Source organism: Macrobrachium nipponense, chromosome 25, assembly GCF_015104395.2.
Source record: "Macrobrachium nipponense isolate FS-2020 chromosome 25, ASM1510439v2, whole genome shotgun sequence".
Classification (NCBI taxonomy): Eukaryota; Metazoa; Arthropoda; class Malacostraca; order Decapoda; family Palaemonidae; genus Macrobrachium; species Macrobrachium nipponense.
In genome coordinates this window covers 13,631,816-13,694,876 of record NC_087214.1, presented here as the reverse complement: position 1 = coordinate 13,694,876, position 63,061 = coordinate 13,631,816, and the positions used below count along the sequence as shown (strand labels likewise).

General features: G+C 36.4%; 1 long non-coding RNA gene across 1 annotated transcript; it reads left to right on the top strand.

Annotated features, from left to right (window-relative positions):
• The first annotated feature begins 21,576 nt into the window (after positions 1-21,576).
• On the top strand, positions 21,577-22,792 carry LOC135199168 (uncharacterized). The gene is made up of 3 exons (XR_010310945.1): positions 21,577-21,625; positions 21,898-22,004; positions 22,448-22,792. It is a non-coding gene; the product is annotated as an uncharacterized LOC135199168 (long non-coding RNA).
• The last annotated feature ends 40,269 nt before the right edge of the window (positions 22,793-63,061 follow it).

The following is a 63,061-nucleotide window of genomic DNA, read 5'->3' as shown; positions in this document are numbered from 1 at the left end:
TTCTTTAGCTGTGGACTGACTATGCGACTAAAGTAGTTACCACGTGTTCTATTGGCCTCACCCAGTAATTCAGCGATGCACTCTTGTTCAAGTTCGATTTTGCGTTCTTCTTTCAGTCGCAGTAGTTTATCGATTAATACTTCTGTATTAATCCTCTTGGATATTTGCATCATACGGGCTGCTCTGTGAGAAAGAGCCCATGCTGGCACAAGGCCAGCTTAATCTTAAACAACAACAACATTTGTATCAGTACGCTTCATAACGTCAATAAGTATAGGTTGACGGAACAGCTGTCGCGTTTTTGTAAAAATAACTGAGTAAATGGAAGAACCCCATTATGTGTCCATTAGTAACCTGAACAATGAAGTGAAGAAAATAATTAGAAAATATGAATCAATGTCAAAAAAGCTGGTAAACAGTGAAAAAGCCATTCTATTCAATGAATATATATTATATATATATATATATATATATATATATATATATATATATATATATATATATAATATATAAGGCGTTGGAACCTTAGCACTTCCCGACATATATATATATATATAGTACCCCCATATATATATATATATATATATATTACTATATATATATATATATATATATATATATGTATGTATATATATATATATATATATATATATATATAGATATATAATATATATAAGTGTGTATGTATGTATGTATGTATGTATGTTAAGAATACCTTAGGAATATTAAGGACATAAGAACTAGGAAATGTTTCCTTTACCGGTTTCTTCTGATAAGATGTTCTAAAATGGACTGGAACATATATAGATATAATTTTTTATATAAGGTGAAAGCGAAGTGCATGCAAACGCACACACACACATTCCCTTGGATACTTTGTGATTTATTGATGACTGTAGATATTCTTACGTATTTGATTGTTTATAGTTGCGCTGAATATAGCTTAAACTTCAGTGAATTTAAGTCTTATTTTGTGAATTCTTTGATTGTATTATATACATATTTTTTCTCCAGTGATATTGCTTCAATAGCCTCCTTGCTGTACGAAATCTAAAAGAATTTTAAAAGAATTAAACGTTTGTACTATCATGAGAGAATCTCTCTCTCTCTCTCTCTCTCTCTCTCTCTCTCTCTCTCTCTCTCTCTCTCTCCACTTGAGGATGAGGTGATGACATCAGTAGGTCAGTTTCAAAGACCGTGCAGGTTCTTTCCGTGCAGTTATTTTTAAAGACATTCAATGCTTTTTTTCTGATCATGGTGTTCATTTTAGAAAGCGTTCTTATCTGCCTTTTTTTGTAGTTACTGTCTTCCTTTCAATTTCTATATATTCTTCTATTTCTCAGTTGTGTATTGGGTTTTGAAATTCGGAAATTTTGCAAAATGGGAAGAAAGGCAAATACGTCGTTTGGAAAGAAAAAAAATTTCCCCCTTGGATACATTTATTTTGCTTTTACCTGTTGAATGTTGGGGATTCGCATTTATGTGGATGGCAGAGTTGGGCCTTTTCTTTCGTGAATGACTGAATGATTTGGATTCCGCTTGATTAATGCTATGGAGCATATTAGTAACTGACATTGAGAGAGAGAGAGAGAGAGAGAGAGAGAGAGAGAGAGAGAGAGAGAACTTAGTTTAAAGGGCCAACATGTTGGGTGGGAGGGGGGGGGGAATTTAATTTTTCCGAATTCAACATCAGACCTATTTCAGAGACATAATTATCTTTCTTTATTAATTTTTGTGCTTTTTTTTATTTTTTTTTTATACTTTCGTATTTTTTTCTCTTTGTGTATTTTTCAAATTGCATGTAGTTATATACTTTTTCCCTTAAAACTTTGCATCGAAGTTTCGGAGCTGCGCGTAAACGGAATTGAGTTCGGCTTCTCACCGAATGCTTTCGTTATCAACCTCGCCGGGTTAAGGGTAAGTGATATACAGTGTCCATAAAGTCCCAGTACCATTCCAAGTATGTATTCCTCAGAATGGCACTGGGTCTTTATGGACACCCTGTAGGTTTCTTGTTTCCTCATAGTTTAGGTATTTCGTCTCGTATTTTTTCATAATAATTTTTTTTTTTGTATTTCATTATCCTTATCGGGTATGGCTTCGTCCCACTAAAATCAGAATGTATATCATATTTTGACTCGGTTTTTGTGTTGTATTGGTCGTCTGGGGGTTAGTATGGATACGCAAAAGGCTTTGACTTAATTTTGACAAAAGTTCTACATTACATAAACCTCCTGAATGGTGGGAAGTAATCTGGTTTTGGAAAAGGGTCTGAGCGGATATGGTACTTTTTTCAAGGGTGGAGGGGGGGGCGGGGGGGGGGGGGGTCAGTTGTATGGGTTCTGGTTGATGGATGGCATAGCATGACGCAGGTCTATGGTCTCACAAAGCTTTTGGCGCCTCTGAAGTAGAGAGTCTTATACAGGCTAATAGTTAAAAGTTTATTTTGCTTTTGATTTTGTTTATCATTAGGAGTCTATACAGACTATTAAATAGTTAGGTTTCTTTTGCCTTCATCTGCTTTTAATTTTGCTTATCATTAGGGGTCTACACAAGATATTAAATAGTTAAAAATTTATTTTGCCTTTATCTGCTATTAATTTTGTTTACCATTAGGGATCTATACAGACTATTAAATAGTTAGGTTCCTTTTGCCTTCACCTACTTTTAAATTTGTTTATTATCATTAGGGGTCTGCTAGACTTTTCTCGTACTAAAATGTTTCGCCTCTTTCCCTCATTGCTTTTTAAAACACCAGAATTGCACTGTGGAAATAGCTGCATTCAACCCTGTACAGGTCTTGAGTCTTCTTCCTCTATTTTTCTGTCTTCTTATCTCCCTTAACAAAGCTTTAGGGAGATTTTCCACGCTTCTTCCGACGGGGCCCACAAGAAGCTGACATCTTCACAAATGGAGACTTTACGCCTTTTCAGGTTTTTTTTTTCTTTTTTTCTTTTTTTACGAGAATCTTCCCCATTTCCAGACTCTTCCTCCCCTGCTTCTTTTGATTATTCCTTTTATTTATCCTGATGATTCCCTTCAGAGCCATTCCCCGTGTTTGGATCCTCATTCTTCTGTTAACATCAAAACAATTCCAATTAACTAACACAGTAACACCTTCCTTACACATGTGAGGCATCAAGTGATTAGTGTTTTTTCGTGGCCAAAACATGATAGATCTGAGGTTGAAGCCATTGTCCAAATCACACTTGAGATTTGCAGGCTTAGTGTCTAAGAGATTCAACCCTCAATCAGTTATCTTGACAAACAGTGAAATTTCTATATCACTTTTACTGACTAATTTATAGAAGACTTCGATGTCGGTTCATGCAACGCATCTGGAAGAAAATAAAAAAAAGTGAAGAAGCAAAGTTATTTGAAGTAGCTGTTGAACCGTATATGATGTTATTATCTATGTTCGATAGTTCTAAAGCTCTTTGACATTTTTTTATTATAGCGAATTATATGTTAGTACAAGATGAAGATGATTTGTGTTTAGTCGTTGATTTTAATGGAATCTTTCATAAGTGTCAAATAATTTTTATAAATACTGAATAAGCCTCTCTCTCTCTCTCTCTCTCTCTCTCCATGAAGGCTTACTGGCAGAGCAACCAAGTTTTATAGTCTGTGCCACTAAGATGATACTTTAATCCAGTCCATGCAGAGACTATAATATCATGGCAAACTGAAACAGAGTTGTTTACATGATATTTGAAATCACATTCGAAAGCTGTTTTCCATTTGGAGTGGAATTTAATTTTATTTAAGCATCTACCTTCCTTATTTTGTCTTCAAACTTGACGTCAGCCAAGACTTCTCAATTTTGGTTCCGCGTCTTACTACTGAAATACAGGAGACCGTTTTGATAGCGATATTTGTTTAATATACTCTTGCCTTTTCTCCTATTCGCTAATTGCAGAATAAGAAAGAAAAACTGAATAATCGTAATAAAAGGAAGTCAGAAGCAGAGAAGCCTTAACTGGTTCATTCAATTAAAGCAACGCTTTTCCTTTCATGACTGTCCAAAATTTTCTGATGTGCATTCCTCCAGGTACAATTATCTTTCACAATGTACGGCATTTATCCCTCGCTGAAGTTAAATTCGTGAATTATGTAACCTCTTTGGGTCCTGTGATAAGGCTGCAAGATTTACAGTTGAAGCTTTATATTTTGGCAGTAAAGGAAGATGATAAAGGCACATAGGATCAGCACCAGTGTTCTGTAGCAGCGGGTATGAATGACAAACTGCTTAGTTTACTGTTCATTTCTGGACTTGTGGTTATATTTTATGTTTCTGCAAATTTTAATCTACTTATCTATCAGTATTTGTGCTTTGGAGATCGTACCAGCAGGTTTTTCCTTAGGGTTTGATTTAAGTTAATATAAATATTCCTTTTGAGATTAACAAAGCTGACTTTCTAACACGTCTGGGAGAAATTATATTCTTCAAACAACAAAATAATTATTTTAAAAACAATCATTTGTTGTAAAAATTCTTGTCTTCTGTTGTCGGTCTCGTTTTCAGAATTAACTCAGACATAACCGAGTCATCATTGTAACTAATAATCCATTCATTCATTATACCAAAAAAACCACCATTACAACACCTAATCATTATTCTCATTGTCGTGAATTCCTGGTAATTTGGATTCCAATAGGCCTCCATTGTCCCAGATGAGATCAAATCATCGAAATGACCACAGGGAAGTTAAAGCAATTTCAAAAATGAGACCAGATGATCATTTGCATCATCAGGAGGGAAAGATTCGCTCTAATGATCGGCGTATGATCTGTTCTTTACTATTGCTCTCATTTCTTGTTTAATTCTCTATTATTGTTGCTGTTTTTTTTTCTTATTTTTGCTTTAAGTTTCGGATGAAGTCGTGATTATAAAACTTTTTTTTATTACGATACACATCAATTTGTTTACTATCTAAAAAAGTGTCTTACTTGCATTATCTTTTTTATTTCCTTACCTTGTGCAATTGTTTTCAGTAATTTGGACGTTCTCCATATATATATATATATATATATATATATATATATATATATATATATTTGATATGATTTTTTTGGTGTGTGTGTGTGTGTGTGTGTGTGTGTGTGTACGAGAGAGCGCGCGCGACAGTTAATTTAAAGAATTTTATTCATTATTTTTTGCCACTGGTGAGGTAACTAGAGATCTAATGGAAATTAATTTTTTGAAACCACAGACTGGGTCATCTTATGTATTCGAGAGATATAAAATTAAACACATAGTTATCATGAATGTTTTAGAAATCTATATTAAGAATGCTTTAAATACAATTACCCATTTTTTAAATTCTGCAGTTAGGCGATTTTCAGTTTATTTTTTAATTTGAGTGACAGACTCTTAGAGCGAGGAACCTCCTTCACCAACAAAGGTCAAAGATTGAAGGAAAATTCCTTCCATTTGGTAACTAATATGAATCACCTTTCATCAGAAAAATGGTTCAGTTTTTATAAGAGTCAAGATTCATGTAGGAATCGTAAACTATTAACTATATAAAACGTAATTATGGTGATTTAATAAGCAAGGGCACAGAGGATGTAAAGATCTGTGACGTCATCAAGCCCTGTCGGTGGAGACTCCGACGATCCTTCTCAGGATTCAGAGGCCCCAGGAAGGACTCCAGCCTTCCAGGCTCCGAACTCGCTAAGGTGACTCGTTATCCAGTATTTGTTTTCATTTTACAACTCTATTCACTTATATGTATACTATACACATACATGCACACACCAAAAGAGGTGTAAAACGAAGAAAAAAATGTAGGTAAGCGAAGTCACCTTAGCGAGTTCGGAGACTCAAAGGCTGGAATGCTTCCTGGAGACTCTGAATCCAGCGAAGGATCCTCGGAGTCTCCACCGACAGGACTTCATGATGTCAAAGGTCTTCACATCATCTCTGATTTTGCTTATGAAGTCACCATAAATTATGTTTTATATAGTTAATAGTTTATGATTCCTCTGTAAATCTTGACCCTTAAAAACTCTGAACCATTTTTCTGTTGAAAGGTGATTCATTTTATTTACCAAATGGAGGAATTTTCCTTCAATTTTTTACCTTTGATGGCGAAGGAGATTTTCTCTCTCAGAGTCTGTCTCTTAACTTTAAAATTCACTAAAGATAAGATATTGGCAAGAATTTACAAAATTAGTAATTGTATTTAAAGCATTCTAAATACATATTTCTAAAACATTCTTGATAAGAATGTCTTTAAATCTATATCTCTCGAATTTACATAAGATGACCCAGTCTGTGGTGTCAAAATATTATTTTGGTCTGAAATGATAGTTTCCTCACTGGATATATAAAACAATGAATAAAATTCTTTAAATTAACTGTGTTTTTATTACACCTACAGGGGCGTCAGTCGGTCTCTCTCTCTCTCGTACACACACACACAAACGCCCGCACAAACAGACTCACACACACAACACACACACACACCCAAAAAATCATATCAATAATATATATATATATATATATATATATATATATATATATATATATACACTATATATATATATACGTGTGTTTGTCTCTGTCTTTCTGTGTTTAAGAAAACACGCCAAATTATGTCTATTATGTAATATATACAAATGCAGTTATATGGTTGTGTATCACTAAGTTTAATCCTGTCGTTACGTTTGGTGAGTTCGAGAAGGTCTAAGTATAAATCATTTTAGGTCTAGAAGTGAAATAAAGAAAATCAACTGATGCTTTACCTGCCATCTGCTACGGAAGCAGAGAAAGGAAATCCCCGAAAACTGACTAATTTTTAATGCAAAAACAAATATATTTTCTTTTCACACATCTGTGAAGGCCCATTGTTCTAAAATCTTTCTTTTTAACTGACTGGGTCACTCCATAACAGAACCAGTTAGGTTACTGTGTTGTTTATTTTTTGCGGAAAATGAAGTTCACTGAATGACATTCTCTGAGTTGAATTTTGTTCAAATCAAGTACGTTCATATTCTCGCATTTATTATTCGTTCTTCCTAAAACCATTTCGCAAGTTCTGTAGCAGCAGGTTTGAATGACGAACTGCTTACAGTTACTGCTCATTTCTGGACTTGGTGGTTAATATTATATGTTTCTGTCTATCTATTTATCCTACCTATCTATCAGTATTTGTGTTTTGGAGATCGTACCAGCAGTTTTTCCTTAATCTTTAGTTAATATAAACATTTCCTTTTGAGACTGACTAAAGTTTGCTTTTAACGGGTCTGGGAGAAATTATATTCTTCAAACAAAAAAATATTCATTTAAAAAAAATCAGTTTGTGTAAAAATTCTTGTCTTCTGAAGTCGGTCTCGTTTTCAGAATTAACTCAGACATAACCAAGTCGTCATTGTAATTAATAATCCATTCATTCATTATACCAAAAAAACTCAGCATTACAAACTGAATTGTTATTCCCATTGTCGTGAATTCCTGTAATTTGGATTCCAGTAGGTCCGATGTCTGGACCATTCCAGTTTGATTAATCCGTGCAGGAGGAGGGCGGCTTTGCTTTGCAATAAATAAGTTTTGTAATGGTGAGTTTTTGGTATAATGAATGAATGGATTATTAATTACAATGATGACTTGGTTATGTTTGAGTTAATTTTGAAAACGAGACCGACTTCAGAAACAACAAATGATTTTTTAAAATAAATATTTTGTTGTTTGAAGAGTATAATTTCTCCCAGACGTGTTAAAAGCAAACTTTTTTTCCCTGCCTGCGTTTGTATGTAATGTCTCAATGTTTACATGAAATAGTTTTAATGTTCAGGGTAAATTTAATTTCACTATATATCTCATATTTCTCAGTTCTTCATTTGTATTCATCTTTATGAAGCACTCTTGAGGAATTTCATTATAAGCAAACGATACCTTCACCATCTTCTGTTCCACATTTTTCTTCATCCATCAGTCAGTGGGATATGCGTGGTATTTTCCCAGTCAAAATGAAACCGTACACCTTTTTTCTCTCAAGTTGTTCTTAAAGTAATCAGAGATGTTTTTATTTTGTCTCAACAGCAAGTGCTATTGTTTTTTTATTTGTGTCATAAGAAAATGCTTCGCTTTTATAATTCCGTCTTCAAGGTATGCATCTCATTTACCTGTTGAATTAGAAATTCTCTATTTTATTCTCTTGGTTGTTATATCTTGCTGTAAATTTCTCTTTTTTTTATTTCTCTATTTTTTTTTTTTTTTTTTTTTTGAGAGAGAGAGAGAGAGAAAAACCCTTCATACATAATTTCTGATGACAGATATTGCTCCTCTTTTAATTATTTCCCTGAGTAAAGGGTCTCCTTGATTCATTGTTTAAGTGACAATGATCTTTAGGTATATTTACGTTTTGTCTTCTTAGAAAACTTATCTTTTTAAATTCCTGTTTGCGGGAAATATCCCTTTTCTGTTTTATGGTTACTCCTTCCTTTTTTTTTTATTTTATTTTTTTTTATTTTATTTTTTTACTATGAAGAAATATTTCATGTATCTTTTCTGCTCAAACGAGGTCACGAAAGAAGGACCCCCCCCCCCCCCCCCCCGGCTTAGGTAGTTAGTGGAAGGAGAAGCAGACTCAGTCATGTAGGGAGGAGAGATTGTCATTCATATTTCCTGAATCGAAGAGAATTACATTTTTGGAACAGCCTGAATTACCTTCCCTGTTCACATCGTACAGGGAAGATTAAAATATTGATAGGAAAGCTATTGAACTGTGACTTCCAGAATCAATTTCTCTTTATTGTTCATAAAAATAAGTGTGTTGTGAACACTAAATGTACACATTTTTTCTTCGTTTGCTGCTGACCTTTCTGTAGAGAAATTAAATTATTTATGTATGATTTAGTTAACATATTCAGAGACAAGCAATACTGTATTACCTTCTCAACCTTATGTAGCTATAGGCGACTGTTGCATGAATAAGCCTTTCATTTATGAAAGTCTTATAAGGCCTGGTCCATCCCTTGTATCTATTTGTATAGCATTTTCCATGCAATTAAAATAATTTTATTTTTAATTATTGGAAAATATTGAAAGGTTTTAGATACTGACACACCTGATCTAAGAAACTTACCCCACGACTTGCTGACAGTTTTTCCTTGAAATAGTAAAGTATAGAGCAACATTTCCTTACTGTTGAAACGGTATAATTTGTCCTTAAAAACTGTTTTTTTTTTTCTTTGTTTTTTTTTTTTTTTTGGGGGGGGGGGGCCCAACAGCGATGACCTAAAATAAAAATATTAGTGAAAGAAAGTAGTTAGAAACGGCCCCAAATTCAGGTATCAGACGAAAAATGTGTCGCACGACACTTTATGACACTAAAAGGTTAAATAAGAACACTAACACCAACTTGTAAAGGAATGAGATATCCTACGAGTCCTTTTGTCCTTTTTTATATTTTTTATTCAGCTGTATACGATTAAAATGTAATTATTATCAATTAATGTAAATCTATTAATCTCGGTAAACTAGGGAGACATTAATAGTCCTGAAAAAAAAACCTGAAATAAACTAGCTCACAGCACACACATTTAATTCCCATCGACCCAGTTTTAATTGGGTCATTCAGAGCCTTGATTTGGATGTTATAATTACCCACTGATACAGAAATGTTGTGATACACCATACCGAAAAAAGTTCGTTTTGTCGCAATTGATGACTTATTAAACAGACACGAGGGCCAATCACTGCAGCAAATGCGATTAGTAATGACAAACTCACTAAAGTTCCAATCTGTGTGTATAGCCTCCCTCATATATGTCGAAATGATTAAAAAACAAAAAGGAAATATTTCCTCATTATTGAGGCAACTTCCCTTTTTTCTAAAAATGAAATAGAAAGTTGAGTCGGAGTTTTCAGTTTGTGAGCGATGATAGAGCATTACAGAAGGATGTCACGAATAGAACAAGTCTCGGAAAATTCAAAGAAAAGGCGTAGAAGTTGCGTGTGGTTTCCATTATGCTTAAAAATCACAGTAGATGCACGTGACTTCATAAATAAGCGAATACCACTGGGAAAATGATAGTCAGAAATCCAAGCGCTTTCGTCTTTATTCAGACATCGTCAAGGAGCCTTTTCTTTGAATTTTCCGAGCCTTGTTCTATTCGTGACATCCTTCTGTAATGCTCTTATCATCGCTCACAAACTGAAACTCCGACTCAACTTTCTACGGAAGTGCATGAACGAGCAAGTGATGCCCAAGTCGATTTTACCAGTGAGAATTCTTCGCCTAGCAGAGCGACCTTTCGACGAGTTTCAAACGCATCATACTTCAGAAACACATCGACATCACAAAAGTGGAAGTAGATGATGCGTTCCGACTACTTAGAAGCAGACTGTATAGCTTTAATCAGACGGTTCCTGTCGATTGGAAGAATCGATGCTGGATTATTGCTACGGAAAATTGAGAAAGTGCTGCAACCGTCTTGAAAGGAAGCTCCAAGTCAAGCTGAAAAATCTTATTGCTGAAAGCGACTGGACTAAGCATGCCAACGTGGACTTCATGATTAATTTATCTGACCAAACCAGTGGATAGTGCTACGACAGCGGCTTTGGGATATGGGTTAAGCTTTGGTGTATATAATGGTAACCTGGACTGTGTCGACATCTCAAAATCCTTTTGTTATTTAGAAAAATTGAATCAAAACCTATGCCCTGATGATATCAATATTTGTAAAGGTATTGTGTATGGTGCTATGAGTAAACCTTCTCCCCCTAATGTACCCGTGAGATTTCTCCAGGCTTTTTAAGAAAATTAAGAAGACGAAACAGTGAAGGTGACAAAAGCAGATAAATCTAATGCAGTGGTAATAATGAATGAAAAATGACTATATAAGTAAAATAATAACATTGCTAAATGACACTGATACTTATACGAAACTGAGGTCTGACCCTACACAGACAGTTAACTCCCATTTTCCCATTTAAACAAATTAAATCCATTTTGAAGGGCTTGGACCATTTAATTAAACAGTTTACACCGCAATGCGCCTCCCTACCTTACATGTATGGTTTAGTCAAGACACATAAAATCAATAACCCTATCAGACCAATCATTAGTTCAGTGGGCTCAGTTACGTATAATTTATCTAATGGCTTGTAAACTTCTTACTCCTTTGGTAGGAAATATTTCTAACACGAATGTTAAAAACAATGTTGATTTTATAAACAAATTGAATAGTTTAAATTTGAATTATGATTTTAAATATGGTTAGTTTTGATGTTGTCTCTTTATTTACAAAAGTGTCTGTAGATGACTTACTTGAATATTTGGAAGAGGAATTAGAGCGTCATGACATTCCCTTAAGTGTAGCAAATCTCATTAGTCTCATAAGTTATGTATCAAAGATAGTAAATTTTGTTTCAATGGGGAATTTTTTGTACAAAAGTTTGGCATGGCTATGGGGTAATCCCCTTATCTCCTGTCCTTTAGCAATATTTACATGGAATTTTTTGAGACAAAACTCTTACCAAGAATTTTGCCCCAAAAAGTTATTTGGTTTAGGTACGTGGATGATATCTTCTGTATTTGGCCAGTTCACAAAAACTCCAGGAATTCCTTAATAATCTCAATAATTTAGTCCCTTCTATAAAATTTACTGTAGAGGAAGAAAGAAATTGTAATTTGAATTTTCTTGATGTAACTGTCCATAGAAATGATAGAAATTTCACCTTTTCAGTCTTTCGAAAATCAACTAATATTGCCTCTTTTGTTCATTACTACTCCAATCACCATCAAAATGTTAAATTCTCTGTTTTTTCTGGAATGTTCCTAAGGGCTTTACGTGTCTGTAGCCCGCAGTTTATTGACGCTGAAATTAAAACTATTTATGATATTGCATTGAAACTTAAATACCCAAGGACTTTTGTAGAGTGGCATGGAAAAGAGCTAGAAAAACATTTTATTCAACTAATGACAAACTTGAATTTAGTAAGCATAACATTCTAAAATTACCTTATGATAAACGGTTTTTTAGATATTCCTAGAATTTTAAGCTTTTTAACATAAAGTTGTTTTCAGTAATATTAATGTCAAGAGTTTAGTAATCAAAAATTCTCCTAAAGTCTTCCAGGCTGCATATATGAAATTCCTTGCAAAAAGTGTGATAAAGTCTATTACGGACAGACCGGCAAATCTCTTTCACAGCGTCTCAAGCAACATCAATATTCTGTGAGAACTGGGCAAATAATCGAATGCATTATTTGTACATATAGAGAATTTAGACCATTCTATTAACTGGAGTCAAGCAAGAGCCATTAGTCCCATGGTAATGACACAGTTAAAAGGAATATCATTGAATCTTGTTTTATCAATCAAATAATAGAAATGTTCTAAATTTAAGTCTTGGTTTATTTAAACTTGATGCTTTCATAATGAAAAAAGTTGTAGATAAATATAAGCAACAAAATTAATATATTCAGTTTTTACATGTTTTGGACTGTAAAGGAATACTTTGTAATTTCGGTTAGGGTCAGAATCTGTTTAAGTTTGTGACCGTGTGATATCCGATAATCCTGGATTATCCTTTTAATTTTACCCTTTTGATAATTAACCATCTGGTATGCCTGATCTTGTTTGTACCTGAGGCCTTCCTCTCCAATTGTACTTTAGTAGCTCCTTGACGATGTCTGAATAAAGACGAAAGCGCTTGGATTTCTGATTATCATTTTCCCGTGGTATTCGCTTATATATATATATATATATATATATATATATATATATATACTATATATATATATAGTATATATGCACCAAAGGCCATCACATGAACAAGTAATCAACAAGTTATAAGTCTAGACTTTCGTCCCTGATTCGGGTTCAAATGAACTATCCTTTATAAAAGTGCTTCCTCCCCCTCCATCTGTGACCGTCAACAGTCGACTAACGAGTTAGGGTTCCTTGCTGATGTCTGTGAGAGGCCGCTGACTCTGTTGCCCCTCGAACGAACATTATTATTATTATTATTATTATTATTATTATTATTATTATTATTATTATTTGAATGATCCAATTTTCCTTCAGTAATGTTATTTTCAACTTCTGGATTCGTTCGAAATAAACGGCCATGGTTTCATCATCTTAGTTATTCACTATTCCTCACTCCTCAGTACTCATCCTCATTCCTCGATACTTATTCCTTATTCCTCCTTCCCCAGTCCTCAATATCAATATTCATTCCACTCTCCTCATTCCTCAATATTCTTTCCTTAATACCCAATATTCATTCCTCATCACTCAATAATCATTCCCCATTCCTCATTACTCATACCTAATTCCTCCGCACTCACTCGTCATTCTTTCCTCACTACGCATTGGGACTTATTCTTTCTTCTCCATTCCTCTTTACTCACCCCTCATTCTTATTGCTCCTTCCTCCTTCCTAGGCACTCATTCCTCATTAGTCGTTCACATTCCTCACTCTTCGTCACTCATTCCTCACGGCTTCTTCATTCCTCCTTTCCCCATTCTTCATTCCTCCCTCGTCATTCCTTATCACCAATTCTTCATTCGTATTCCTCCTCCTTCGTTTCTCTTTTCTCATTCTTCATTCGTCACTTGCCATTCCTCTCTCCTCAGTCGTTAGTCTGCATTCCTCCTCCTCCTCCTCCTCCTCCTCCTCCTCGGTGCTGTTGTGTTCTGAGTGGTGAAGATAAACTGTAATTAATCGTAGACTCCTATTCTCTCTCTCTCTCTCTCTCTCTCTCTCTCAAATGGAGGCAAGAAGTACAATTATTATTTTGATGTTTTATCATCACCATAATTCTACCCCATTGATGACGTCATCAGACGTTTCATTTACCTTTTAACGTATTCCATCACAAGGAGAGAGAGAGAGAGAGAGAGAGAGAGAGAGAGAGAGAGAGAGAGAGAGCAACCAGAACTAGGCCTATGCTTGTAGTACAGGATACAAACCTTTTCCGAACAAGGATATAATATGAATATTATATTGACATTTCAAAATCCTCAATACATTTATTTTGACCTTTATTCCAAAGGAACATAAAAGCGAGGTTTCCCTTTCAAGTTGGTTGAGGCTCTGATAAGAAAAATCTATACAAACAAAAACGTCATCAAGTGAAGCCTTCGTTCGTTCGGAGCGAGTGACTCACAACGCCTCCGAAAGCCTTCACGACACAGACACATTTACTATAGATGTATATTTCACTAAGTTATTGGATATGAGTATTGCTTTCAATCATTAATAAGTATCAATTTCCATCACAAATGACAGAATTACCATTTGATTTTGAATGACTGAAAATTTAAGAGAAATTAATAACGATTTTTTTTTCAAAATATTTAGAATCCGGCGCAACGAATCGAACGCCGGTGACACCAGAGTTTACGTGTCGGTTTTAACCGTCTGTCTCTATCTTATAGACTTTAATAATAGACGCCATTGCAATCTTCATTCAGTCCTTCTTCTTCTAACCTAACGTATACTTGCAGAGTCCATCGCAGGGTATCGACGAGATGTTAAGTATGAAAAGTACAAAAAGTAATTGGCAGACTCACTCCAGACTTTCTATTTAATTTTTAAAAAATCATTTAGAAGTGAGAGAGTAAGAAGGAGGAGGCCATAGCATTCGTATTTGCAAATTGTTTTCTTGTTTATGACAACGTTTTAAGACAACGTTGTCTGCTTGTTTTGTTGCCAAAATATCGCCAGTTTTTTTTCTTATCTTTTTTCTTATCTTTCCGGTTCGTCGTATTTTAAGAGTTAATTATTATTTTATTTTTTTTATTTATATAACTTTTTGGCTAAGTAAACCGTGGAGGGACCGGCATGAATGTTTTATCATGAGAGAGAGAGAGAGAGAGAGAGAGAGAGAGAGAGAGAGAGAGAGAGAGATACTCGCAGGGAACCCATAAAAGAGGGAATTAAAAGCAGGAGTCTTGAGGTCTTGAGGGAGGGATATCAGTAAAGGCTTACTATGTACATCACGCCTGCCAGCCCCCCCCCCCCCCCCCCCTCCCCCCCCTTAAATACTAGCTGCTACTGCTGCTGTGTGTGTGTGTGTGTGGCGTATGAATTCAGTGCTTGTTTTCACTTTGTTTGTGTGTGATGAGAAAGTAGAGGTAATGCAAGTATAAGTGATGGCCGTTCACGGACAAATTCGCACGAACCTAATTCCTAAATAAATTTTTGTAACCTTATATATGACGTCCATCTGTGTGTGTGTGTGTATATAGATAGGAGGATGACAGTTGTGCGTACTACATATGTCTGTCTGTTATAGTACTGCAGAGCGTATTGAAAGCTGAAAAGTACTATATAGCTTCGTCCTGTGAAAACCTATGAAGAGGTAAGTGTGTAAATGCAATGATGATTTTATTTTATTTCATTTCAAGCAAATTGTCACTAACCAAGGTATAGCAAGAAAGCAAAAATACTTCTAGTGTTTCCCTTAAGAACTGAATACTGCTGTTTGCTTTCAGTGTTTTCCATTATGTAAAAAAAAAAAAAAGAATCAAGCAACTCATAGACTATCCAACAGCGTCTTCCTCTTGAACTGAGGCAGATTGAGGATTTAAATTCAAAAAAGAAACTTCAAACCTTAATTTTTTTTTAACCGACGCTGTGATGTGGAAGATCACAAACAGTGAACGTGGAATTTGCAGTGTGATCAAAATAAATACATCTGAGATGAAAAAAACTGTTTCAATTTAAAAATGTAGGTCCTGGATAAGAAGCCGGCACCAACAAGTAACAACTTATAACAACATAAGGCTGGTCTATGTACTATACGTCAGACCAGTAACAATTAACATATATTCAATTATAGAAATAAAAGAAGGTAATTTCCTAATTTAACTTAACAATACAATATAAAAAAAATAAACAATGAAAACAATGGAAGGCCAGTCACAATACGAAATCGGAAGTCACACTGAACAAGTGTTCGGGAGTACCTATTGCTGCCCGAGCAAGTGGAGGGGGAGGTAGGGACTGTTGTTGGTTATCTTTGGGTGGGGAAGGGGGTCCGTCAGCCTGCCATTGACTTTATGTGGTTGGGTGGGAGACGGGGTTGGTGGTGGGGGGGGGGGGAGGGGGCGTAATGGGTCATCTGGGAAGTCGGTCAGCCTGTCCTGCCCCTGTTTCTTTCAATTGCTCACACTTGCTCGATTCGCCCGATCACTTATTTATGTTTATGGTCACTCTCTCTCTCTCTCTCTCTCTCTCTCTCTCTCTGTCCTCTAATAAATAGAAAACAACAACAGTTTTGGTTAGGGGGGGGAGACCAAAAATACCATCCTGGTCTTTAGACGCATAATGGTTTTCTGTCGTTTTCTTAACATTTTACGATATATTCAATAAAGAGACTTGGGCTTTAAGCTCGGAATAATCAGATGCGATTGGAGTGCTACAAACTTCCTTCAAAGATTAAAACGAATTTACAAATGTTTTTGACACAGCAGTGGCCTGAAAAAATGAAATGATTTGAAAATGTCTGTTGATTAGGAGAAATGGTTATGTGCTTTGTCGGTTTTATGGGTCTAGCTTTACCCTGGGTAGCGGATTTCTAGTCAACTTCTCTCTCTCTCTCTCTCTCTCTCTCTCTCTCTCTCTCTCTCTCTCTCTCTCTCTCTCTCTCACAACCTATCAGGAATTCGCACATTTCTCCATATCATTTTCTGCTGAAGTTGCTTCATCGAAAAGTTGAGGACGCAGAGAGAGAGAGTCAGTTATACAATCAGAAGACGATCTTGAGTTTTTATTCGTAAAAACAATCGAGTTTTATTTTTTAGTTAATTCAATAGACACAGATCAGGGCTTCATATTCACAGTGCACAGTCGGATGTCATGTCAATACGGTGTTCATGAGTACTGTGAATCATTGATAAACAGTAGTACAATGAAGAACGTGAACTGGCCATGCTAATTAAGTCTACTCAAGAGAGGAGGAGGAGGTAGTACTAACACGCCTATATAGTGGATACAAGAGCACCAGTCTCTCTCTCTCTCTCTCTCTCACACACACACAATGACGGGAATTTGCCTGAGAAAGTCAAGTACCCCGTTATCATGTATGTTGGGGAGAGAGAGAGAGAGACGCTCTTTGCCAATTATAGGCGTGTTAGTACCACCTCTTAGGTAACTGGTATTGGCTGCTAAGGTAGCCAAACCCATAAACACCTTCCTCTCTCTCTAATATGTGAGTTTATTAATAAATAAAAGGTACTTAAATATCATTTTGCGTGTTTTTTTCATCAATTTTATATTCACTTTGAATTCGTGTGATGAAGATAGTGTGTTTTTGCGTAATGAGATTTTTTTTCTTTTTCTGTATATTTCTCGATAAAAACCCTTATGATTGACCATAATTAAGGTTATTTTGACCGTAATAATGCCTCGCGTTTTTGTAGGGGTTCCAACTATTGGCAGCAGTGATCATGGCGCTTGTTTCCAGTGCCAGTAACTGAGACTAAACTGACTCCCACTAAATTATAATAAACTGAGGATAAAGACTATTGAAACTAAGGATCGCCTTTGGTCTCAATCGTTTCTGGACTGAAGCTGGGGAGAGATGAAGTCAAAGCTGATCACGGGATGCAGTGGATTTGATTTTTTAAGTCTAGTCCTACACTGATGCCTTATCAGTCTTCCTCCCCGGCCGCCGCCCCCCCCCCCTTCCCCGCCCCCAACCCATCCATGACACCCCAACACCTGCCCTACACCTACACTTACACTTACACACACAGCTTGATTGCATAAACAGGGGTCGTTTCGCTTACTATGGCTACCTACCCTTCTCTTTTATCAGCTATTTAACAAATTTCATACAAAATATGAGAATAAACCCACGAAATCGACGACTCAAGCTTTCAAAAGGGCGAATCACCAACAAAGATGGCGGCCAAAGGACAAACAAAAAATTCCCGCAAAATCACCAGTCAAATTTTTGGGATTGCCATCAGTTGGAATTAGTAGTTGTAGTGAGGTCCCCCTTCTCTGTCACGGCTCTCCTCTCGAAAATAGGAGTAGTCATGATGGGACAGGCTCTGGAACGGCTCTATCAGATCCCAATTCCAAAAATGGGACTGGTGTCTTTTGGGTATTTAAGGTTTGCCTCTTGGCCGCCATCTTTGTTGATGATGATACGCCTCTGTTGCTCTTTGGTAGCGTCCATTTTTGCTTACAACGAGAGAGAGAGAGAGAGAGAGTCACTAAGAGAGAGTGAGAGAGAGAGAGAGAGAGATTACGAGACGGAGAGACTGGTACAGAAAGAGAGAGTCACTAGAAGAGCGAGAGAAAGAGAGAGAGAGAGCGAATTACTAGAAGAGTGAAAGAAAGAGAGAGAGAGCAAACTACTAGAAGAGTGGGAGAGAGAGAGAGCGAGTCACTAGGAGAGAGTGAGAGAGAGAGATTACGAGACAGAGAGACGGGTACACAGAGAGAGAGAGAGAGAGAGAGAGAGACAGACTACGAGACAGACAGACTGATACAGAAAGAGAGAAAGAGATTACGAGACATATACTGGTACAGAGAAAGAGAGAGAGAGCGAGTCACTAGAGAGAGAGAGAGAGAGACTAAAAGAGAGTGAGATTTTATGCCTGCTTGCAGTCAGAACCAAAACCACCACCACCACCATTTCCTCCTCCTCCTCCCCCACCAATTTCCTGCTCCTCCTCCTCAGATACAACTTGGGTTCATTAGAAATATGCAAATACTGTCATCGTTGCCTTCAGTTAATTACATCATATGATACCTTTTGTCAGTTTTTTTAAAAGCTAATACTTCAATACAGTAAGGAAATACAGGAATGACTCGCAATGCACCGCTCTCTCTCTCTCTCTTGGCGCCCTTTAGAGATCTGTCTAACTTTGGGAGATGAAATTCAGATTCCAATTATTCCTCCATTCTCCTACGTGAAAGCAATTAAACATTTTGTTCCAGAGTCAATACCCGAAGGTTTTCCAGTATGAGATACAGTTGACATTTATGATCACATATTCATGCAATAGACCGTTGTAGTTGTAGGCCTAGTAGTGTCAGTTGTGTTACTGCTGTAGTAACGGATTTTTTAAATGGCTCAAAACTTCTTTTTTTTCTATTCCAGCTTTATCCCAGCAAACACACCACGCTATTTCCACGTTGCAAAATAGTGAAAATATGGTGAATATTATTTTCCATGTTATTTTCACGTTGTGGCAAAGTGAAATAAAGGTGAATGTTAATTTCTACCAAAGTGCCACATAGTATCTACGGTCAGAGGGTCATCCGCCTGACAAGGATATATGAGTGTAGATTGTAGTAGGAATATTTTGCTCTATGTTAGGATGATAAAAAAACGTTACTGAATACCTTAAAATTTTTTGCATTATGATGTTGTTAGACGTACATATCACGTTGCTATAACGTCCTGTTTCGCTATCAACTTCTCTAATTTTTTTAGGCAAGAATGATTGAATCAAGAGCATATGAAGAATTTTTCATAACATGTTGATTGGGTTTGTTCTATTCTGTTGCTCTTCACTTGAACAACCAAGGAGCAATCAAACGATGGTCACAGTTTTAAATTTATGCCAATTTTATTTGTCTATTTAGGTTAATTTCTTATAGTTAGCACATTTATTTGGGAAATGCTAGTTTATCAATATTACAGAAACACAAAAATATTTCACCTCAATCTCCTCCTTTGGTTTACGAGTAAACTTAGAATGATTTTGAAAGACATAACCACACCAGGTTCGGTGTCTGTGTATTCGACGAATTATTGTTTTCAAGAAGCGCCGTTGCAAAGAATTTACATGAGATCAAATTCAAATTGAGCTCTGCTGCTGCTGCTGCTGCATACGTGACACGTCCCCATAATCCATCCCGGCGGCCGGCAACCGTTTCATAAGTCCGTTACGGTGTTTCCAAAGTGCGTTTCTTAAGGAAATTAAGGTGTGTATATGTATATACCGTATATGTATATAGGTTTTGTTAGTGCTAGTATCAATTTTTGTCCTGTATAACATAGCATGTAAAGCAATACGTTAGCTAAATGTTGCACATAAGTTTTTAGTAACTAATTTAAAAGAACTAGAGTGAAGCTGCCTGTAGGCTTGGTTAATCTTAAGTACATAGCCTAGTATCTGAGGCATGGTGGGTGTTTCTTGAGAAATTGCAGTTTCCTATAGTAATTTGGTTGCTTATTAACAATTTAACATTAGTTTTTAAGGGTCGGGTGTAATTAACTTAGAATTTATCTTTGAACTCTATCCTACGGTAAGGGAGACCCAATGGGAATGTTTTGGGTGGGTGGGGAAATCACTTGGGAGAATTATTATGCCGTACAACTTTAGGCTAGCCTACGGTAAGGGGGACCGATGGGAATGCGGGTCTCTTTTAAGGAAGCAAACACAGGGGTCGAGACTTAGGCTAATTTAAAGGCATGACATCAAAAGGTGGGACATATGAATGGCGTAGACCGATCCCCCCGTATGTACTAAATACGTTGGTAAGGATATGGTTCCCAGGTTAGATTAGGTCAGATAAAGTAATAAACATCCTTCTTAGTTACAAAGTTCTGTGATAGAGTATTCCAGTTGCATCATCTACTGATAGGTTATATGAAGTTGGACCAAGCCACCTACCTTCACTCAAAAGTATTTGAAATAGGTAGTGTTTTAATTTTTGTTTGTGGGGGGGAGGTGTTTGTTTTGGTGGCTTGGGGGAACTTTGATCATTGTCTAAATATAAATTGTCAACCTTTACCACTGCATTCAACACTGTCCTTACAGGAGGATTTGATGCATTTTCCAGAGACAGCTCTTCACTGCCCTACCAACGAAGTCCATAAAAATGGCTGTATAAAGAACAACAAATCAGGTATTTTAAAGCTATATGTATGATATGAATTAGATGTATTTTGAGTTGCATCGTTGGCATGAAATAATGAATATTAATTCATCTACAGAATCCACTCCAGAGGTCTCCCAAAGGTTTAAGGGAAAACTCCAGTTGAACAAAAGGTAAGTTATGTGCACAAGTATTATGCTTTTGTTCGCAAAGAAAATTGTGCTCAATATCTGAATATACTGTAGCACCTCTGCTTTGAAAAATAATTGATTTGAGACTGGTAATCTTTCTGCTAGTACAGAGCTACAATGTTGACACGCCTCAAAACAATTGAGGAAAATCAGTGGCTGATGGTAAACCTAATACAATCTGTAGCTTCTGCTGTAGGTTCAGGAGGGGAGGATGTGGATGATGTTTTGCCAGCCCCAGTACGCAGTTTAAAGGTGCTGGATGACTCGTGTACTAAGTTAACTGATGAAACATTCAAAAAGAAATTGGTAAGAACAAGTTGTATTATCTTGGAGATTTGGAACTGCTATTTCAAGTGTTTTGGGGCTTCCATTATTTATAGTGGACCATCCTGGATACTTTGAATATAAGTAAGGGTATTTTTTATCCATGAGAAAAGTAAATTTTATTATTTTCTTTCTATATATTGCAGACACTGTATTTGTCATCATTAGGAGGGCATAGCCTTGGAGAGACAGTTCATAGGATTAAAAAGCTTGGAAGCAATAGTGTGTGGTCCTCATAGTAGGGCTAGGGAAGAAAGGAAAGCTACCATTTACTGATCTTCCTATCTGCAAAGTTGTCATCAGTAAGTGTACAGAATTTCTTAGTTACAACACCAACTTACAGCATTATCTTAAGTAAAATAACATTTGCTCCTTCACAAATACAGACAAACCTTAGTAAAGAACTCGGATTTGTACAGTTATAAAAAATGCAAATTAATTTTAAAATTTTGTCGTTTGCTGTGGTTGATGAAATTAAAACAATTAAGTCTTGCTACCTTTGATATGTTTTGATTTCTCTAAAATGTAAATTGAATCTTGCTTGCATCATATGTTTTGGTTTCTCTACCCAAAGGAGCATGCTTAAGAAACTACAGAAAGGCAAAATTATCCGAAGTGGAAGACGAAATAAGTGAAGCCCTGAAGCATGTCCCTAAAAGACAAGGTGGCCTAAAGTATAAGGTGAGCATTGAGCTTGATTTAATGTTCTGGTATTCCTTTAACTTGATCATTTTTTATATTAAGGAATAATGAATATGCATTTTGGTATTAAAGCAGCACTTCGATATCCCAATCAGAGCCCTTCGCCATTTCTACTTCTCACTCCACCCTTGTGCAAAAAACAACTCCCAACAATCTTGCCCCATTATTTTATCACTCCACATGCTTCTCTCAGGTGAATCCTTTCCACTGCACACATTCTTGCCATGTTCTCCCCTATTTCCCAGTACCTGTTTTCTTTTTTGAGATGTTAGGGCAGGGTAAACATATTTCTTAAACATCTCATACAAACCCCCATATAAAAATCTCCTCTTTTTTTCATGCTTTGTAATAAATTTTGATTCCTTTTAATAAAAGTCAACATTCTCCTACGTTAACATCGTAATGTTATCTCTTCCCCACAGGATCCTGAACCTAAAAGACCCAATTATTTAACAGCACAAGAGTCATCCGATTCAGAAAACTAGGCGCAGATTAAATCAAGACAGAGTGCAAGGTTCAGTGGCCCAGGAAGGTCATACAGTATGAGGCCCTCCACACACACACACACACACACACACACACACACACACACACACACACACACACACTCCTGCCATCATACTTCCCACTCTCTATACCACATAACCATCATTTACCACCTGCTACTACTTAATGTAGTAATTGTTGATGTGCAAGCAAGTCCGCACCAAGTCTACCTCGCTCCTAAGAACCTTCTTGTGCAAGATAAAATTCATGATCTTATAATTCATAATGTATGTTTTGGATTTCTTAACTGGCTACCATGGAGAGATCAAGTAGAGTATATATGTGTAGCCCATGAAATATGATTTTTTTTTTTTTACAATATATTTATACCTAACTTTTTTTTTCTTTTTTTTTTTTAATATTATTGCCCATGGAACATCCTATTTTTGCTTTTATATGCTGTATACTCTTCCAGGAATATTCTTTTGGTTCAAATATATTTGAATGCATATTATCTGTGCCCTTCCTGGATTTATTTTTTTTTACACTTATCAGTGCCTCTGGAATCTAAATATTTTGTTATATGCCAATTTATGGCCTACTTGGAAAGTACTGTTTTTGCTAATATATATTTTATGCTCTTCATGGAATTTTTTTTTTCATCTATGTTCGTATATTGCCATTGAATTTAAATTTTTTAACCAATATCTTTAAAAATGGAATGTACTATTTTCCTCATTGTATTTTATACCAATTTATGGCTTATTTGGAGTGTGCTATTTTTGTTAATATATACTTTATACTCTGTGGAATTTTTTTCAGCTATATTTGTATGCTGTGTACTATTTATGGCCTTGAATTATTATTTTTCTTAAAACACATCATTAACTATGGCATGTACTATACGGTATTTACTAATATATGGCCTACTTGGAATTTGCTATTTTTGAATGTAAATTTTGTACTCTTCATGGAATTTTTTTTTCTCATCTATGGCTGTATACTATTTATTCCCTTGAATTTAAATTTTTCTTGATACATATTAGTTTCCATGGAATACTACTATTCTGTTACTGTATTTTGTTCTCTATTTTTTTTTTTCTGTTAATATTTAATCGTATGTATTTTATAATCTAGTCTTGGAATGTACCATATTTTTCTTTTAATTATATATTCGTAAATATTCATACCCCAGCCATAGAATGTATATATTTACTTTTGATATAAATTCCCATGTATTTATACCCACCCTTGGAATGTACTCATTTTTCTTTTAATATATATTTGTATATGTTTATACCCAGCCTTGGAATGTAATTCTTTTTTTTGTCAATATCAGCTAATTATGAACTGTACCTGATTATATAACATTTTCTTTTGTTTATAAATGTCTTAATTGCCATGTACTATTTTTGATAGAATAAATTTGTCAATATTGAGTACTGTTTTTAATTTAGACCTTTCAATATCATTACAAGAACATTATTCCAAAGTGCTATTTTGGCGGTTAGGAGGTGACTTTTTCACGTAAATTTCTATGTTGCTTCCACGTAATATCTAGTCTACGGATCTACGTTTATTTCACATAGAAATGTAACGTGACCACAACGATTTCGCCATGTTGTGTTCACGTGGTGATCACGTAGATGTGCTAGCTGGGATGTTCCATTCCTTTCATTCTACTTCTCATTGTCAATGTTTCCTTGTAAGGTTTCATTTCGTATTTCATTTGTGGCTTCTTCCTGTCCTGAGAGAGAGAGAGATAACTTTGCACGTGATTCCATATGCTTTTTATTTTTTATTTTTTCTTTTGTAGCCCGGGCACGAAGACGTAAGAAAACAAGAAAAAAAAAATATTCCCAGATAAGTTTGTTTTGTCTCGTGAGACGAGATGGTTGATTGAGACAAGTTGGTTTAGCAAGATATTTACTGAGGTGGTTTTGATTAACCAAATGTTGGTTATTATATCAATAAACCTGGAGAATGAACGTGGTTGGATTATCATCATGGGTCAATTATTGACATTATTTTAGGCATTGGAGTGAGAAGGAAATAAAAAAAAATCATTATTCCATTATTCCCATCCACCAGAAACCACTTCCGCAAAGTCAGGTCGTTTCGGAAACCATTTGTTTGTTATTTTTTTTTTTTTTAGAGGTGCAAAATAATGCAAAGAAAACTAGCCAGCTAAGTTATATTAGCTTGCCTGTCTACATTAGGCAGCAGGCTAATACTTGTGACAAAAAAGCTTCCAGCTAAGCTATGCCTTTCATCCATCCAAGATTCGGCAATGAAAGTCGTACTAGGCCTACATCTGGCTCCTGTGCTATGTATAATATAATCTTTTTTGGACTTAGTCCTGTCACCCACATTTCTCGCCCAGTTCTTTCTTCATGGGCGTCATATACTGACAGACATTTCTTCTCATATATAGAGAGAGAGAGAGAGAGAGAGAGATAAAGTCCAGCACTAGTACTAACAAAATCTTGCCTTCACAGAGGTTTTTCTTTTTTATGCTTCCTCAACGCGAATATATTATCATATATAATTATTATTATATCTCACCATAGGTTTTAGACGTTGATTAAGTGGGATATGGCCCCTTCCCCCAACACCATACCCCCCCCCCCCCCCGCCCAAAAAAAAAAAAAGTTGGGAACCACTATACAGACGTAATGTGCGATCCATTTTTCAAACTCATGGAAATTCATCATCAATCTGTGCTTTTAAAAGCTTTTTTATGTATCGGCGATGATTTATCGTTGTCTAGTCGCATGTATATATATATATATATATATATATATTATATATATATATATATATATCCTATATATTTAGTATATATATAAATATAATAGATATATATATATATATATAGATATATATATATATATGTGTGTGTGTGTGTGTGTGTGTGTGTGTGTGTGTGTGTGTGTGTGTATATAATCATTGCATCCATCGTATCTAAACCATAGGCTCAGGTTCGAATTCCTGTAGGACTAGACGCCAATTCCCCATGGGAGTGAATAATAACTATTCCCGAGGTGGAGTCAGTGTGGTATTAAATTATATTAGCGCTTTAGTAATGAGTGTAAGAATGTCACCAGTGAATAAATAAAAACAATTCATTCTTTCTTTTTTCCCTTTAGATACTTTTTGTGAGTTTTGGGAGGAGGGAAGTATAGGATACTAATGGTGCTGTATAGTACTACGTTTGTTATTATTTGTTTTAAGTAACTAGGCGTTGCTGAGCTCTCTCTCTCTCTCTCTCTCTCCTGGGATTGGTTGTCATATTAATATTCTGATTTGCCATGTCCCTAATTCCAGGTGTGGCTTTATTTCAAGTTCCAAGCAGCGGAGTTTCTAAATTTGGACAGTAGGGAACCGGAGGAGGAAGTTCTAAGTCCAAAGTTAGGTGATCGTAGAGGCCTCTCTCTCTCTCTCTCTCTCTCTCTCTCGCTCTCTCTCTCTCATTTTTTATATTCATTATTGGTATTATAATATGGTATATTTTGAGAAGATGAAGACCCTTACTCGTATGGAACAAGAAGCCCACCCAAGGGACCACTGACTTGAAATTCTCGAAGCCTCCAAAGAAGAATTTACGGAGTTCATTTGAAAGAACCAACAACAGAAATGTCAAAGGAAATACAGAAGCATAAGTTTGTCCTATGAATTGATAGAAATAGGACTATGACATAATATAAGTTCAAAAAACAGAGCTGTTTCATGTCCACCATCAAAATTCTGAACGAACGTCCGTCTACTCTAGCCTCTGAAACTGTACACGGACGGGCCCCTACGAGATGTTTGACGACTCTCCCCCAGCCATTCCTCGTACACACACACACACACACACACTCTGAGGTAAGCACGCACACGCGCACACAGAAACGTACGAGCGTATGCACGCACACACTTTCCCTCTAGCTCAGTGGGGCGGCCAGCGCCGCCATGTAGCCGTTATCATTAAAGTTTTTTAAACCACGTTCAAACAGGAGTTCGTCCGCTCCGCTTTAATCATTCGCCATTTATTTCCTGTACTATTTTTGACAATCACAGACACCTTGTGTTATAACTGTTTTATAATTATTTTGGACCATTATTGCTCTCATTATCAGGCTTTAGAATTAGACGATAATTGTGGGTTATTCACTTATCATCTATTTCTGTATGTGGGCTCAGAGGAGGACGAGGGAATTATTCACATTCCTATTCACCCACTGATTTATGACGGGGTGGGGGGGCGGGGGGCGGTGGGGGGGATTTTGGAATCTTCAATATATCGTTTCCGCTTTCCTCCTGACTTTTATTAACTGCTGATGAGGGAATTCTGGAATCTCCTGTGAGAGATCCAGGTGCGTTTTTTTTTATAGTCTTACAGGCTTATGTTATTTGCGCTCGATGTTGTATTTTTCTTGATGTATTTTTCTTTGTAGGGCATGTACTTGCAAGAACAGAAGAGATTACTGTCCGCTTTGTTTATTTTGTATTGTCTCTTTGTGGAAAAATTTGTACTAATAATTGTATATTTTTTGTCAATAAAATAACCAACTATAGTAGATTCACATCAGCCGTGCATTTGATGTCTAGGCCAGACCCTTACGACGCTCCTGATTGGCTGTTGATAAGCCAATCACACGGCTGGAAACTCGAGAGAGAGAGAGTTCACATAGGCAGGATGTATATTCCATCTCTCATGAGGTATATATACATCTTTCAGGAGAGGTGAAACTTACATCCTGCCTACGTGAACTCTTGAGACTGAGTTTGCAGCCCTGTGATTGGCTTATCAACAGCCAATTTTGAGCGTCGTAAAGGAAGGGCCTAGACATCATTATGCTTTCTTTCTTTCTTTCCTTCACGTTCATCGGTGACTTCAAAACACCTTAGCAGAATGTCCTCTCATACTTCTCTATTTCCTGTCTTTTCCCGTCTTATCCCATCCGTTCCATCTTGTTGAGTCTTTGAGCAGGAAGACGTCCTGATATTCAGTGCGCCATCTAATTCCACGTCATATATAAAGTACCATTGCGGCTGATGCTTACGACATATTGAACTTATTTTTTAAAAAGTTGACACTATTATAGTAGGGTGATGAACATCTTGTATTTCAAAGATCACAGAATTGTAACAGGTCCCCCCCCACCCCCCCCCCTCTCTCTCTCTCTCTCTCTGACGTTGTCTTGGATTATTATTGTTGTCTTTCCTTCCTTCATTCTTGTCTAATCATGGTTATTCCATTCGCTGTGGTCGTTATTGGTCGTTTTCACTGGAGCCATTTTTGTTTTTTATTTTATTTATTTATTTTTATGTGAAAATAATGCCTAGAAAATAGCCAGCTAAGGATATTATTATTAGCTGCCTGTGTACTAGGCTGCTCTAATATACAGGCAGCAGCTAAAACTGTGAAAAAGCTTTTCAGCTCCTATGCCTTTCATCCATCCATGATTCCGCAATGAGGCTATGAAAGTCGTACTAGGCCTATATCTGGCTCCTGTGTTATATATAATATAATCTTTTTTAGGACTTCGCCCTGTCCCCCACATATCTCGCCCAGTTCTTTCTTTGCGGGCGTCATATACTGACAGACATTTCTTCTCATATATGAGAGAGAGAGAGTCCAGCACTAGCACTAACAAAATCTTGCCTTCACAGAGGCCTTTTATCTTCCTCCATGTGAATATATCATAATTCTTATATATCTCCCCCCACCTTTTTAGACAGGGTTTTAGACGTTGATAGGTCGGGATATGGCACCCCTTCCCCCCTCCACCCCCCCCCCCCTTAAAAAAAAAGGTGGGAACCACTATACAGACGTAATGTGCGATACGATTTTCAAACTCATTTTTTGGAAATTCCATCATCATTCTGTGCTTTTAAAAGCTCTTTTGTGTGTTGATTTATCGTTGTCTAGTCGCTTATATATATATATATATATATATATATATATATATATATATATATATATATATATATATATATATAATCATTGCATCCATCGTATCTAAACCATAGGCGCAGGTTCGAATTCCTGTAGGACTAGAAGTCATATATAATTCCCCTTGGGAGTGAATAATAATACGTAATAATTATTATTCCCGAGGGTGAGTCAGTACGGTATTAAATGACATCTGTGCTTTAGTCATAAGTATAAAAATGTCACCAGTGAATAAATAACAACAATTCATTCTTTCCTTTTTCCCTTTAGATACTTTTTGTGAGTTTTGTGAGGAGGGAAGAATAGGATGCTAATGGTGCTGTATAGTTCTACGTTTGATCAGTCCCTCGCTGGACTTATTTATGGTGATGGAAATTCATTTCTCGAAATAGTGTGGCTCTGATCCCACATTAAGCTGTAGGTCCCGTTGCTAGGTGACCAATTGGTTCCTAGCCACGTAAAAAAATATCAAATCCTTCGGGCCAGCCCTAGGAGACCTGTTAATCAACTCAGTGGTATACTTAACTTTTCTACATTTGGTATTATTTGCTTCAAGTAACTAGGCGTTGCTAAGATCGCGCGTTCTCTCTCTCTCTCTCTGAGATTCCTTTTGTATGGGAATTCATATTTGAGGGGTATTAGCCCATATTAGGTCGAGTCATCTGCATTCCAGTACTAATTATCAATTTGTATACATAGCGTGTTTATATTGGCATGTATATCTTTATGAACGCTCGTTTTTTATGATAATTTTATCTTCGATACTGAAGAATATATTGTTGTATTATGTCATCTATTTCTACACCATGTTACAAGTCCCTAACCGGGAAAAGACTGACTGGCTTCCAGATTCATACTCGAGCTGCTTCATCTTGCATGGGTGATTTCATTCACTCTTTTCACAGTAATTTGTGTACCTGTGTGGGTGTGGGTGTGTGTGTGTGGTTTGTATGAAGCTTTCTTAAAAGTATTTATTAGTAGGGAGTCCATTGCTGTTCAGTATGAATGAATTTTGAGTAAGTTTTGGCGCCTGTCACGATTTGAACTGAATCAGCCACTCATATGTATTGAATGCTTTTGGGACTTGGCACGTTTGTACTATGCGCATTAATGTGACAATTAGAGGTAACAACTTGTTCATACATAATGAAAATACTATTTAATAAAACACTTTTTTGTTATGTCATATCTTAGTGAATATATTTTCTTTTTTAGCTTCAGCAACAGATAGTTAAGGTCTGTCATTTTCATGAAGCATGAAATGTTTTAGTGGCGTTCATATAATCACTTTAGCAGACATTTTGGGCGAAAGTAATCTAGTAGTAGGTGGGCGGTTCATTTTTGTGGGTGGGTGGGTAGCCGCCCACCCAGTTAACATGTTACGTTCAGGCCTAGTGTATTTGAACTTGAAATGATTTAGTATTTGTTTTTGGGATCATGATTCACACATAAGAGTGATGATAAACAAAAGTGAACAGTAATGAATGAGACTAAACTTTATTTAAAGCATGTGTCTTTTATAATAGTCTCACTTGAACAGCTTTTGATAAGGAATATATAAATGATTCTGGACTGTGCTGCAGCAACCTCTTTCTATAACCTTTTGCTGTACCTCCGAGCATATTCTCTTTCTTCCATCTCACTTTCCAACCTCTCCAACAGTTGATTCAATGTGCTTCTTCTTCAACTGCTTTGAAGTTTCCTTCCATCTCGCTGGAAACAGACAAAAAACAAGGCACACAAATTGCGTTAGTAGGTGGAGCTGGAAGGTGCCCAAGGAGGTAGAACCTTTTCCTTTTCTCCCCCCCCCCCCCCCCTTACAACCCTCTCCCCACACGTTTCCCAGGCGGGTGTTGGATTGGGGGTGGGGGGGGGGGAGGCGGGTGTTGGAGATGGTGGGGGGGGGGGGAGGCGGCGGTTGTTTGGAGATGGGGGACAAACAGGTGGCGATGATAGCGTTGGCGTTTTTGTGTGAAATAAAATGGGTAGACGCGGGGGTTTGGGTTGGTTATATTGGTGGGAGGGGATTGATGTTGGTGTTGGGGTAGGAGGGGAGGTGGGGGTGGGATCCCAGTCCCTCCTTGTAGAGTCATATTATAGGCCTATGACTCGCATGGTGACAGCATTTTATCGCTTACTCGGGGAGTAAGCCTACAAATGATTTTTTATTAAATTATATACAGTGAAATAACTTATTTAATATTTTTCTTTCCTTTTTTTATTTCACGTTGATATGATTAATTGCTGCGTGAAACTATATAGCATACACACTTACACACACTCACGCTTACATAGCACATGCATACACATGTATAACATGCACACACTTCACATGCAGACACACGCACCTTTGACCATGCTATACACACACATCCTTGAACACATGTATACACATTTATACACACATACATATGCATACATGCACTTACATACATATGCATACACACTTGAACACATGTATAAACACAATGCATTCACACACACATACATACACACAATTACACTCATGTATATTCACACATGCATACCAAACTTATACAAACACTGCATTCACACAACACCTGTGAACACACGTATACACACACAAACATGCATACACACCCTTGAACACGCACGGCCTCATAGTGTCTTTTATTCATTTATCTTTTACCATGTCTCATTTTTTTCAGTTAGACGAATATTTGGATATAACAATTAGAGAGAGAGAGAGAGAGAGACCTTACAGACCTTACATCTTGTTTGGGTTGCCCCAGGTCCCTCAGTGTGAGGCACCTCTAATGTCTACCAGAGAGTTGCTAGTACATCTTCCGGTATATTTTGCATCTTCCAATCTTGGATGGTCTGGGATGCAGCTTAGATATTTGTCGAGCTTATTCTTAAACACGTCTGCGCTCACTCCTGATATATTCCTCAGATGAGCTGGCAACGCATTGAATAGATCCTGCATTATCGATGCTGGCGCGTAGTGGATTAATGTCCTGTGTGCTTTCCTTATTTTTCCTGGTATAGTTTTGGGCACTATTAATCTACCTCTGCTTGCTCTTTCTGATATTTTTAGCTCCATGGTGTTTTTGGCTATTCCTTCTATCTGTTTCCATGCCTGAATTATCATGTAGCGTTCTCTTCTCCTTTCTAGACTATATAATTTTAAGGATTGTAGTCTTTCCCAAAAGTCAAGGTCCTTAACTTCTTCTATTCTAGCTGTAAAGGACCTTTTGTACACTCTCTATTTGTGAATATCCTTTTGATAGTGTGGGGGTACCATATCATATTGCAATATTCAAGTGGATTACGAATATATGTTTTATAAAGCATAATCATGTGTTCAGCTTTTCTTTTTTTGAAGTGCCGTAACAACATTCCCATTTTTGCTTTACATTTTGCCAATAGAATTGCTATTTGATCATTGCATTACATGTTCCTATTCATCATCACACCAAGGTCTTTAACTGCTTCCTTATTTGTGATTGTCTCATTATTAGGTCCCCTATATGCATATAACTTTCCTTCTCTGTCTCCATAATTTATTGATTCAAATTTATCAGAGTTAAATACCATCCTATTTACCTCTGCCCAATCATATACTTTGTTAAGGTCTCTTTTAGCGCGTTCCTATCTTCATCACAAGTAATTTCTCTACTTATTCTCGTGTCATCGGCGAAACTACTCACTACCGAGTCCTTAACATTACTGTCTATGTCGGCAATCATAATAACAAACAGTAATGCAGCTAGCAGCATGTACCTTGTGGCACAACCGGATTATTACCTTAGCTTCATCCTATTTCTCATCGTTTGCAATAACTATCTGTTTTCTGTTGTGTAAAAATACTTTTAACCATCTTCCTACTTTATCCACTATATTATGTTTTCTAATTTTCTTCGCTAATATATTATAATCTACCTTGTCAAAAGCTTTTGCAAAGTCTAGATAAACCACATCTGTTTCATTTCTGCTTTTCATATTTTTGTATATGTTCTCACGGTGGACTAACAGTTGGGCTTGTGAACTTTTTCCAGGTACGAAACCATGTTGCCCTATATTGAACAAATTATTTTTCATTAAATGTTTCATAATATTTTTCTTCATTACCCTTTCATACACTTTCATAATATGTGATGTTAGACTACAGGCCTATAATTTCTTGCCTCTAGTCTTGATCCACTTTTGAAAGTAGGGGTACTATATGCTAATTTGGGCTCATCATAAATCTTGCCTGTATCTACACTTTGTCTTAATAATATTGCAAGTGGGTTTGTGATAGAATTAACTACTTTCTTTAACAAAATAGCAGGGACACCAAACAAAATAGCAGGGACACCATCAGGCCCTGCTGCAGCTCCATTTTTAATTTCATTAATAGCCTGCACAACATCAGCTTCATTAATATCTGTCTCCTAAATATTCACTATTTTCATCCCTTACTTCTATATCATTATCTTCATTATCAATTCTAGGGGTGAATTCTCTCTTGTATCGTTCTGCCAATATGTTGCATATTTCCTTTTTTTCATTTGTTAATCTCCCATCAATTCTTAGAGGGCCTATTTCTATTCTTCTTTTATTCATCTTTTGATTGTATAATCTTTTGTTCTGCATTTTCTATCTTACTTTTTAGTTCCATCACTTTCCATGCATTTTTTTTTTTTGCAAATCCTTTTATCCACTTTCTCATTTTCTGGAACAAGATCCTTCTGTCTCTTGGTATGCGTGAGTGATGTTTGCTTTTCTTCTTCGGTATATATTTATCCACTATTTTCTCTAATATTTTATATAATATCTCCGTATTTACCTTTATATCATCACTTACGAAAATGTTATCCCAATCTTTGTTTAATTCCTCATTTATTTCTGACCAGAGAGAGAGAGAGAGAGAGAGAGAGAGAGAGAGAGAGAGAGAGAGAGAGAGAGAGATCAATTGTATTTTTGTCTTGACCTTTAGGGTGTTCACATACTCGAGGTCTCTCTCTCTCTCTCTCTCTCTCTCTCTCTCTCTCTCTCTCTCCGTACATGTAAAATTACCAGCTCGTGTTGTCTGAAACCAGATACGAATTAATGATTGTTTTAAAACAACTTCATTAGGCTACTGTGGCCATACCATTCTCTCTCTCTCTCTCTCTCTCTCTCTCTCTCTCATGTTATGAATTTGGTCACAAAAGTAGATTATGTGAACAAAACCCCAACTACTAGGATCTTGGCCAGGAAGATGGTGCCGACAGGAAGACTTCTCCTAGATTCATGATATTGTTAACGTAGTCCCATATTAATGCCCAATCCTTGTTGAGTCATAAACTTGAAATAGAACTTATGTTAAACGAACAAAACATTGATATTCTATGTGTTAGCGAAACATGTTTATACATTAATATAAAAGAAGCATTTATAAATATTCCCTTGTATAATGTCTACCGTCAGGATCAAGGTCGGGGTGGAGGGGTATGTATATTTGTCAGAAACTATTTTAAAGTCACCGAAATGAATTTAAGGATAAAAAAAGGTGAGGGTGTAGAAGACAAGTGGATCTCGATCCAATATCGCAAGTTCCCTTCTGTTATTGTGGGATGCGTAGCTACATCGCCATCCCAAAACACCGGCAACCACTTTTGATTATATCTCCGATATTTTTAAAGAAATTATTTTACGAAATAAGCATGTATTTAGTTATGGGGCTTTTAATTATGATCTGCTAAAGACCGAGAATAAAATATATAAACTAATTAAAAACCTAAATTTCGATCAGATAGTAAACAAACTTACTAGAATTACTCCTACATCGGCGTCTTTAACTGATCTCGTAATAACAAATGCTAAACATATAATAACAAATATTGATATTATACCAAGCTTGGTGGCAGATCACGAGACAATCTTAACTCATTTGAATATTCGTAAGCCAAAAAAGAAACCTATTTTAAAAACTTTAAATGTTTGCAAAATTATTCTCCAGACTTTCTTTGTTTCTTCTCACGAATAACGTAAATATATTAAATGGAATTTTAAATACTGACAATGAAAACACCCAAGTTGGAATTTTAAACGACGTCTTTACATCGTGCCTGAACATTTGTGCTCCGGTTGTAACGAAAGAAATCGTTCGTCCCCCTATGAAGGGGCGCCCTGGATAACAGATGTTATAAATAAAGCGGGACATGAAAGAAAGAGAGAGACTAAAGGTGAGTTAAAAAATCAAACTTTTAACATCTCTGAGAGAAAAACATAAAGACCTGAAGAAGAGAGTCAATTCAAAGTTAGCTGGAAGCCGTAAGCAGTATTACAAAAGCGAATATCAGAAAGCTAAAGGCAATGTTTCTGCTACTTGGAAAATGACAAAAAATAGGCTATTTAATGGACAGCAAACACGATAGGAGCTCTATGCCATTGGCTAGCAGTAAATGATGTACAATCTCCAAGGTTGAAAATTCAATGATTTTTTTTCGCTGAGGTCGGGAAAAAACTTTCGAAAAAACCCAAGAAGCAAATTAGGAAATGTAATATCTCTACTGAAACAGTACGCAATATTCCAGTTGGAAAATATATCGTTTTTAAGCCTACTGCCTGTTGATTGTAATACTGTCATTTTAATTATAAAAAATCTAAAAACACAAATGCCTTTGGATCTGACGGGATTAGCTTGCGTTTCATTAGGGATGGGTTATACATTATTGCATTTTACCTTACAGTTATAATTAACACATTCATAGCCGGAGTTATGGAAAAATCCCCACGTAATTCCTGTTTTTATGATTGGTGATATGGACGACGTCTTTAATTATCGTCCTATCTCTTTGCTACCGATATTGTCAAAAGTTCTGGGAAAAATAATTGCTATTCAATTAACTGATTTCCTAGAGACAAATGGTCTAATCTCACAAAGTCAACACGGCTTCAGACCAAAATTATCAACTGAAAGGGCTCTATTAAAAATACCAGATAAGATTTATAATAACATGGATGATAAAAAAAGTTTCACTACTCCTTTTACTTGACCTCTCAAAAGCCTTCGACAGCGTGAATCACAATATATTATTTGATAAATGTACATCACTAAGTATAGATCCATTATGGTTTATGAATTACTTACGTAACAGATCCAGCTAGTTAAAAATAGGTCAAATGGTGTCTTCTCAAAAAATTGTAGAGTTTAGTGTACCCCCCCAGGGCTCTATTCTTGGCCCAATACTCTTTGTAATATATGTCAATGATCTGGTAAAATCACTACCGGCTGTTTCGTCATCCAATACGCCGACGACACCCAGATCTTAATTGAAGGAAATGTAAATGAAATAGACGAACTAATTCATAGGACAGAATAGATACTAAAGAAGGCCAAATACTACTTCTTAACTAATGGTTTGCTTCTTAATGAGAAAAAAACACCAATTCATTTTAATAGGTTCCCGACAATATATATCATAAATTGGAGACAATGTGCAAATAGATTTTAATGGAAATATGACAAAACCCATGAAAGCTGTAAAAAATCTAAGGGTTTACTTTGACAGATATATGAAGTTTGAAAGCATATAGCTGAAATTAATAAGAAAGTGATGGGTACTTTAATTTATTTAAATAGAGTAAAAGATTCGTTTGATTCTTCTACGTAAACATGGTTGTTCAGTCGCTGGCTATGATTATAATCAACTACTGTTCAAGAATTTGGGGAGTAACTGGCTCTACACAAATGAAAAGGGTTCAACAAAAAATTTCAAAACTTTGCCGCCGAGTGGCTGTAGGTAATGTACAAAAAAAAAAAAGAAAAAGAAAAAAAAAAAAAAACATGAACTCATATCCCGTTACTCAAAAAATTAAGAATGTTAAAGATAAAACACAAAATATACCATAGATGTCTGTAATCTGGTATTCAAAACCACACTAAAAATAACTCCTGAATGTTATATAATTTTCCAACAGTACACGCAGTTAATGGGGTTTCTACTCGACAGCAGGAAAATCTTTATGTAGAAAAGGCGAAAACAGAGATTGGCTCCCGCCAGTTTAGTATTCGAGGCCCAGCATTATACAATAAAGTACCTGGCACAATTAAACAAAAATTCTCTCTTGCTGCTTTTAATGTACACTTAAAGAAACTAATTTTAAATGGTTCCGATTAGTGTAAGTTTTATTGAACGTTATGCTTAATTGTCATATTGAAAGTGCTTTTGAAGGCACTACTGTACTTTATAGATATTGGAGTTAGTTTTAGATAATACTTATGGATAAGATGGCTTTTATTTACAAATTAAGATATCCTTAGTCCTTTATAATCTGGTATGCTTAATTGTTTTACTTTGTGTTATTTTAATACTATTTGTACATGACTTGTTTTTAACACAACTTATGTGGTCTATGACAATGTATTTTAATATTCAAGAAGAATAATTTTTATTCATTATATTTTAAGTAAATACTCTCTAATTTTATGATATTCTTTTATTATTGATGAATTTTATTAATTACTGAAGTTTTAGTCGATTTGTTGATTCTTAAACAAACTTTTGTATGTCTAAAAAACAAATATTTTAACTATTTGTAAGATGCTTTTACTAATTGTAGTTTAATATTTTATGAATACCCAATGTAAATATTGGAAATAAAGAATTTTTATTATTATTATTTTTTTTTTTTTTTTTTGTTTTTTTTTTTTTTTTTTTTTTTTTTTTTGCTCTATCACAGTCCTCCAATTCGACTGGGTGGTATTTATAGTGTGGGGTTCCGGGTTGCATCCTGCTCCTTAGGAGTCCATCACTTTTCTTACTATGTGTGCCGTTTTTTCTAGGATCACACTCTTCTGCATGAGACCTGGAGCTACTTCAGCCTCTAGTTTTTCTAGATTCCTTTTCAGGGATCTTTGGGATCGTGCCTAGTGCTCTTTTTATCCTATGATTATGGGTAACGGATTTCCAAACTACGATTTCACGGGCATCCCATATCCTTCTTATTTCTATTTTCAGATCTTGATACTTATCCATTTTTTCCCTCTCTTTCTCTTCAACTCTGTGTCCCATGGTATTGAGAAATCAATGAGTGATACTTTCTTCTTGACTTTGTCAATCAACGTCACGTCTGGTCTATTTGCACTTATCACCCTGATCGCGTTTCTGATACCATAGTCCCAGAGGATCCTTTTGCAAATGATCGTTTTCCTATAACATCCCTCAGGTTGGATTGCTCGTACCACTTATTACTGCAAGGTAGCTGATGTTTCTTGCACAGGCTCCAGTGGAGGGCTTTTGCCACTGAATCATGCCTCTTTTTTGTTTTTGTACTGGTTCTGTGCAAGTGCCGGGCATTCACTTGCTATGTGGTTTATGGTTTCATTTTTCGTATTGCACTTCCTACATATGGGAGAGATGTTATTTCCGTCTATCGTACTTTGAACATATCTGGTTCTTAGGGCCTGATCTTGTGCCGCTGTTATCATTCCTTCAGTTTCCTTCTTTAGCTCTCCCCTCTGTAGCCATTGCCAATTGTCATCGCTGGCTAGTTCTTTAGTCTGTCTCATGTATTGTCCGTGCATTGGTTTGTTGTGCCAGTCCTCTGTTCTTTCTGTCTTTCTCCTTGTCTTGTTATATTTTTCTGGGTCTTCGTCTACTTTTATTAGTCCTTCTTCCCATGCACTCTTTAGCCACTCGTCTTCACTGGTTTTCAGATATTGCCCCAGTGCTCTGTTTTTTTCAATGTTGACGCAGTCCTCTATACTTAGTAGTCTCTCCCACCCTCCTTCCTTTCGTGTTATGTATAGTCTGTCCGTATTTGCTCTTGGGTGAAGTGCTTTGTGTATTGTCATTTGTTTCCCTGGTTTTCTGATCTATGCAGCGGATTTCTGCCTTCGTCCATCCATTCCACTATTCCTGCGCTGTATCTGATTACTGGCACTGCCCATGTGTTTATGGCTTTTATCATATTTCCGGCGTTGAGTTTTTGACTTGAGTATCGCCTTGAGTCTCTGCATATATTCTTTCTGATCGTGTCCTTCATCTCTTGGTGTTTTATATCTCCTCCTTCCATTATTCCCAGGTATTTGTAATCCATGTCTCATCTATGTGTTTGATGTTTGCTCCCATCTGTAGCTTTATCCCTTCAGTTCTCGTTACTTTGCCTTTTTGTATGTTTGACTAAGGCGCATTTTTCTATTCCAAACTCCATTCTGATGTCCCCAGATACAATCCTTACAGTCTGGATTAGGTATCTATTTCCTTGATGCTCTTACCATTATTATTATTATTATTATTATTATTATTATTATTATTATTATTATTATTATTATTATTATTATTATTATTATTATTATTATTATTATTGGTTTGGTAGCCCTTATCTATATAATTGAAATAGCTCATGATCTATATACGAAAGGATGTTGCAATTCAAAGTATCAAAAGAATAAAATCTGAAATGGCAAAATTTCGACACAATGGGAAGTGGATATTACACGGGAAATTTTGAATATTTGGAAGTATTAGCCTACAACAATATGATCAGATCATGAATGGTACAAATTTGATCAAGGTGAAGCTTCAGCCAAAATGGCACATTTGTAATGAGGCTTCGTTTTGGATACAGTTATTATTACTGGAAGTGTACTGAAGAAAGATGTCATTCCTTGTAAACTGCGCGGTATTCCAAAGTCCCATACTCTTTTTGATAACATAATGCAGTGTAATGGTTTGTATGATATCTTAATAACAATATAACTAATGTTGCAGATATGGTATGTTGTCTAATAACGATAATTAGGAAAATTTGGTAAGAAATAAAATTTGACATTAGGCTTTAATGTGTAAATTCTTCTTGTAGTTGGTGTGTCGAGTCCTCCCTCTTTCTGCTGAGTCTCTCGGCTTCCTCCTCGGCCAAAGTCTGTCTCGGCCTCTTCGCCCTTCGCCTGACGTCCTCCCTCCAGTCGGAGGAACGCCCGCCGACGGTTTGCGCGGGAACTTTCGGTAGGAGGTCATCATGGCAACGTCCTCCACCACCATCACTCCTCCACAAAACTGCTGCTGCTGGAAAATAACAAGACCAACTATTAGGTGATGAAGGAAAAACTGATAAAAAATAGGCAAATGAAACATATCTCGTGACTATGCTAGGCCTATGAAATTGTTACTCCGTCCAAGATTGTTTGCAATAATAATATGAAGCACTTTGTTTTAGTGAAGGTATAGTAACCCTTAAGAAACAAGAGGTCTATATTTAGTAAAAATAATGATTAGTTGCATGAATTGCTAAGACCACCATGCACTGTAATATTTTCTTACTATAGTACTAAGTCTTAAAAGAATCCGAAATTTACCTTGTTTGTACGCACTCCATATTTCAGTCGACTCTGAGAGTATCCTGTAGAAGGAGACGGGAGACCGTATATGGTGCACCAAGTGGAGCAGAGGTCAGACTGCATAAGAATTTCATCGGCCATCGAGGTTTTATACCAACACAGACCCTGAGCCACTTTCTCTTCCTTTGGATGCCCCTTTCTTAATGGAAGCTCAATCCCAAAGGTCTTTACATTACTCTCAGTGAATTCTGAATTCCCTCAAAAAGGCGGTAGACCCAACTGTTATATTGATCCACCACGTGATAATCCTTTCGAAAACTTAGGACGCTGACCGTGGCTTCTTCCCCCTAATCCTTAATTGCTCTGTGGACGGAATTATTCTTGCGAGATTATTGTCTCCCCTAGCGCACTTTTTTTTTTATCTTTTATTAGAGAAAATATACAAATAATTTTTACAATTTTAACGCACTTGGTCAAAATGAAACACATGTATTGTGGATATACTTTTCCTTTACCTTTTAGAATCTAATTTGATATTTTCCTGGTTTTGTTTCTCTTGTCAGCAACGGAGTTTTTAGAGCTAATTTATCTTTTAGAAACGTTATAAAAAAAAAAAAACGTCCATCAATGAAGATATTGAGTATAAACTAAATAAAATTTAAATGCTATCCACTCTTCAACCTTTAAGTGTAAATTCATAATTTTGGATGTGGTTTTCACATGAATCACACGCTTACGATAATTATTAGGCTCGTTTGTTTTTCTTTCTTTAATAAGTAGAGTTTTTTTTTCGTACTCGTTTTTTCTAGGATCTTACGCTTGGAACTATAAACGTGGAATGGATATGTGTTAAATGTATTAACGCCGATTGTCACTGCGCGGCGCCATAGGAAAGGGTGGAGATGACACTGAATGGAGCTATTTCAGCATCGTCTTGCAGACGACTTTTTCAACTCTGTCGTCCTCAATTTTCTACCGATTTTAATCAATATAGGCTCATTGGGAAGCTCTTTAAAAAATCCCTTATAAATGCCTATAATGAAGCATGTAGAAAATACGCACTGCGGTGTTTTAAGTAAAGATATCCAGATATGCATTTGATCTGGGTTCGCTTTTTACTCTACTGTTCTAAATTTTTTAAATATAAATTTTGATAAATTTATCATCAGTTAAAGCTCTTGAAAAGCACTTTCCAATGAACCCAATGAGCACGTATATGTCTCACACAATAGAAATCATGCCATGCAATGTAGCCATGTGCTAAGAACAGTGATTCATGTCTTGCCATGGGGTTGTGTAGTAAAGTCTTACCACCAAAGCCTGTTGAACTCCTTATATATAATCTCTACTTTCCATTTTATGCACTACGTAGGTCTTATCACCTTGGTATCCAGTCTGTCACCTAGGAATTAACCCTATCTCCTGACACAATGGATTTATATTGTAATTATGTTGACTTATATCAGTCATTATTACAAAAAGAAACACACATGTTAATATAATTTATATTTACAGATCACTTTTTATTAATTATCAGTCTTATTTAATAATAATAATTTTAAGTCTATTATACAGGCTGGCTTACCACTAAATTACAGAATTTTTAGACAATTTTATGCTAAATGTACAAAAAGCCTGAACTCGAAACACTGGGTATTACTGCCCCTTGAAGAAAGAACAAGTTTATTGTATTTCTGGCGAATGCTTCTACCCTGAAATGCCTGACTGTGGAGTCTGGCTACGCGGTGGTAGCGTAAATCAAAGTAAATGCCCACAAATCAGGCGAATCACATCAAAGTAGTGATTTATCAACAACAAAGGATTTGTCTCTTCTGGCGCCATAACAAAGCTCTCTCCACCCCCTTAGCAATGGCGGTATGTTGCACACATCGGATTTCGCGCATTTCCATTCCATGTTTATAGTTCCATGATCTTACATACTGTCGAGGTTGTTTCACGATTGCACATTTTGTCATTTGAATTCAATCTCTGTGCATGGGAAAGTTTTTTTTTTTTTCTCTCTCTCTCTCTCTCTCTCTCTCTCTCTCTCTCTCTCTCTCTCTCTCTCTCTCTCTCTCTCTCAGATTTCTTTCGTTTTCAAAGCTCCATCTTGAGTTATTTCCTTGGAGAAATCTTTATAGTTATAGACATTTAAGAGCTGATGCTTCCGTTCCTGGGCGATATCCATGTTCCTTGTGAGATGAGACCCAAAACCGTAAGTTCTATAATTGTTAAAGTTATTTATTTATTTATTTAATTATTAGAATCGATAGTCGATATTTCTTCTTTGCGCAATGAATTAAGGAAACTTAACTGGTATCCTATCCGCACGATAATTCATTCCTAATGAACCTAAGAGGGACCATAGCTCCTCCCCTGAGGCCTTTAATTCCCATTCCAAACCGGTATCAAGTTCTAGCATGTCATTCCAAAATGAAATGAGTTCTCCGCGTGAGTTGATCTCCGCATATCTGCCAAATCTATAACCTCAACAGTGAAGGAAAACAATTGTTATCATTAGACATCAATACCATCTTTATCGTTACGGCAGACTTCTAAATCAATTTCATTGGTTCACGACTGAAAAAGTTTTAGTTTTAAGTGGATTTATTTATTTATTTATTTATCTATTTATTTTCAATAAAAACGGAATCAGATCTTCTATCAACATGGCATTTCATTCACGCAGCTCCTTGTGCTTTTAAAGTCATTGGTAAGCATCTAAAAACTGTCTCCAAGGGCACTTCCGGGGGTCACGGTATATTTAGAGGCTTTCCCCTTAAGTATAGAATAGATTGGTAAGCAAGGAAATACGAAATAAAGCATAACATTGAGTAAGTTGGTACGAGTGAGAAAATAAATAATCGTACACAAGCAGATATTCTCTCTCTCTCTCTCTCTCTCTCTCTCTCTCTGACAATAGATAATTGATTGGAATCTTAACAAGGACGATGCTCCTCGTTATTGATAATAGGTCATATATATGCGACAAAGAATTTTTTTTTCTTTTTAATTCGTAATTCGAATAATGAGCAAGTAATATACCTCCTAATTCTGTAGCATTTCATCAAGTACCTTCAAGTATCTAATTTTATTTTAGTAATAATGATAAACGTGCATTTACAAGTACTGACAAAATAGTTAAAATGTTAAAATAAGAAAATAGCAGTAAGATGTAGAAGAGAGAGAGAGAGAGAGAGAGAGAGAGAGAGAGAGAGAGAGAGGAGAGCGGAATAAGGGGGTCAAAATTCCTGGAAATGAAAAACGACCCCTATAATCTTATAAACATGACCTCAGGATTCGTCTCAAAGACATTCAATCAACGGTCTGTCACACGTATAAAGTTGTCCTTTTGTAAAATTGGCGTCAGGGCAGATATTTAAAGGTTCCAAGACTTGCAAATATCTCTTTATATGCCTTGAAAAGTCATGAACATTCTGACAAATCATAATGAATTCATGAATTTATTTTTGTTAGCGTAAGACATAGTCTATTTCATACTTCATTTTAACAAAATAAAGATTTTTTTTTCGTCATAATTACATCGGTTTATTTACAGCATCTATACCTTTTACAGTACTCTCTCTCTCTCTCTCTCTCTCTCTCTCTCCTCTCTCTCTCTCTCTCTCTCTCTCTCTCTCTCTCTCTCAGTGGGTTCAAATTAGGATTGATAAACCAGCAGACAGAGAAGGGTTTATATGCATAATTCCGTTAAGAATAGGTCTGGAACAATAAAATTAAATGAGCCGAGAATCCACATGTGCACTGTCTGAGAGAGAGAGAGAGAGAGAGAGAGAGAGAGAGAGAGAAGGATGGTGGGGGGAGTTAAAACAAAACTGTGCCCCCGCACATCAAATATTAACGCTACTGTATCATTGGCAAAAGGGTTTTTACAAGCCATACAAGGGAATTTATGAAGAAACTTTGTAAGCCCCGCTAGACAGTTATTGTGGAGCTTAATGGGCTGGAATAAAATTTATTGCTTTAATTTCCGTCCAGAAGTTATTTATCGTTGAATAATTTTGCTGCCCCAATGGCCTCATTGTTCTTCTATTGTTTATTGTTGCTCTATTTACCATCGTAAACTGTTACACGAAATCTATGGGCTTACTATTCAACAGAAGCTAGACTGGGACCCATGTTTTCACCTTCCCTTTTGAAATACTCGAGCGATCGCTGAAAAATAAGTGGAAATATTAATGAAGCGAATAAATATATGAAAGCTGAAAATAAACATGCCTGACATCAACAAGAGGTTGGCAAAGAAAGCCTGCTGTCTACTGTCACTGGAAAGTTTTTGTATTCGTGATGAACTGACTTTGTAAACAACAAAAAGGACATTAAAGTTTCTTGCTTGGTTAAAGAATGAGCATACACAGCACTCCAACTGCCAGATATATTATTTATAGTTTCCGTTTCCTCTGCATGCAGTTGAGTCCTTTGCTCAAGAAGGTTGTCAGTTCTTCAACAGCAGTCAAAAGAACAGGATCGTTCTTTGCAGACAGGTCCCAAAGAGGCAGGTAGTCAAAGGGAAGTTCCCTTAGGCTGAAGTAGCGCAATATCAAGACAGTAGGCTCTTAGATCTACAAGAAAACAATTCATACTACCATTTGGAAGGAAGTGACTAACCCAGGGACATCCTAAGTCGGTATAAACATTCATTATAGAACATTTCTTTCCGTTTTGCATAGTTCCTGAAATTTCTTTTTTTAAATTACTATCTGAGTTTTAAAAAAAACCGTTGAAAAGAACATCTAATCCTTAAACAATTTGCTCATATAAACAGGAAACAGTTTAAAGTTTGTCTACGTTGCTAGGTGGTAAACATGATGTGTATGATATATTTTTCTGTACAACTCTGGCAAGGTGTGCTGCTGATAGAAACCATTGGCCCCTATATAAGTTTGGAGAAGGTTCCTTTATAAACATGCTATAAAAAAAATAGTAAATGTCACGATTACGATTGCATTCATTTTCCCATTTTTCTTCTTCTCGTCTTCTTAGGCCGAATTGTCTGCCTGCAGCAGTTACTACCCTTTTATCACCATTAATGATAATGAATAATATTTTTTCAAGGATTGCCATCAGCAATCTGCCCAACACTCAAGACGACTGAAGTTCAGTAGTCCTAATTCAGCATAGCCAACAGCACCCAGGCCCCAATAATAAAACATGGCAGTTGCTCCCAATGCCATGGTAGCATTGTTTGTCGCCTTGTCATTTGTGACAACAAACTAGCATTTGAAGGCTACATTACGGCGCCGTCTGCCTGCCGAGTTTCATATCTATCGCCCTTGACCACGGTCAAGTGCCTAACAACTCTGCATATGCTTCTGTCCAGGTCACGTTTCGTCCAACCAGATCTGTGGGTCTGTGGCTAACATGGAACAGTCTCTCTCCTTCTCTTTCCAAGTCAAGTTTTTATTTAGTGGAGTGTTTTCCTTTTAGTTAATTTTGACAGTTTTGATAGTTTTATCTGCATTATCTTCTTAGGAAATTGTACGGCAAGCTTTAATGGGAATATATTGTTCTTGTGTAAAATGGTAAATAGATACACACACACACACACACACACACACACATACATATATATATATATATATATATATATATATATATATATATATATATATATATATATATATATATATATATATATATATACATATATATATATATATATATATATATATATGTATATATATATATATAGATATATATATATGTATATATATGTATATATAGATATATATATATATATATATATATATATAGAGAGAGAGAGAGACGAGAGAGAGAGAGAGAGAGAGGAGAGAGAGAGAGAGAGAATGCAACTAAATTGGACTAACATTTGATAACAAATGAACCACAGTATGCAGGAATATCTTCAGTTTCACTGCCAAACTCAGGAGGTATACTATTCTTGTACTCCAGAAGATAGTTCATGCCAGACATGGGTACAGATTATATCGTGAAATATCTAAGCAAAGATCTAGGTAGACCTTGGATAGCAACAGGCAAAAGACTGTTTGTTTTACCGACAAGGTTAAAACTGAAGATCCTTTCCTGTATGTTAACTTGAAAAAAATCTATTGATGCTTCAGTTCGTAAATTAATGCTCAACCCCTTTGTTGTCCTTTCTGACTGTACACATTTCTCTTAAATGTTACCTCCTGGTTGGCCACTTGGTGCAGACTTTTTCTGTAGTAGGCTTATCAGACACCAAAAAAATCAAGAATGGAGTCGTTGCAAAGAATTTTTCATTCTTACAGATGGCACTTGTACCCTGTATGGTCTAAGGAATGGAAACTGCAACACAGAATACTTACTACCTCCAGCAGCCGTATAAATCTTCCACAGGATAACTCCCTTGAAGAAGTCGCGCGGAGAAAGCCAACATTTTCACTCCGCAATATGGAAGGTTCAATTGTTCCTTTGTTTGGTTTTATGTACAGCCCTGCTTCTTATATTATAATTCGCTTTTAGTGTTTTCTCATCAGTATCGTAGCTCCTGCAGAATAGGAGTCTAGTTCTTTTGTTTTTGAAATTTTGCTTTCTTCTTGTATTATCTTCACTTCAGGCGGTATTTTGTTGTATAGTCTTGGTGCGCAATGTACAAAAAGTTCTCCTCGGCTGACTTACAACTTGTTCTAGGTTCAAATAGCATATATGCTTCATTGCATGTCTGATCACAATATTCATTTCTGGTCAAACGAACTTAAAAAGTTTCTGAGACATGTTAGTTCCCCTTATTTTTAGTGGCTTTAAAAGCTGTGATAAGTATTTTGTATTTTGTTCTTGCTTTTACTGGGAGCCAGTGTAGCTCGATTAACGCTGGGGTTAATCGTCAAGGTAACGTAATCCCTTTCATTAATCTGACGGCTCTATTTTGAACTCCTTGCAATGTTCTTAGTAGGTAGTTAGGGAGACCGTAGTACATAACGACGCAGTAGTCAAGCCTTGAAACTGGTCACAAAATTGCTGCTTTCAGAATATCTCCGTTTAAGTATTTTCTGATAAATGAAATGTTTCTAATATGATAGTTACTACAGGTTTTTACAATATGCAATATATGATTTTGCATCGATATCTTATTCAATAGATACTCCTAAGTTCCTCACTGCCGCTATAATGTTCATGGATGACGAGCCAATAGTGTTATTCTTTTGAAGTGTTCATATTTTCTTCGTTCACCATCATATCCAATTACATACACTCAGTTTTTGTCTTCATTGAGTTTTAGTTTCTTCTTTCATTATAGCATCAGTTTTACTAATGGGATCTTCTGCCGTTTTAAGAAAAAGAGAACTGATTACCGTCAGCACACAGTTTATAACCTACCTGTGCTTGTTTAGGATTCTAGATAATTCAATTGTGTAAATGCCAATGGCAGTGGACCCAGGACGCTGCCTTGGGGCACTCCTCTAGTTAGGCTTTTTCTCTTCTGATTTCACATTTTATATAATTCCACTGTAACCTTCCTGTTTTTTTCCTAGTAGCTTTTGTACCGTTTTTAAGTACATCATCTTTAATGGCTACGCGCTCAAGGGCGGCAATTCAAGCAGATTAATTCGGTCAACTGTGTCAAAATGCTGCACTTAGGTCGAGCGTAACCAGGATACCACATTTTCCACTTGCCATAATTTTTATCATATCATTTGTAATTGCGCACAATGTAGTTTTTGTTGTCTGGTTTTTTTTTTCTGTTATCTGACTGATCATCGGGAATAACGTTCGTGAACTACCGTTTCTATAAGTTTTGATGAGTACGATAGATTCGATAGTGACCTGCAGAAGCTAAAATTTTCTTTATCACATCTTTCTTTGTAAGCCAGCTTTATACAAGCAAGCTTTTCACTATTTGGAAAGATACCTTGTGCTGAACACATTTGGACACATCCGCCAAAGATTGCTACACAATCTGATTAGTTTTTTTTTCTTTACCTCTTTTAAGTCACTTATGGGAAACGTTATTTTCATAGTAGAGAATGTCTTTTTTTTTTCTTTTCTGTTTTTCTTTTCTCATCGTTTTCTCGATGTCATTCATGTTCAGGTTCTTTCAAACTTACTGAATTTCCTATGACTCAATATGATAACCGGGAGATCAGAATGGACCTTTTCTAAACTATGACAGATTCTTTAAATTTTTTTCTTCGAAGTTGTTCACAAAGTTATCAGCCAGGTTCTTGTGTTACTGGTTGCATCAGGTAGAACTTTTTCTTTCTTGAGTCCTAATATTCCAGCTAAATTATCATGGATTTTTTTTTCTTTTTTAGGATTTTCCTCTTCACTAAATATTTTATTGTAGTGCATTTTCTTGGTTTTCATGATCAAGTCGCTGTACTGATTTCTGACTACTTTATACGGTGATCAATTTCAATTTTTTCTGGACGTTCTCGATTTTTTTACATAGATCTTCCATTTTTCTTTTTTCTTCTTAGCGTCACATAATTCACCGTTAAACCATTTAGTATTTTCTTTAACTATTATTTGCCTTGTCACTTCTGGACATTTGCCGTTGTAGTTTGATGCTAATATACTTTGGCTGTAAACTGTTAAACCACTGACACATCCTGGTCTCCTGTCGATGTATTTCTCAAATTACACTTGCACTTCTGGCTAGTTTCTCTTATCTTCTTTATGATCTCAACAATAATTTTCATCAGCTTTAAAGTTGGTTTTGTTCTGTAAGTGATGGTTTTTTTCCACTGCATAGCCTTTCCGTATAGTTTATACTAATGTGACTAGTTTAGGTATTGGAAATATCACGCATACAGCAGCTCAACTAGTATATCACTCGCAATCTCATTGTTTTTGTTTTGTATCACTAAGTCGCTGGTATGGTTCAATAACGATATCGGTTTCTTCACAACATTTACAAGATCGAGGCTTTCAAGTCACTCTCTGGATTCTTTGACATAATTGTCATCATTATTCTCTAGATGCAGGATGAAGTCCCACAAATCAGTGTATTTTTGTTATCAGCTAACAAGCTTAAGAAGTCACTGAATTCGTCTAGGAATGATTTCTTTCTTACTTGCGCTTGGTGGTTTGTCAACTGTTATCATTTGTATGCGCTTTTTATGTGTGTAATTTTAGTGTTTATATATACAAATGCATTGAACACATTTTGATTCCACCAACTTGTTTTCTCTCGGTACACAGTAAAAGTTGCGAGTAGCTGGTGTCATTTCGTTTATTTTAAAATAACCACTTACATTATTGCTCATCCAAGCCTCCGTTAGCATACATACATCCAGATTGTGATCATTTATAAGATTTCTAATAGTGTTAGTTTTATTTCCTACTGACTGTATGCTTATCAAATTGCACAGAAGATTATTAGTCAAAGCCATGATCCGTTTTTTCTTCTTTATAGACTATGCACTTATTCCCATCGCGTGCTTTAGATTCAGTCGTACTGTGGCCTTTCTTTTCACAATTTTTACACTTTAAGGTGGTTCTAACACTTTTATTTGATGTGTGATTTTCATTGCATTTAGGGCAAACGTGGTTATTTCTATTTCTTCAGTTTGTTGCACTACGACCAAATTCCTAACATTTATAGCATTGCTAGGGCATGTAACAGTCGTACACACTGCAGCGGATATACAGAGCGTAGACAAAAAAACCTTGTTCAACCCTCTATCACAGATAGCCTTTCGTACTTGTGGTATGCATTTGATGACACAGTGCTTATATTTGTCATCTTTGGCTTTCATTTCGTTTACAATTTTCAGGTCGTCGTCGTCTTCAGAAACGAGAGCACTTATCCATAAAATTTTCTTGATAATGTTGTTGACAATGTCATCTTCGTCCTTCGGAACATATACTTCTGCCTTTTCTAAGTTTTTCTTTTCTGGAAATATTACAAATGAGTGTCCATCTCTTGTTGTTTTTACTTTTTCAACTGGCGCCGCTATTTCAATCATAATTTGCTTCTTTTCATCTGTTGCTGAGCTCTCTTCGTCTTTTCATTTGATTAAAAACACTTTTTTTTTACTCTTGAATGAGTCTGCATAAGTTTTGTCCATATTTGTCATAATCTTTACATCTTTGTCAACATTGTCAATTTTACATTGAATTTCATCTATGTTGGTCATGACGTCAGTAGTTTTTCGAGCTGAATCCTGAATCAGCTCTGCGAATACATTAGTGTTTGCTTTTATTTCTTCACGTTCATCTTCAATGAGTTTCATTTGTGTTCTTTGTTCAGCCTGTTGCAATTGTTACAGATGTACAATACGTTGTCAGTCGAAAGTATGCCTGTGTATTTACTCTCAGTTCTCTAACATCTGCAGTGGAACCATAGAGTACCATACCTGTCACACAGCAAGTTGCTTCTTCAACAACTTCATCGGATCAATGACCACAGGTTGTTGCTGACTCGCTCTTAATTTGGGTTCACTCATCTTCATCCAGCTCTTTCTGCCTCGTTCCATCTTTATATGCTCTTCTCATAATTTTTTGATAAAGTTTATATGCTATTATAAGCTTTCCCGTTCTTGTTTTCAATTCTACAATATTTGATTTATCTTTTTCCTTTCGCCTCTTGGTATTCGCTTTGAGCATCGCACCGAGTTTGCACTTGACGATACAGAGCACTGCTCAGACACGTCCCTCTGGCACGAACGCTATGGTTTAGCAGTTTCTTAGATATGTTTGTTCCCCCATAGTCTAGTGCTTTAAAGACTGTAGGAAGTATTTTGTATTCTGTTCTTGTTTTTACTGGGAGTAAAATTCCTCATTGGACGAGAGGGTTACGTGCTCACCTACCGATTCGGTAGTTGTGAGTTCGATTCCCCGCCCTGGCAACGTGGAATCAGAGGAATTTATTTCTGGTGATTAGAAATTCATTTCTCGATATAATGTGGTTCGGATCCCACAATAAGCTGTAGGTCCCGTTGCTAGGTAACCAACTGATTCCTAGCCACGTAAAAATATCTAAATATCTAATTCTTCCGGCCACCCCTAGGAGAGCTGTTAATCAGCTCAGTGGTCTGGTAAAACTAAGATATACTTAACTTACCTGGGAGCCAATGTAGCTCGATTAGTGCTGAGGTTATTCTGTCACGGCAACGTAATCCTTTTATTAATCTAGCGACTTTATTTTGAACCTCTTGCAATTTTCTTAGTAGGTAGTTAAGAAGACCTTAGTATATAACGTTGCAGTAGTCAAGCCTTGAAACTGGTAACAAATTGCTCTTTTCAGAGTATCTTCGTTTATATTTTCTCATAAATGCAATGTTTCTCATATGATAGTTAAGGGTTTTTATAATACGCACTATATGATTTTTCCTCGATATTTTGTCATCAATAGGTACTCCTAAGTTGCTCACTGCCGCTATAGAATGTTTACGGATGAGAGCCAATAGTTATTCTTTTGAAGTGTTCATATTTTCCGTCGTGGCGCTAACCAGATCTAAAGTTTTTGTAGGCAGAGTTAAGTCCTATTTTTGGTGTATAAGGCTGGATTAAATGCAGCCATATTTACTTCAGCTTGTGGGGGATAAGGCCTCTCTTATGAACAGTAAGCAAACTGTCATTAACTCTGAGTTTCTCTTCTGCAGCCAATTCGCTCGCTTAGCGGTTGACGGAGACTTAACCGATACCACAATGTACCACTCCGGTCTTTTTGTGAAGCCCTGGTGGCAAGTTGACCTCACAGAAGAGAGAGTCATTTTCCAAGTCCAGATCTTCCCAAGGCAAAAACATACATTTTATTTTATTTTAAAAAGGTTCACGTCTATGGAGGTAAGATTTTTTTTTTATTATTATTCAATAAGACCTTTAAAGAACCTGAAATTTGCTTGCAAGCTGCCCATAGAAGTTTGAAATACATTTTCTGCTTGAATAGGTCTAGGTAACTCAGTGATAAGAGAATAAAGGCCAGATGCGTCTTTAATAACTATCTTTTCCGACTGCTTGGCTCTCTTTTACAAAACGATTACGAATATATTTGAGACACATTACTATAACACTCCTTCTAAAGTGAGACGTTCATAGTAATCCTTGTCATTATATCTTCATTCCAGGTTCGAGTGGGAAGAGTGTAACAAAGGATGATGGCAATTTAACATCTTACTTTTCTCCTCTGCTCATACCTGAAGGTATACGAAAGAGCGGAAGGCCACATTCGTGGCTCAAGCCATACTGGCATTGTGGCAGATACGTCAGTATAACAAAAAGTTTACCGCTGAAGCCACCTTCTTACATGCAATTCAATGATGTGAATGTATGCGTTCTGAAGAAATAATTGATTTAAGTTAGACCTATCCTGCCCTACCATTTTTTTTACCAGCTCAAAGGCTGGATACAAAGTGAGGGGTTAAGTCTTTAATTTACTTCCTTGTTAGACTTCAAAGCATTAATGCAATGTGCAACAAACATTCGGTGTCTTTTGTGAGTGGCAGGGGTCCAAATTTATTGTTTCTGATAAAGGTGTCAGTTCCAATTATATTTTCTGAAAATCAGACAATCCTTTATTTCGAGTGTCCTCTTGTTTTATCTTTAACATAACACCTACATGAATAATGCTAATGATTTGTTTTTTCTTTAAAAAAATTGTAGGTTTTAATCTTCATGTGATATTTCACTGATATTACATAACGCTGGACCAGAATAGTTACTATTTGTGTGAGCAAAATATCAATGTCCTTTTTTTGTTTTAACCACTGTTCATTTAATCATTGTCTGTCTCTTTCTGTATCACTTGTCAGTCGTGTTTTGCTATCAGACATTTGCACAAAGGTAAATTATTATTGTTACTGAAGGAATGAAGAGACAATAACAATAAGGTTTCGGTAAAAAAAAAATAGATTTTAGTATTCAAGGCAAACCGGTAACCATAACCAATGTCAGACCTCAGGCAGGTGTGTTTGCCGTAACCCAAATACCAAGGGCTAAAGGGATTTGCTAAAGCTGAATTCATTTCTATAACTCAAGTGTAATTGGGACCAATTCGCGTGGCCAATCTTAGTATGGACACCAAACCTTAGTACCACGACGTTGTAATAAAATTCACTGATTACACAGATACTATAATTACGCACACACCCGCTTCAGTCCCAGGTAGGCCTATCTCTAAAAATGTCGGCGTTAGTTCCAAGGCCACGCCAGGATACAGATGTTTCTTCTCCATTTTTATGTAATACGATAGATTTTTGGGGTTCCACAAGGCTGAATTATCCAGAGTTTGTTGTTTTCTGTTTCGCTTGTCCTCTAAACTGTTACTGTTTTCTTCAGTATATACACGCACAGGTGTACCCAGTCTCACAGTTCAGGCCTTGAAAGAGAGTAAACAAGTGCATTACTAACCCTAGTAATACGACTAATTCATTTATTACAGTAATTTAATCAATAATTTTCTGTTTCTAAGAGTTTATCTTTTCTTTCTGTATTTCCTGTCATTTTCTATAACTTCTTTCAAATGAATAACATAGTCTTTGGAAGCTTGAATTTTAGGACAATAGCCCATGTAGGCTTGTTTCATATGAATATAGGTTCATCTTCTGCACAATAATAATAATAATAATGATAACATCTCTATTATATGTTTTCATTAGCAATAAAATTAGGAAATAACAGCTTTGATTTTGTGTAGGCAGTCAATAAATACCCTCTTTTTTTTTTTTTTCTCTGAAAAACACATTATCATACAATAATTTTTTTTTTTTGAAGGAAAGGATCAATGAAACAATGTAATGTCACATAACACTTCAACTTTGGTTGAAGTCAGTCTGGTAGAGACGGTAGCTTGGAGTATCGGCCTGCAAGAGGCCATTTTCATCAATAATATAATCTTTAAAAGTCAGTCTCTGGCAATGAAAACTAAATCCCACTTGGAAAACTATAATCCTTTCCTAAAACTAAGCTTTTTGGACACTAAGCAGATATGCTAACTTAGATATTTCAGTTGGTACAGTCAGTTTCCTGAAGTTTTCCATGCTGATGAGTGTCCATTCCGTACAGTAATACTAGACATTATGCTGAATAACACGACTTATTGCATAACGTCGACTTTTCATAACCAACTTGAATAACAAAATTGCGAAAATAGCTTTGACAGCAACAAGAAGATCGTAAAAAATACGAAAAATGTTCAGCCTTGTTAAGGCTTGCCCCAAAAAAACGTTAATACTGGGAAATTGTTCTTTGTCGGCAAGTATAAAAACTTTTTTGCGTATGTAAATGAAATGATTATTGCCGCTCTTGTAACAAAAAAAAAAAAAAGAAAAAAACTGTCAGCCTGCGCCATTAGAGATTCACAAGAGCTTGGTCATTCCTACATAGCTACATCAAAAACTTACTTTTAGTAGGGTAGAATAACCAAGAAAATCGTATCGTGCACTTTTTGGGGTAGAAGCGTAACAAAAACTTATGTAGCGTTAAAGAGATATGTCAGATGTTTCAGAAAAAAATGATAAATATCCTTATTCAAAATGTATTCTTATACAAAAATGTTACCCTACTTTCAATACTCTCACTATTCATTAGTGCATTTGCATGTAGTATGCTGAAGTATAGTCTGAGGGTTTTGATTTGAAAATTTGCAATAATAGAATATAATATTACTAAAAGTATTACCAAAAGAGTAAACGTTTACGTCAGCTATTTTGAATATGGCAGACATTGATTTAATTTATGTAAATAATAAAGATATGTTTAGATTAATTTTGTAGGGACTACTTGGAAAGTACAGACGAACCCATTTTATACATAGGAGAGGAAGTAAGGGAGGGGTCAACAGTTTTGTAGAATGTGGCTGAATAACAAAATACTGGGTAATATCGGTCAATAGATTGCAGGCCCCTACTGTCTGTCCTTCATTTAGGGGACAGGGCTGAATTTGGGGTCCATATCCAAATGTTGAGTGGGGGCTAAAGTAAACACATGCAAAGTGTCAAGTGTTTATTCTTCTCCCCAAAGTGCACAATTAGGTCCAAAATCTGGGGGTAACCGCCCACTATTTGACAAGGGCTTGTTTATTTGTTGATAGGTTATGGCTGTGGTGTGCGTGGGCTTACAATTACATTTCCATTAAAAACAAAGCATTTGCGTGTATTTTTGTTTAGCTAAATAAGAGACAAACTTTCAGATGTTAATTAATAGCATATGAGAATACTATCGTTCCCTTTTTACATTCTAAAATGCCTACAAACATACCTATAGGTAAGCAACAGGTTACAGCTGTGACGCACATTTGGCTTGCAATAATTCCATTTCATTTGAAAACAAAGAATTTGCGTGTACGTTTATATGAGTAAATGAGAGCTAAACATACAAATGCTACTCAATGATATATGTATTAGAATTGTGGCATCCCCTTGTATGCCCATTAATACCCGGAAAAGACCTAGACCTTACAAAGGTCACTTCTGAGGGATTTCATCAGATCGGCAACACACGTTTATCCACTTATCACAGTAAATTTTGTCTCTAGGAAACGTGAAATACCTAATGCCATTGCCTTTTGATTTTCTCTTGGTATTCAGGCATCCATAAACAGAACAGTTATTTGGCATTGTCGGTTAAGTGATTGCTCTCGTTGTAAGTATAGGCCTTGGTTGTAAGAAGGTAACTGACCGGGCTGGGGTGAGCTGTGGCGAGCGTGACGAGCCCAGAAGGGTGAGTCAGGGATAATCCTCTGTCCGACTGACCTCTTTGTATAGGCCTTGCAAAACCCTATCGCCTACTGCGAAATTACGCACTTTAGCCTTTCTATCAAAAAAGTATTTCATCCTTTTTTGACTACACAATAAATTTTCTCGGGCAAATTTCCAAGCCTTCGACAATTTGTCACCCAAGTTTGTCACATAATCCAACAAACTGATGTCGGGGATATCACCTTCCCAAGATTCCATTACCACATCAAGAGGACCACGCACACAATGTCCAAAGACCAAATCAAAAGGTGACAAACCTAAGGACTGACTTGGAGCTGACCGAAAAGCAAATAATAAATAAGGCAATTCCTTGTCCCAGTCGGATCCATGAGTTAAACAATATTTCTTTATCATTGACTTCAGAGTCTGATGGAATCTCTCAAGAGCACCCTGACTTTCTGGATGATATGGGGAAGAAGTCACAGTCTAATGCCCAATTCATTCATCTTACCTTTGAAATATTTACTAACAAAATTAGTCCCACAGTCTGACTGAAACGACCTTGGCATCCAAAGCTAGTAAAAAGTTGGCTAGTACTTCTACAATTTTTTCACTCTTAATTGTACGGAGGGGAATAGCTTCAGGATAACGAGACATTTGTTTTACCATTATAGTGAAAATAAACTCATTCCCACTACGAGTCCTCGGTAACTGGACCAACAACATCGATGATTACCTCTTTGAAAGGCTCGGAAACCACAGGGATGGGCACAAAGGAGCTTTAGGAACAGGTTGATTCGGCTTACCGACTTTTTGGCACACATCGCAACTATTACAAACTTCTTAACGTCTGCTTTCAACTTGGGCCAGAAATAGTTCGCGAAGAGTTTGCTGGTCGTCTTATAAACACCAAATGCCCAGCCAAACCACTTTCATGAGCCAACGACATCAAAGCATTTCTGTAAATATAAGGGACCATTATTTGTCTTAATATTTTCATGTTCCGAGTTACCAGCCTCATCGGCCTACTCACCCTATACAAAATATTCTTAATAATTCTAAATTTAGGTACAGTCAAGTCCGACTCTTCGCCTGAACTCTATGGGTAGTCGCGAAATTCATTTTCTGGGCTTTAACAAGCTCTTCCACAGTCCAATTCGGATGATCCTCAAAATATTAATATCTCCTACAATATTACTACTACGTTCCAAACTACTCAAATCTACATCAGTTGCAACGTCAACAACTCTAGCACTAGAACGCGTAACTACTGCTACTTCTGGATTGAATCAAAATTGGACAAGTCTTATTCCTTAAAGGCCACGTCATTCCCCAAAACAATATCAACCTCTTTGACAGGAAACTTATTTACTACTGCCAATTTCAAAATTCTGAAAAAGAAGGACATTTCAAATGAAAATTTCCAATGGGGTAAGACTCGACTGAATCAGGAAAACCAGACAGCAAAACAACTCTTTATAATCAAACCGCAAAATCTTTAGGTAACGCATCCCGTAAGATCAAGGACTGGGCCGCCCCAGTATCCCGCAAAATCCTTACTTCCTTTTCAATGGGTGAATTGACCGACGACACTTTCCCACTAGACAGATACCTCTCAAAACAGTCTGATAGTCATTGGTCACTTGGTCTGGTCGGGACAGGATCTCTTTCTTTTCTATCGACTCCCATCACCGGTCTTCCTCTAGCCTGCAATGATTTTTTGAAAGCAAAGCAAGAACTCTTCAATGCCCTTTCTTATTACAATAAAACACGTTTACCTTCTTTTTCCACTCTGGATCATGGGAACCATAACCTCTCTTATCATTATAAGCAGAGAAACTTTTATCACTATTAACAGGTTCCTGTGCCCTAAATTGATTCTTATTATTATGATTAGGCCGTATAAACGTCTTACTCTTATTATAACCACCTCGACCTGTCCTATCCCATTTCGGTTCTACACGTGTCCCTGATGCTCCTAACTCACTCTTGTGTGACAAATAATATTCATCGCTAGCAATAGCGGCTTCCTGTAAAGTGTCAATTTTCAGTTCCCTCAAGGTGAACTTTTAACTTATCTGATACACACCTCTTGAATTCTTCTACAAATAACAATTCTTCTTTTAATTTTTCCATGTCATCCACCTCTTTCGATTTAAACCAGTCTTCGGCAAATTGTCTTTTTCCCCTCGCGAACTCTACAAAGGTTTGGTCACTACCCTTCTGCAAATTTCTGAACCTTTGCCTGTAGGCTTCCGGAACCAGCTCGTATGCTTTCAACACGATAGCCTTAACATTTTCGTAATCTGAGACAAAGTTTCATCCAAAGTTACATAAACCTTTTGAGCCCTTCCTACAAGTTTACTCTGTATGAGAGTGGTCCAGTATTCCTGGGGCCACTGCAATTTGGCCGCAATCCTCTCAAATGACACAAAAAATTCCGCAACATTATTCTCTTGGAAACACGGCACAAACTTAAGGCCTGCCCAAATTAATGGCAGGCGTTACCAAACTACTCGGGGAGGAAGGAGGGGAAGAGGGAGCTGCATTTCGCATCTCTCTCTCAAACATTCTCTCTCTCTCTCTCTCCTCAGCCTTAAATCTCTCCAAGTTAAATTCTAAAGTTTTTAATTCAATTTGTTTAGACAATACCTCTACAGACACCTCAGTCTTGGGTGTTAATACCTCACCCCCATTTTTAACCATACGGACATAATCATAAACCTGGATTAACAATAAGCCGTTTTCTTAGAATGGATACATCATACTCCAACTCCAAATGTTGAGCTACTTGCTCCAATTACTTCTGTCAAGCTCCGCAAGCCTTGCTTGCCACCCCTCTCCAGACAGGAGATCTAAAACACATTAACTGTCGCCATTGTTTTTAAACAAACTAACTAAATATAAGCAAACTCCACAAACCAAACACGAGGAGGTGTAAAAATGTTGTTTACAGAAAAAACCAAGCCCCCAGAATTAACTTTGCACTTAGTGAACAGACAGGAACGAATAAAATCCTGTTCAAACGGTCGCCAATTTGTAACGATCCTTTTCCTCCGTTACTAAAAATTAAATAACTTTCTTACCAAACTCTGTTCACAACAAGAAACTAAGTCCACAATCAGTGGAATAGCTCTCAAATATTATCAAAGTGCAAAAATTAATTCATGGGGGAAAACGAAACACCACAAAAATACTTAAATTTAATAAACACAAAAATATCTAGACAGAAGTTACTCCTGAACCTCGGAATACATATATTATTGAAAACCAAATTCACCCTGAATTATTTATGAAACAACACACTTACCCAATTAAGATAGGAAAAAAGCAAAGATACATCCACCAAAAAGAAAGGCAAGGGGGTTCAGACAGGAGAAGACATACGGAAAGCAACGAAATAACCTATCAAATACAAACTAAACAAACCCTAGCGGTGGTTTCCCTCCTCTTAAATACTGGAGCTGTGGCCGTGATCTCCTTAATATATATAGGTATTTTTGTCCTCCGTAACACTGGAGTTATAGCCGTGATCTTTACAATTACTTATATGCCTCTGCGTCCAGAGACAAAAGTGAAGTGACAAAGTAATATTCCACAGGATTCACACATCAGCGATCCTACGTCCTCGAGGATGATCCTCCAAAAAACCCGGGACGTCCAAATCAAACCAGAGCCAAGGGCATCACAAAGATCGCCTGAACATTCCAAGAAAAATATTAATCCACTTATACCTTGGCTAAGTGAGAGGCCCCTCGACATGTTACTGAGCCGAAGGTGAGGCAGGATATGAAGCGTAAATCCTTCAAGAATAATCATAAATCCAAGTAGGCGATACGTAGCAAATCCAAGTCACCAGGAGTAAATAAGGCTCAGAGATCAACTGACTCCTTCAGTCCAAACAATCTCCGACACAGCCACGGTGACAGCACCCCTCGCTCACAAATATATGGAAAGACAGAATGGTCATTAGTGGCAATTACCAAACAAGACAAACCACCGGGGAGGAGGAAAAACTAAATGGATAACAATAAAATTCATATACATAACAAAAACCAGAATAATAAAATAGCTAAGAATAAAATATCACAACAAAGTGACAATATAATCTATATAATATATATATATATATATATATATATATATATATATATATATATATATATATATATATACACACACACACTTACACACACGCATGCGTGTGTTTGTCTTTCTGTGTTATTTAAGAAAACACACAAAATTATGAAAAGTGTATAACACTTTTACACCTGTGTGTTTATACTCTCTCTCTCTCTCTTCTCTCTCTCTCTCTCCGGATAATTAAAAATGCAAATGGTCTGGTATTTGCCGCCTTATTTGCTGAAATCAATTATGCTAATGACCTCAGCTGTTGATGACTAAAGTTGATCTTGACTGCGCTTGCAATCTGACGCCTAATAAAGCGAATTTGAAAGAGCTAAGTGTTGCTAGATGTTGTTTCCTGTTGTTGGTAAAGAGTGGAGGACTGTAGGTGGTGTTGGGGCGTAGTCTAGTCGTTTCATACTGAAAGCAGCGTTAGAGCTAACTATTAGATGCAGTCATTACAGCTCAGCATAAAATATAATAATTAATGCTTATTATAAAGTACACCATACAGTACAATCGTTTAACTCAATATGAAATACAACCATTTCATTGCACTATATAATACAGTCATCTCGACTGATAAAATACAATTACTAAAACTATTTATAAAATAAATTGTTTCAACTTACATTTACAATCGTTTCAACTCACTTTACAATACAATCTTTTCAACTAACTGTGCAATTTAGTCATTTCAACGCACACTGTTAAACAGTCATTTTACGTCAATACAAAATACAATCGTTTCAACTCACTATTACAATACAACCGTTGACCCGGTAGGGGTTATTGTTGTCAATGCACCTCACTCTGTGCACTGTAGGCATTACTTAAGGTTCATTGCAGCGTCCCTTCCTTCGGCTCCTAGCTGCAACCCCCTTCATTCATTTGACTGTACTTGTGTTCATATTCTCCTTCTCTCTGAAATCTTACTTTCCACTCTCTCTAACAATCGTTGCATAGCGCAACTGCGAAGTTTTCCTCGTGTTAAACCTTTTAACACTTTTACTGTCACGTTTCCGTTTCAGCGCTGAATGACCTCATAGGTCCCAGCGCTTGTCCCTTGGCCTAAACTTTATATATTTTATTCAATACAACCGTTTTAACCGACTATAGACTAAAATAATTTCAGCTCCCTATATTATACAATCTGATTTATATGTTAATGAAAATCAGAAGCTTTGTATCATTTTCACGCGTGAAAGAGCCTTCATTTTCTTATTTCTAATATAAATTTCTCAAGTGTTGCAGTTCTACAAATAAAAGACTTGACATTTTCTACAGGGCGCGTTTCACGTAGCAGCCACACGACATAAAAAACCACTAAATACAGAAACTGAATAGAGTAGAGAGATCAGATTCCCATCTGGTAATCCCTGGAGCATTCCTTCAGCCTCTGGCCCTGAGGATGAAATTGGTTCATTGCTTCGAGAGAACATCATTTGTATTTGAACAGAAATCTCGCCTCTGCGGTTCTCAGTAGGAAGGAGTCAGTGCTGAGTTGCACAGGTCTGCTCTCTCATTAGGTTACGTTAATACACTGTCTGAAGCAAGTTGGTCTGTGAGTGAAATTTCATTTAGTGCCGTAGAGTGGAGGCTGTTGGTTATTTTCCTGCAAGAATGATGCTCAGGTCTTGGTACACTGTTGTGTTATAATATCACATGCGCGCACTTATATTTTTTTTTTATTACTTGCGCCGTTGCATTTTTAGCATGTTTACAAACATTAAGCGACAAATGTTTAATGCCAATTCGCTCTATTGTCGCCGAAAGGGAATTGAAACTGACAAAAGATTCGCCCGACACCGCAGATCGACGACCGTCAGAGACTGTATCCATGCGGCTATCATATACATACATATATGTACGTATGTATATCTCAATAATTTTATGACCTTCATTTGTAGAATAGAAATAATACTCTCACTGTTCTTTAAAGAACTCCGGGTCAGAAGAGGTCAGTATAAATGATTTTTGGGTTTTGTATACTTTTTCGTTTCCGGTGGAGAAAGGGAGATAAGCTGGTTGGAAAGGTGTAGTATTTTATGCATTTGTTTAGTAGGTTTTTCAGTTTGTGACATAAACGGGATAGTGACATAAACATATCGCATCCTTAGCAGGATGATAATAATTGGAAACATTGACTGGAGAACCTCTTTCGCACTGGAGAGAAAAGGGTCTTTCCCTCGCCCTCTGACCTTTCTTAAAACGAAGGCCTCTCTTTATGCATCTCCTTTCGGCTTCCAAAGGAGGGAATGATTCTATTGGTGTCTCTGGCTGGAGAATTATTCTGCTGCTGTGTCGTCGGTGTCAGTGGAATTCGTGTAGAGGGAGGCGAGTTGAAGTAGTGGAATCAGTTTATATCTTGAAATGTCTCAGAATCCACAGTCGTGTCTGTGTGTGTGTGTGTGTGTGTGTTTTTTTTTTTTTTTTTTTTTTTTTTTAGGGGGGTGGAAATGAATCAAAGAATCCACGTGAATTTTAAGTTTTAAGAAAGCAATTTAAATGTTCTTGGTTAACTTCGGAATATGTTATATTATCTTTTGGGGGGTTGGGGGAAAGGGGGAGCAGTTGGTAGCTAGAGATGGTACCATAGGGGATTACCGACCCGTGCATGATATACCTGATATCTATGTTATATACCTTCCTGACAGATTCCCCAATCAGTGGTTTTTTACAGGTCTTTGCTGTGATCGTCTTTCTGATTTTCTTACCATCATCTTTCCTGGGTTTTCAATAACAGTCTTTTCTTAGTCTTTCATTATTATTATTATTACTACTATTATTATTATCTCGGAAGGAGACCCTCTCGGTAGACATGTTTTGTTTAAAAATAACTGCTGCTTCAGCACTATTAATCTTATAAAGAGTCTTCTCTATCTTTCTGATGACGGCTTTCTCGTTGTTGCTTAGACTGGCGAGCAACGCACCAAAGGGCATGGTAAAATTCGTTGAGTCATTTGATTTATTATTGCTTATACAATTCTCTCTCTCTCTCTCTCTCTCTCTCTCTCTCTCTCTCTCTCTCTCTCTCTAACGCGACGTTTTCTCCTGATCGACAGGACATTATCAAGCGATAACTGCTGAGGGACTGAATTCCAGTGTTGTTTTGTTTGTTGTTTAGGATTAAGCTGGCTTTATGCCAGCACGGGGCGGGCTTTGCTCATAGAGCAGCCCGTAGGTCATTTGAATTTTTTGGATGTGGAAAGGTGATTTTTAAGGATATGAGGTGAGCCTTTATTTTATGATTCTATGGGTTATGCACGTGAAATGTATGATTTGAAAAGGAAAGGAAAGGTGAACAGGCAAGGTTACACCCCTTTAAACCCTAAGGTACCCATTAGTAGAAGATAAAGAATCGATAGTAGCGAGTCCTGGCGAGTCGGAGATAGCCAGTAATGAAATCGAAAAGTTTATAGTCGTAGAAAAACGGAAAAAAAAAAGCAAAAACATAATATCTATGGAGTTCAAGTACCATATTTCACTTACGAGAAATTAGAATAAGAGCACCGATCGTTAGTAATAGAGATTCGGCGAGAGAAAAACGAAATATTATAAGTTCTAGAGAAAGCAAAACAAAAGTAAACAACAGCTTAAGCGGTAG